General features: G+C 46.3%; 1 protein-coding gene across 3 annotated transcripts; it reads right to left on the bottom strand.

Moving 5' to 3' along the window:
* Nucleotides 1-13234: 13234 nt before the first annotated feature.
* On the bottom strand, nt 13235-58454 carry LOC122170806 (cat eye syndrome critical region protein 2). 3 transcript variants are annotated; one of them, XM_042838004.1, is made up of 17 exons: nt 58364-58454; nt 37700-37883; nt 36831-36970; nt 36237-36341; nt 35543-35592; nt 32973-33142; nt 32173-32250; nt 27245-27401; nt 23314-23443; nt 22987-23024; nt 22809-22900; nt 22433-22559; nt 20601-21034; nt 19274-19402; nt 18234-19044; nt 14407-15796; nt 13518-13909 (listed from the first exon to the last, which is right to left on the bottom strand). In XM_042838004.1, the coding sequence occupies exons 3-17, from the start codon at nt 36884-36886 to the stop codon at nt 13744-13746; spliced, it is 3933 nt and encodes a 1310-aa protein (XP_042693938.1). In that variant the 5' UTR covers nt 36887-36970; nt 37700-37883; nt 58364-58454; the 3' UTR covers nt 13518-13743. The 3 variants fall into 3 exon arrangements, with proteins under 3 accessions (XP_042693936.1, XP_042693938.1, XP_042693937.1); XM_042838002.1 differs by lacking the exons at nt 37700-37883; nt 58364-58454 and adding an exon at nt 13235-13511 and having other exon boundaries at nt 13804-13909; nt 36831-36966; XM_042838003.1 differs by lacking the exons at nt 32173-32250; nt 37700-37883; nt 58364-58454 and having other exon boundaries at nt 36831-36966.
* Nucleotides 58455-71610: the final 13156 nt, after the last annotated feature.

Below are 71610 nucleotides of genomic sequence, written 5' to 3'. Positions count from 1 at the left end.
GCAGGAAAGAGCAGGAAGTAACCTCTGTCATACTAGCATGCCACAATTAAGCAGCATCAGGAATGATTTTAGCTTGGGGAAAGGACGTTTGTTAGTTAATCACATGGCAGCAGTGGCTCAAAGCCAGCCCTTAAGAAATGGTCTGAGCACTTTATGTATGTGGCATATGAAGTCTGAGCCTAGGGTTCTGTACCCCCCTCTCATGCTAACTGAAGCACTTATTCCTTTATTAACAGAATTGCAGGCACTCTGAGCTTAAGCCATGTCAGCTATGACAAGAACTTCATCAGCAATTTCCTCCAAGAGTGTTAGAAGCACTGGCTGCTTGTACTCATGAGACAAACACATAACAGAACTCTATTAGAAAAAGTGATGTCTGCATTACTTGCAGCATCGTTAGCCTGCATCTCATGCAATAGTGGCAGTTATCAAATTTTAGCATCTTAGCAGAGAAAGGGGAATATCCTTTCCTGGCTTATCTAGTATAGGTTGCAACCCTGTTGTCTTCATCAAAGCCTCTGAAGTGTTTGGATGCAAGTTTTTAGAAGTAAAAAGTGAAATAAGAAGCCATGTTTCAGGTGGATTTTGCAGTTCCTGCTGAGGTGTTGCTGCAGCACTACTTTATTATTTGAACTGCACTGCTGATTTAAACAAATGAGGATGCACAGTTGTGTTTTGGTTTTTTTTTGTTTCTCTTAGTGATTTACCTGATGACCTGGGTCAAATCAATGAGAGTATTGATCTTTATCCATCTTCTTGTAAGTGTGCAAAGTATTCCAGTTGGGTGTGGTAAATAAGCCCCATGTCAGATCGTGTGCCAGCACGTTGAGAAACTAGACAAATAGGGAACAAAGGGCGTGTTAAATCAGAGTCAGGTAAGGGAATATAGTGATGACAGAAGCAAGGACTGTGAATGAACAGACAGTGCAGAGCTGATTGTGTCCAGTGCTGGAAAAAGGGAAGCAGAGCTAATGATGCACTTACTCTGCTTAGTTAGCAGTGGAAAATTTAAGAACAAGTGTGGCATTAAGTGATGGGTAAAAGAATATTACAGAACTGTAGGGGTTGAAAGGGACCCCTGGAGATCATCTAGTCCAACTCCTTACTAAAGAAAATTCCCTGTGGTGTGTTACACAGTAGGCATTCAGGCAGATTTTGAACATCTCCAGAGAAGGAGACTCTGCAGCCTCTTTGGACAGCCTGTCCCAGTGCTCTGTCACACTCAGAAGTTTTTCCTCATGTTTGTATGGAACTTTCTATGTTTTATTTTGTGTCCATTGTCCTGCTGCTAGGAACTGCTACAAAGAGCCTGGCCCCATCCACTTGACTCCTGCCCATTAAGTATTTATGTGCATCAATAAGGTCCCTCCCCACCTAAGTCTTTTCCGAGCTGAATAGTCCCAGCTCTCTCAGCTTTGGCTTATGAGGAGATGGATCGTCTCTGTGATTCTTCACTGGCGTCTCTCTAGAAGATCCCTCTCTTTGAAATGGGGAGCCCACAGCTGGACACAGTATTCCAGATGTGGCCTCACCAGAGCAGAGTACAGGGGAGGATCACCTCCCTCAAGCTGATGGCCACTCTCTTTTAAATGCACCTCAGGATACCATTGGCCTTCTGGGCCACAGGGGCATGCTGCTGGCTCATGGCCAGCTTGTTGCCTGCCCACCAGGACGCCCAGGTCCTTCTCTGCAGGGAAGGTCCTACTCAGCAGCTCAGCCCCTGTCGTCTACTGATTCATGTGGATGTTCCTCCTTAGATGTAGAACCCTATGCTCACCCACATTGAACATCAAGTTCCTCTCTCATCAGGCTCTTCTCTCCAGCCTGTCCAGGTCTTGCTGAATGGCAGCACAGCCCTCTGGTGTGTCAGCCACTCCTTCCAGCTTTATACCGTGAGCGGTCTTGCTGAGTGCACGTTCTGTCCCTTTCATCCAGGTCATTGATGAAGATGCTGAATAACACTGGAGAGTAAGCTACAGAGTGCTGGGGAATAACTTACTGTACCTCTGAGTCAAAAGCCTTTTTTTGGTACTTAGTTTTCACACTGAGAGCTATTAACATTAATCAGAGAGAGTGAGAATGTGTGACTGATCCTTGGAGGAGTGCGCAAGCATCAATGTGAGTGGAAGACTAGAAGACAGCCAGAAACTGAGAACTGAGGTTTTCATATCTTTATAAGTCAGCAACAGTTGTCAGAGCTGTAACTTCTGAAGGGAAGCTTTCAGCTGGCTGTCAGGGGAGTGCTGCCCATCAGAAAAGGACAATGCAGGTAGGCTGTGTAGGGATGGGGTCAGGAAGGCCAGGGCCCAACTGGAACTGGCAAAGGGTGCAGAGTGAAGTAAGAAGGGCTTCTATATATATACATACACATCATTCTCCTGCACTTTCCTGTTCTGGTTGTATTTCCACCTAGTCAGCAATATAGACAAGCTGGTAAGAATGGAGAAGGAGAAGGCTGAGCTACTCAACAACGTTTCTGCCTCAGTCTTCACTGGCGACTGCTCTACACCCAGCCCTCAAGTGGGCAGTTTAGAAGGTGGGAACTGGGGGAGCAGTGTCCTTCCTGCTGTAAGTGAAAATCAGTTTTGCAACTACCTGAGGGAACTGAACATCCATACACTTAAGTGTCCTGAAGAGATGCATCCCTTAGTCTTGAAGAAACTGGCTGATGTAAGTCACCAAGCCACACTCAATGCTATTTCGAAAGCCATGGGGGCCAGGTGCTAGTGACTGGAAATTATCACATCCATTTTTAAGAAGGGTAGAAAGGACAGCCCAAGAAACTGCTGACCTGTCAGCCTCACCTCTGTGCTGAGGAAGATCATGGAGCAGATCATTCTGTAAGCTATACTAAGGCATATGGAAGAGAGAAAGGTGATTGGGACAACCAGTGTAACTTCACCAAGAGCAGGTCCTGCCTGATCGACTAGTGGTCTGTGATGGTGTAACTGCATCAATGGATAAAGGATGAGCTTTTGATGTCATGGGTCTGAACTTCAGCAAGGCCTTTGAGGTGATCTTGCCTCTCTACTCTGTGCTGTGCTCATCTGGAGTACTGTGTCCAGGTGTGGATTCCTCAGTGCACACACACGGATGTGGACCTGTTGGAGCACAGCCAGAAGAGGGTCACAGAAATGATCCTAGGAACACCTCCCCTCTGAGGACAGGTTGAAAGCTGGCGCTGTTTAGCCTGGAGAAGGCTCCAGGGAGACCTGAGAGCAGCCTTTCAGTGTCTAAAGGGAGGCTGTAAGAAGGAAGGGGGCAGACTCTTTAGCAAGTCTACTGTGATAGGACAAGGGGAAATGGTTTTAAACTAAAAGGGGAGATTTAGGTTAGATAGGAGGAAGAAGTTTTCTACAGTAGGGGTGATGAGGCATTGGAGCAGGTTGCCCAGAGAGGTGGTGGATGCCCCATCCATGGAGACACCCAAGGTCAGGCTGGATGAGGCTCTGAGCAACCTGATCTACCTGTGGGTGTCCCTGTTCACTGCAGGGGGGTCATTGCAGGGCTTTTAAAGATCCCTTCCAACTCAAAACAATTCTAAAAGATTTGTTGCATCCCAAACCAGATTTGGGGTGCGCAAACAACAACCCTGTGTCTCATCAGGTTTCTCTCCCCACTCCCTTCCCCTTAGCAGACAGCTGCTGATGAAGAGCAGCAGCTTCCCAGCATCTCTGCAGCTCCATGGTGCTCACCATGGCTGCGGGCATCAGACACTGAGGCAGTGCCTTGGCATGTTGCTGGACATGGTCTGGAGGAGCAAAATTTTCCTCCCAGCAAAGGTCATTCTTAACCGGATGGACACAGCAACCATGCAATGGGGATCAGCCTCAGTTGGAACCTTGGAGAAACACCACTCCCAAAACGCATGCTCTCACTCACTAGGCTGCATGTGCTGCTCAGCGTTCCCTGGGAAAAGGCACTGAAAAAAATCTAGCATAAATCTCAAAGTGGTCCCAATGTTTCACATCACAAATCTCCTGCCTTCAGCACTGATGATCAGCTCTGAGCCATGGTGCGCAGATACCTCTGTGAATGTTTCTTCTTGACTGAGTGCAACCCCTCATCTGACATCCTTGCACTTCTGCTCTTCTCATCCCAGAGCAGCTGCAACACAGAGAAAAGTGCAACCCTACTGAAAACAACTCAAAGCATGGTTATTGCTGGGGCTCTGCTGGTGCTGTCTTGCAGCAGGATGTCCCACGGCCCCATGTGCATGAGGAGGGACGGCACAAAGCATTTGCTTTCATCCAGCCTGAACCATTTGTCTTGCAGCTCCATTAAGTGACCTCTTGCTAAGTCATCTGGAGCTGTAAAGTAAATTGGCGCAACCATCTGGCTTGGTCCTGTTCCTTATTTAATATATTGCTAACATATCTGCCTGCATCTGATCAGTTTTATTGCTCTTTGCTAATCGCTCCTTTTTCATCTCACGTTTCCCCTTCCCATTAAGGTCCAGCTACACACGGGCTGTGTGTGCTCGAGGGCAGAGCTGGCAGCAGGTTGGAGCCCCCAAGCCGTGCCTCCACCCCCAGTACCAGGGTGGGGAAATGAGCAGTGGGAAAGGCAGTGGGGTCCCAGTACTGCTTAGGGCATGGAGCTGTGGCTGCGTGGGGTGGGAGTGCATAGAGATGCGTGGCTGCAGTACTGCAGCCCCAGGGCCCGGTGCTGGCAGCCGGGGCAAAGGGCGCTTCCCCCCCCACTGCTGCATGCCAGAGGGGAACAGGGCTTGGAAAGCAAACAAAGGGAGCGAGGGAAATATCTTGGATAGGAGATAGAGAGCATAAGTTATAAGTCTTCGGGGAGGCGCAGGCGTGTGTGCGTGAATGAGGATGCGGCGAGCTGCAACTTTGATCTCCCAGGACATCTGGCATGTGGGCATCCGCTGTACAGCTGCCTGCAGGGCAGGCTCAGGGACATGTGTGACTGCGGGAGGGGTGGAAACCCATAGTGGGAGGGGAGCCATTTCCCATGCTCTGTGCTCCCCCTCCTTCAAAGCAGGCAGGCGGCATTAACCCCGCAGAATACAGTGGGGGCAAAGTAGCACCTGCCCCCACTCCCACTGCTCCCACGGCCCTGAGGAGCCACTAGCATGCATGTGTGAGGCAGGCCAAGGCGCGTGCTGGGAGCTGAGGGCACGGTGCTCGGCCTGAAAGTCAGCATGCAGCTCCTTCCTAGTGCCTGTGCAGGCACTGGGGTGCAGGAAGCCTGTGGCTGGAATTACACGTGGGCAGTGTGATGTCCTGAAAGTCTCCATGCTAAACACAGAATGGATTGCTTCCCAGGGGAATCTGTGTTTGGAGACCAGGAAGCATGCTGGGACGAGTCTCCCTGGGGAAGTGGAGATCAGAGGGCAGGCAGCCAAGGGGTGCAGGGCTGCCCAGTGTGCACAGACCATGTCCTCAGGGAACATCACTCTATGCAGGGATGTCTTCAAAGGGGAGACCCCAGCACTGCTGGGATGGATTTCCCCTTGGGAAGCCAAGTGTGGAGGCAGGCATCCCCGGGGTAGGGATATGGCTTGCTGCTTGCTTTCCTAATTAAACACAAAGCCTGGCCTGGAAACCTCCCGCAGCAGCCAGGACTGTAGCAGTAGCAAAGCTGTTTCGCCCAGGCCTTTCCCTGTGGGGCCATGCAGGATGTGGCCCTGCCCCAGCCCCCAGTCCCAGCAGGGTGATGGATGGACTCTCCTCTGCCATGGCCAAAACAAAGGTCACGGCTTAAGGAAATTGCAAACAACCTGTGCCCACTGGCCCCGGAAGGAGCGGTGCAGTCGTGACAGGGGGTGAACTTTTGTGATCCCACCATGCTGGCAGTTGCACAGGGAAAGGAATTTACAAAAAAAGGAGCAGGCTCCCAGCTGGGAACATGCAGCTTCCTCGGGGCTGGAAGTTTCACCCATGGGGAAACACCATTTCCATTTCTTCCTTCCTCCTTGGGCACCCCAAGGGCATGCTGCCTGTTAGCTCTAGCAAAGCTACCCCATACTGTCGATGCAAATCCCATGCCAGAGCTCTCTGCGGGAGCAGCCATTTGTTTCCATGCGCTGAGCTGATGCCCATGGCACTCAATCGATTTGAGACCTCCAGCCACCCCTGATCCACACCCACACGGACCAGCTGCTGATTGCCATGATAGGGCTGGACAAAAGGGAGGCACGCATCCTAGTTTGTGGGGAAGAGGAAGTTAGAAAGGAAGACAGGAGTTTAAAGCATCAGAAAAAGCTCTTTCTGAGGACCAGGTTTCCAGACCCACAGTGGGAAGGGGAGATATGAGACTGGTGCCAGCAGATATTAAGATGGAAGGTGAGGAAGGAGGGGTACGTGGGGGGCCTGCTGCTGCCCATGGGGCTACTGACAGCATCCTGCCAAGGCTGGGTCATGGCAGCTCCTGCAGCACAGATGGGCTTTGTCCTGGCTGCAGCTGCAGGGCTCTGAGTGATGCCCCCCCCCGGACTGGTTCCAATTAGCATCAGCGCCCAAGGATGAGGAGCAGTGCCCCTCCAGCCCCTGACCCATGCTTCCTGGGACTGCAGCGGCTGCATTCCTCCCAGCCTAAATTGGACAGCTTGCTCTCATCTGAGAGGAGATGTGACAGAAAACCAAGTCAGCCCTGAGGCTCCCAAGCCACCCGGGGAGCAGGGACACACTGGGAGTCACCATCAACTCTTGGCCAGTTCATTTTCCTATCTTTGCTGGCAGCCTGACGCTGCTTAGGGCACAGAGAGGGACAGAAGAGCTACAGCAGCAGGAGGAGGTCTTCCTTTGGCCTGTGAGCACGGGGTCCTTTGTGTGAACCTCTTTGTGGGAGTGCAGATGGGCCCGGGGAAGCTGTCGGGCAGGAGATGTGAGCAGCAGCATCTGTTAGCAGCCTGCTGGGGACAGAGGGAGCTCTCAGCAGTGCCAACCCAGGCGGGCATGCAGCGATTCCCTGTGTTGGAAAGAAATGGATTACAGGCAGTTTGGCCCTGTGCAGCCCTGGCCTTGCCTGTGTGCTCCCCACCCAGCCCACCCGCTGTCCCTGCAAAGGGAGACGAGAAAACACACCGCAGGCAGGGAGATTGCTATTTTAAGAACGTACTTTATACAAAATAACCAATTCATATGGAAATAAAATCTACAGACCTCCAAGGATCAAGCTTTTAAAAAAGTTCTTTAAAAAAATTACCCAACACACAGTATTAAACTAACTATTGAGGTAACTGTCGCTCTGGGGAACAAAGGTAATCAGCAGACCAAGACAAAATATACACAATATAAAAATAAATAGCATTCCCCTTTCCAGTATTGACCAGGAAAGTTCACACGACCTTGCAGCAGCAGGAGAGAGAGGAGGATCCCTGACACTGTGCTCTATGGGATGGGGAGAGAGGCGGGCACGAGGGCCAGCGCAGGCTGGCAGCTGCGGCTCAAATTTGTCCTTGCACTGAGAAATTCGGGCTGCTGGCTTCAGCCCTCCCTTTGCTCAGCAGCTGGGCAGCTCGGCTGCTACCCGAGCCAAGGATGAGTGGGACCAGCCCTGAGCAGGAGAGCCCTGTCCAGAGCCCTGCATGCTCAGATCCCCCCACCTGAGAATGTGAGCAGGGTTTCCACTCAGACTGGGAGGTTGCTGCCCAGCACCGACTCGCCCTCCTGCTGCCCATGATAGTCGCCATGGGTTGACAGGGCCTGGTTTTGCCCCCACAGCTGCTGGGCCCCTCCCCACCCAGCACCAAAACACACAGCAACTCATGAACAGTCTCACCCAGAAAGAGAACGGCCCCGTGTCCTTCTTGTGCTCCCAACAGACAGATTACATTCTTTACAAACTTACAATAATACAAAAGAAAAAAAATCCAACCCAAATGACAAAGCAAACCAACCCCACCCAACATCACCCCACTTCAGAAAACGGATGCAGTAGCATTGGCTCTCCCATTCCCAGTGCCAAGCCAGACAGCTCTGGATGCTCCCCTGACCCGGAGGCACAAAGTCAGGGCATGCCAACAACAGGCACCCCCTCCTGCCAGTCCTGAATCCAGGCTCGGCTCCAGTCGTTCTTTTCCTGACCTAAACCAACCCATCGGTCACTGGGAAAGCAGCCATGTGGCAGCAGGGCTGCAGGAAGCACCTCGCTTCCCAGCCACATCCTGGAGCCCTGAAGTGTGGTTTGGAGCCATCCCCTCCCTGCCATGACGCAGGAAGGTTGGAGCTGCACTGCTGCACACTGTTATCACTCAGGGAAATTAGGCAGCAGTGCTCACTGAGGTTGCCAAGGAATAGAGCTAACAGTTTTCTGGGCTGTACACAGCATTTTTTTTGTTAACCAAAGTTACCACAGAGGTAGACACAGCAGGTCCCACTCTGCAGTGGTGCCTGGCAGAGGGATGGCACCCAGTGCCACACAGTGAGCCCAGTGGATAGGAGGGCACTGCTGGACGCCAAGGACACCTTGATGTCACAGGGAGGGTGATGTGCACTCCCTGCCTGCTTTCTGCCTGCGTGTGCAGAGGAGACAGCTGGTGAGCTGAACCTTCTGCCCCTCCACGGACAGCAAGCTGCTGTCTCTGCATCTGACAGCAATGGTGAAGCACAGACAGAAGGAGCTTGAAAACTAGGTAGCAAGGAGAAGGGAAGCACTGGTGCATGACACAAAGCAAAAGCCCACGCCCTGGTTCCTGCAGCTGCTTGGCTGCCTTGGGACAGGAGGATGCTGCTGCACAACTTCAACTTGCCCTGTGTGGAGTGGAAGGCCCAAAGAGTCCCTGGCAGCCCCTGGCCCAACATTGCCCACACTGAGGAAACTGCCCATGGTCAGTTCCACTTCTAATCAGGTGCTGATTTCCCAATTACTGCTCTTCTGCCAGCAAGCCACGTTTTTCCCAAACAAACAAAAGCAATGGATAGAGAGACTTTGTGGAGCTGGTGACAATCCCAGTGCCCTAATTAGCCCTAATTATTCTCTCGTCTCCCTTTTCACTGCTGGATGCAGTCATGGCTCTCTCCTGCATGCACCCTCCTCTGACATCCACATTTTAGAAAGAGGAAGAGCTGTGCCGTATCTCCACTGCTGCAGAACAAGGAGGAAAAGCCCAAGTGGACACTAAGCTATCAGCATTAAAACTACAAAGAGCCCATGGTCTCTCAGACACTGCATATAAGTGCAGAATGCACAGAAAGCTGACAGCCATCAGTGGAGCAGACAAATGCAGGTCGTTCTCTCATTATACTTTCATCTTAAATGGAGAAGTGTTCTGTAAAGAAAGAGAAGCTGCCTCAGTCAGCAGAATGAGAGACAGCCCCCGTGATGAGCTTTCAGATAAGACATCAAGAAGCTGATAGCTCTCCAAGACCCCAAGAAACCACACGTACAAAAATACACACAGGAGATTTGCTTCAGAATTCTGCATGGGAAAGGCATTCAGCAGATGAGAAAGAACTAGAAGCCATTCCAAGAAAAGTGTCTTCGTGTACTTTTAAGTCATAGATCAAACCAGCCAGGCCTTGAAACTTCAAATTTGCTTTCCTCTTTTGTCCTTTTCATTGCAGCCTGGTACTGTGGCTTGCCACCGCACGTTTGGTCACACCATGGCATTTTAAAGACTGCAAACTTCTGCTCTGGACAGGGCTCAGATCCCTGCAAACCCTCAGCTACTGATCTTCCCAAAATACTTGGTTCAATTGCTAGGGCCCCATGGTGCTGGAGATGCCAAAAGTTCCCAGAGTCAAAGATGATACAACTGCATTTAGAATGGGACTGAGCATTATGTACCACTTGTACCACAAGAGCATTAGGAGATTTTGGCATGCTCAGCATTGTGTTTGTTCTATTATGCAATCTCGTTCGACACCTACAAGGGCTGCTATGAAAGTAATGCCTCCTATTTTATTCTGCTGGCCCACGATACCAGAGTTGAATGTTGGTGATATGGCAGTTGAACCCTCTCACCAATATTCTGTTACACTTTGTTGCCATGTGACAGATGGCAGCAGAAAGGCAGTCTGACAGAATGGCATCTGACATGGAAGCGTGTTTAAAGCAGAAGTACAGAACTGAATTCCTCCATGCGGGAAAAGAGAGGAAATAAACAGGAGGCATTACTTTGAGAGTGACCTACATCTATAATTACCAAACACGTATTTCATATGAAAAAAATAATACCTACAGGAAACTTTGCAAAGTCACTTGCCCAATATGCCTTCTGAAAAAGGTTCACTCGGCAATATACTGTACTACAGCACTGCAGAGGATGAGAAAGAGGTTCTCATCAGATTCCAGAATTTTCCTGTACTCTGCTGAAAAGTCTTTCGAGTGACATGAATACAATAATCAAAGGCTATTTTAAAAAATGCAGCTACTTTTCTTCAGCACTGTACACCAACTCAAGGAAAACAACCTCAGCTTGTACCTAAAGAGCTGCTGGTTTAATCTATTCTAAATCCCTCGTTAAATCTGTCCCTTTAACAGTATCTACGAACCAGCCCACACAGCATAGGTGGGAGACCAGAAACAATGAAAATTTCATTCTCTGCTTCTCTCTGTGCACTTTTGCTGTTGTCCCACCCCACTAACTGCTCCCGGTCTCTGGGAGGTGCAAATTTTCAGTTATTTGTTCAGATTGTACCCAGCGAGATAAAACTCTGATTTTGGGGGGAGAAAGGGGTGGTGTGCTTAGATATCATCACAAAACAACAACAACAACAAAAATAGAATCCAATCCAAGCACAACCCACAAACATTACTGAGCAAAGTATTTCAAAGTCTGGAAACTCAGAACTAAGGTTCCACAAGCAACACTTGGCCCTGTCCCTAAGATATCCCTGTAGTCCAGCCATTGTTCCCTCTGTGCTACATCAGCACTTTTCTAATACAAACCACGTGTCCCCCCAGTAGCAACTAACTTCTGTTAGTCACTTTCATCAGAATTACCAACTACCAATCCACAGCCATTTACTCAGAAACCCACTCAACCCTGCCAGGTAAGGGACAGCCCGCCTCATACTCCATATAGGATCCTAGGGCTATCTATCACTGCCTAACTCTCCATTACCTTCTCTGCAGGCAGACCACAAGCAATCCTTGCCTTATTCCTCCTGTTTTGACCTAGGGTCGGCACCCATTCAGATGCTGTGACCCCCGTGTTCTCAGTGCCAGTTCCAGCTGAAGATCAAGAGTGCTTTGGCTTTTTTTATACCATCTAAAACCTCCTATTCCATGAAGTTCTCCATAAGCTCAAAGGCACTTCAAGTATCTGGGTAACCATCCTTGATGCCGAAGACACAGGCTGAAGTACAACAAGGGTTGTTTGCAGAAGACGCATTCATGTTCCCAGCATTTCAAATACTTTGCTCTAAGTTAGACTTTACAGAGCCTCCATTTTTAATGAAAATTAACTACGAAAACTAAAGACAGCCTTAAAAAGAGAAGCAATTGCTTCTTCATTTGTCCTAAGCTCGCTGAACTGAACAGTGGTTACACTTACACTCATTCTCATACCAAAGTCTTCCTCTGGGGAGGAGCCAGAACAGAGAGAGCAGCTGCAGGCCACAGGCTGGCTGAAGCACTCAGTAAGGAGCAGTTTCATAAACACACCTGTGGGACCAGCAGGAAGAAGTCCTAACTCCTGTTAGGCTCGGTGTGGCCATGCATGCTGATGCAACGCAGCTACTATGGGTGACGGCACCATCTGAAATGGCAACACAGGCAGAAAAATTCTCCAGAAACCTGAAGCCAGGAACCCTTCCCTGGCTGGTACTGTAGACTCTGGGGCATGCTGTTCTGTCCTCACACGCTCACCTCTGCTACCACAATTTGGCAGGCACAATGGCACATCCTAATTACACTACTGTCCCTTCAATGCCAACTGCAGCCCATACTGAGGCTGTGATCCAGATCTTTCTGCCCAGACTTGCAGTGTAGCAACTCTACCTGGCTTTACTCCAGCTCTGCCAAAAACATTCACCTATGTTAGTTTTAACATAGTTTATGTGGATACCTACCTGCTGATGAGATTTCTAAGCAACTTGTCAAACCTACACTTGAACTTCAGCATCTGGCCAAAGTCTGGGGCACAGGGGTTCCTCTGTGCAGTGCCACTGCTGGTGAAGAGTCCCTACAAGCTGTGTATTGACTTGGAGGGAAGTTGCCACCAGCCTGTGGTACATGCTACTACAGCACCAAAGATGGAGAAGAACAGACTCCATTCAAGCACACAGCTCTCTTGTCTCTTACTGCCTGAGCCATTCCATCAACTCCAGATTTCAAATCAGTGCTTGCTGAATCACCTGCTACTTGCTGTAAGCAAACCCAACTCCTCAGGCCAACAAACAGCTCACACTGTAGCAAACTGCTCCATCAAACCAACCTCATGCTCTTCCACAGGCAACCGAGATGTCAGGGATCTCAGCTTACTTTCTGCTTTGCTGCTGCCCGTAGGTAAATATAGCAAAGGACAGAGAAACTAAGGAGGGATGCAGTTCCCCTCCTTGTCAGCAGGGAATACAGCCCTGTACAACACTTGTTCCATGGGGTAGGTGCTGCTCCACAGTCTGCAGGCACTGGTTTCACCAAAATAAGTCCAAGGTGACCAACTGGGCCCTTTCTTGTTTCCTTGAGTACAAACTACTCCTACGAGAAAGGCAGGGAGAAGGGTACTACGCTAGCAGAAGGGACAATTCTGTGAGCGTCCTGTGCTGGTTTCAATTCCTGGTCCTGGTTTCCTTGTTCCCCCATGATGACAGGAGCTGGAAGTGCACTCAGGCCCTGGATCTGGAGGGGCAGAGGCAGGGGTGAGAGTGAAGGAGGAAGAGGAGAAGAGAAAAAGGAGGACACGTTACGCTCCTGAGCAATTCCTGATATTCAGCCTAACAACTATCGGGCGGTGTCACAGCTGCAAAGGACAGCAAGTCATTCATCGCATGTTCCCTGACCTCTCCCCGCTCCCCCAGACCCTCACCCTATCCTGAAAGACTTCAGTGTGATATGATTGTAAACAGATTCCTCCAGTGCTAAGCCCACTACAAGCTGGGCCCACCCCCTCCCCCATTATGTACAATACATTCACCAACAACAGAAATTTATTTAAAAAGGCAACAGGTTAAATTCTGTAAACTGGATCCAGCTCCAAAACACACACGTTAATACTACAAGTAAAATTCCATCATCGTCCTCTTCCACCCTGAAAAATATACCTGAGTTTAGCAGTCAATGAAAGTTCCAGCCCCCACCCCCACCCTCCCCACCCCAAAATCCCTCAAACCCTGAACGAGACGCAGTCTCCAGTCACAGAAAGCCACTAGTTTGGCCATGCTCGCCCTGTGCTGGCAAGCCGGCTGCTCGGCCGATTGGCTGGGGCCCAGCACAGCTCCGGAATTCCAGCACTAACGCCGTCGGGATGCTGCGATCCATGGACCCGGGAAGCTACATGCTGCTTGGATGAGGGGAGGGTGGGAGGAAGGCCTGCCCCTCCTCCCCTTTGTCCAAATTACGTGTGGCTTTCATCTTCGTGAGGTCCTTCCTTCCTCAGACTAGCTCTGGAAGAAGAAAAAGAGGAGTTGGAGACCTTCAACTAGCAGCTGTAGAAAGGAGCAACCTCACAATTTCATGCTATTACTCCAAAGCTGGCACTACCTGTGCTAACAGATAGTCAACTAGTCAGCACAGTCAACTATGACAAAATAGACATCTCCAGCTCCTCTGCCTATCAGTAAGCTCACTTCCCAGCTTCCTCCAGCGCTTTCCACTGCTAGCAAATACTTCACTCCTTTAACTGGCAGAGCAAGAAAAGGCTCTCATCTGAGCTCTGCTCTCCTTGGTGGCCCTTACTTGATCCAGAGGCAACGCTGATGATTTTTGTGGCGTCAGATCTTCTCGAGACATGGTTGCTGTAGGCATCTTCGGGAAAGGAACTTGAGCCTGATGCATTTGCATTCTGTAGTCAGGTTTAATGGAGAGAGTTTTAGCACATGAACATCAAGGATAAACCCCATCTACCTGGATGAATGCAAACATGCACCACTCACACAGAAGCACTGAAACAGACTTCAAAACAAGACTAACTTCCACTTCAGTTAGCTACTCCCTCCACTATGAATAGATGCAACAAAATTCTTGCAAAGAAAATGGTCAGAGACCTTTTGATTAAGAGATGCACAACACCAGACAACACATTAACAAAATACCATCAGATAAAACAAAGCCCTGGTGTGGGAATGGAACGGACAAGCTAACAGGTCTCCATGATAGCTAATATTACTTGTTTTAAAAAGCTGCATTAAGACTCTGCAGCTCACAGAAAGGTTTAACCATCTGTTAGCCCTTCATAGTACCTGAGACTTCAGTCTGGGCCTTTCAAGGATACCGAACACATGCTGCTACCCAGGCATCGCTCCCTCCCATCTCACCTTCTCACAGAAAACATGCTCTTACCCCGATGGTCTATACAAGTCCTGGGGTGGCCCCCCCATGCCACCTCCACTGCCTCTCTGCTCCATCAGCAAGGCCTGAAAGTGACCTATGTTCTCCTCCCGGCAGCGGTACAGGGGTCCCTCCTGAGAGAGGCCATTAGCTTGGCCAGGGGCTGGATGATGAGACAGGTGGGCATTCATGGGTGATCCGTACGTCCTGGGCTGGAAATGACCGGCGGGATGCCGGGATGTGTAGGGAGAGCCAGTCTGCAGCATCATCCCGTGGGGAGGGAAAGCTGATGGCCCAAATCCCATTCCCGAACCCAGGTGAGGTGGGGGAGCTCCATAGAGAAACTCTCCTGCTGCCACCGAGCTTTGCCTCTTCGTGGCTGCGTTGTGGTTGTCCAAATCTAGGAACTCTTTGGGACTCTCCGGCCGCTCCTGGGATTCCTCAGACTTCTCATCTTCAGGCCCCAGATCCTGCCCGTCGCTTGGAGAAACCTCTTTGGCACTCGCTACGTCCATGCGGTTGGGAGAAGCCAGGGCAGCACTCAGTGCCTCGCAGCCCTGCAAGCTGCTCACATTCCCCCGGTCAGAGAAAGGGGGTCTGGCCAGGGGCGGGTGGCCGCTGGGGCTGGCCTGGGGGTGAAGAGGCCTCTGCCAGTCCGAGTAGCCCTGCGGACAGGCGTAGTAGGGTGGCCGCTGGTAGTGGTGGTAAGAAGGTTGAGGCTGGGGCTGGTAGGGGTAGGGCATGCCCTGGTGGGGCCGATAGCGAGGGAAGACCCCGGGATGGGCACTGCTTGGCTGGAAGCCCCGCGCAGGAAAATGCTGCGGGTGGGACACTGGGGGAGGCTTCCCACCCATCACTGGGCCGAACCCTTGCAGCCCCGGGTTGATGTGATAACGAGCAGCTGAATTCGGGTATTCCAGACCCGGCATGTAGAGAGGGTGGAACTGGTTGGGGGCAGCTCCCACAGTGCCAGCATCCATGGTGGGAAGGCTGGTGCCCTGCCCCATGCAAGGCACGGCAGCTTCGGGCAGAGCCTTCCCTCCACCGCAGAGGGGCTTCTCCATCAGGCTGGCAGCCAACCCCTTGCTCTCTGCCGGCCCTTCGCCCGCTGCCCCGTTTTCAGACACGGGTCCTCCTCGCTCAGGGGTGGATGCCAGGTCCCTCATGCACCCCTGGGCAGCTGGGCCGGCGTAGCTGCTCTCGGCCGGCCACGTGCCCTTGCTCTGGTTGGCCTTCAGATCACTCTTCAGGCTGGAGCCATCTCCCTCCCCATCTGGGGGCAGGTTGCGCCGGGCACACTCCATGGGCAGGGGGGGCTTGGGATGAGGTAGGAGTTTGGCGTAGGCCCTGTCGGGAATGCCGATGCACTGAGCCTTCTCCTCCACGCCGGCCAGTGGCTCCACTGGAAAGAGAGGGTGTAAATGTCAGGTGCTGGTCTTGTTTTGGAAGGCAGCCCTCCTGAACCCACACCCATGCCCACCCAAAGTGGATTTGCCAAAAAATAATTCCTCTCAGCTGAGTTAGATATGCCAAAACAACCTCCCAGGGCCCACTTTTGGCAGGGAGAACAACAGCCTCATTCATGATGGGTTTCTCTTCTCTATGGCTGCTGACACAAAACCACAGCAAAAACCTGAGGGGTGGCTCTGACACATCCTCAACATTTGGTTGGAGAAAGTATCCCAAGGTGCTGAACTGTGCAAATGGAAGGGGAGTGACTTTCTAAAGCCACAAAGATGGTTCCATCAGAGATTTCAAAGTGCTTCAAGGCCTAAAATACCTCATCCCCTACTCAACTCTATTCACACCATGGCCAGAGCACAGCTAGAGGATAAATGTGAACTCTGTGGGGCTGCAGCTTTCCTCTCACAGCCAATGGAAAGCTCTTCTTTCACAGATCCTCAGAAATCCCAAAGGGCATTTTTGCAAAGCTGGGCAACCTTTTAAGAGCTTGTTCTTTCAAAAGAGCTCTTTTCAATACTACTCATGAGGTTGCACACCTCTCAGGGAAAGATGGCATATGTGAACTGAGTCCTTATGATTTCCATTAAGATACAACCCCACTGTAGAGAGCAAATCACCATCAGGGTAACATGGCACACATGGCTTTGGTCTGACAGATGGGCATGCAGAGGCTGCCTCATAGAAAGGCTGCACTAGAAAATACTGCATGTTCCCCATGAGAGTGAGCTAAAAGCTGGGGCTTTTTTGATTTCAGGTTGTATTGCCCTTTCTGGGCCACAAACCCTGCTTGCCTGCAGTTGGGCAAGAGCACTGCCACATACCAAGGCACTGTGAAGCCAATCACAGCCACGTTTTAACCAACTATGATTTGGAGATCACAAGAAGGCTGAGGTTGTAATGGACCTTAAAGATCATAGATCATCCAACCCCCTGCCATGGGCTGGCTGCTCCCCACCAGTGCAGGCTGCCCAAGACCCCATCTAACCTGGCCTTGAACAGCTCCAAGGATGGGGCATCCACAGCTTCTCTGGGCAGCTGTGCCAGGGCCTCACCACCCCGACTAAAGAATTATTTCCTAATATTTAACCTAAGTATCCTATCTTTTAATTTAAAGCCATTCCCCCTTGTCCTATTCACTATCAGACTGCATAAAAAACTCGAAGATGCGGCCACTCTGCTCTGAAATCACCCAGTGTTCTCTCCCAGTCTCTGTTCTATATCCAGCACAGCTAAATGATAATGAGTTTTAAGCAATGCCACACAAGGAAAGAGTTTCCTCTTACTTTAAGGCACACAAGGCATTGATAAAAATACAAGGTTTTTGATCTCTAGTTTACCAGCTAGAATTAATGAAATATTTGTTTTTGATCTCTAGGGTTTTTTGATCTCTACTTTAGGTTTAAGGTTTTTTTGATCTCTAGATTACCAGCTAGAGTGAATGAAATTCCACTAGAAAGAAACTTGTGGTGGCACATATGACACGTTGCCATCCCATCTCAACTGACATGGCTGCTCAGCGCCTTGCTGGCACTCCTCCTCTGTGAAGATATTGAGACATTAAGCTCATGAGGCAGATGTGCATTTCAGAGAAGTCACACTGACAGACACTCAAAGAAGTGTATTTAAACCATTTACTCACACTACATTTACTCTCCTTACCTAACTCTTTGCAGACTCAATTTTTATATTAAATCCAAGTGAGCTGTAAGAAGCATCACAGACTGTGCTTTGCATTTGCACCCAAAGGCAAACTGATAACTTGCAGGTATAACTGGCAAGGAGGGGATCTCTGGCAGGCTACAGTAAGACGAAAAATCTTAGGAAAACTTCAGTGATGGCTGGAGCAGGAAATGTATAAAATATATAAAAGAAAAAGTACGTATACAAATGATGTGCCCCACAGCTATTTGATCAGTAATGTAGTTCTTGTCTTGAACAAAACTCGCTTTTGCTGCTGAGCCTCTGCCAGTGTTTAAAATGGACTCTGCTGAGTCTGAAAAAAAAAAAAAAAAAAAAAACTTCCCTCCTCTTTAGTGGTGCAAATCTGAATAAAACCACATCTACAGATACAGGCTTCGTGCATCAGCAACACAACTAAGGTTGGTACACCAAGACTTCAGAGCAGTAGAGCTACTCTTTGTGAATGCCCATCCACTGGAAACAGCTCCTTGCTCCCCATAGGCACAAAAAACATAGAATCATTTGAGTTGGAAGGGACCTCTAAAGGTCATCTAGTCCCACTTCCCTGCAACGAACAGAGACATCTACAGCTAGAAGGACCCATGAGGTTGCATCCTCTACATCCAGAGTCCCTGGCAGTAGCAAAGACAGTCGAAAAGCTTCTACGTGGCCTCTGGTCAGCCATGGGGAGTTACCTTGGTTGCTCTCTGGCTCCATGGTCTGATCCTGTGAGCTCCCATTCCCAACGACAGGCTTTGGGGGTGGCACACCAGTGGAGGCAGCGTGAGCCAGCTGGGGAAAGGGCCCGGGAAGGTGCGGCGGGGGTGGCTGTCGAGGGTGGTAAGGCACACCTGGCGGGCACACACGGGATGACAGCTGCTGCATGGCGATCATCTCTGGGCTGTCCATCATGGAGTCCCCACCCTGGCACCCTCTTTGAACCTGAGGCGGTCCCCCAAAAAGAGCGGCTGGTGGCTGCGGCATTCTCTGGCTGGCGGTTTTCCCAGGTGGTCTGATATACCCTGAGGGAGGCACCCCGTGAGGTAGAAAGTTTGATTGCTCAGTCCACTGGCTGGGAGGCAGAGGTGCCCGTATGGCCCGGGGCTCCATCATATGGCCGATGGCACGGGGCTGGAGCGAGGGCGCCGGCCCCAGGGGTGCCTTCTCCTCTGGCCCCACTGCACTCTGGCCGCTGGCTCCATGGCTGCCATTCCACAAGGCAGGGTGCCCACGGTTCAGGTACTTGTAGGGTCGGTACATGTGTCCTGGTGGCATCTCGGAACCTTCTGGCGGCCTCACTGGAGGCCCGTTGTGCCTGGGAGGAAGGAATCCCTGCTGGAACTGCGCTGCTGAGTAGACGGCGTCAGGAGGGGGTCCACTCATGCACCCTAGCTGCAAGGCGCTGGGACGGGGTCCAAGACCAGCAATGTGGGTCGGCCCTGCACACACCTGCTTCTCGGGAGTGGCCAGCCTGTGCCCTCGGTGCTCGCTCAGTCCCACGGAAGGCTGGGGAAGGAAAGAGAGTGGCTGAGTATCAGTTGGAGGAAGGTGGGTAAGCACCATCACCGGTGTGTTCTGAAGAGAGGCACCAAGGGGAGCAGAGGGGATCTGCAAAGCGCCTTTGCTTTATTACTACCAAAACAGACAGCAGCGTTTGTAGAAACTATGGTGGTTTTTTTTTGTTGTTGTTGGTTTTTTTTGTTTGTTTTTCCTCCATTTGTTTGTTTGTTTTTACCTGCATGGCAAAGTGCTGGTGCTGTTGAACCGGGTCTCCAGGATGGGGCTCTGGCACTCGCGGTGAGCCATAGAGTTTCGTTGGATCTGATCCACGCAGGGGTCCAAACGTTCCTGGTACGGCTGGTCTCTGGGGGACGAGGAGACGTGCGGGAGGGAGAAATAAAACCATTTGTGAAATGCAAAAAGGCAGCAGAACAGCTTCAAGCATGGACAAGTCAAGATCTAAAGAACCACACAGAAAGCAGATGGACTTTTTGTAGATACCATGAAAAACCCATAGGCTCTCTCATGAGATGACACAGTTCCCCAGTCTCTCTCTCTTTTGTGTCCCTAGGCTCAAGCTGTGGTACACTCACACACCTCCCAGCTATTTAGGAGCAAACAAGAAGACTGGAGGGGACAGGGTTCCTCTCCTTGGAGCAAACCACAGGAGCACATAAGTAGAATGGCAGGGAATGTGCTGGATTTCTTTCACAAGAATAGCTGGCTCCAGTTCTCCTACTGGCTTTCACTGTCTGCATCACAAGAATGGCCCTAAAACATTATTTAATTTCTAGCTAAAAAGAGAGGGGTATCTTGGTATCAGAGGAGCAGCTGTCACACTGCACCACAAGACATCACTGTTTAAAAAAGGAAAAGACAGTGAAGGATGGGTAAGGAGCAGCCCATAGAACAGGCAGAACAGGTGGTCCTCAGAGAAGAAACATCAGGCTAAAGGGAGGTCACTGCTACAGCCCAGGGTGGCCTTGTGTGTGGTTTTGTTTACAGCCTTTATGAATACTCAAAGCACGAAATGCAGAAGTACGCAGATGGCACAAAGTTACCAGGCATCTGTAAACAATTGAGACAAAAGAAGGCTGGCTTGCTCAGCATCATAAACTGGAGGTTAAAAGAGAAAACGTGACTACTTTACATGCACATGGAGTACCTCTCCAAAGAGAAAATAGGAGTGGGGGAGCTGAGGCTGACCAAGCATATGTGGGTACTTGCTGACATAGAATGTTACAAGACCACTCCTAACTACTGTGGCAGCAATGTGGAAAAGCCTTCAGTTACTGAAGTAGCTACTCTTCTGGCCTCAACATACTGTCTTAACAGTAACTATTTTCTGTCCAGTTTCCTCAACCAACTACATGAAGACCTGGTAAGACTGAACTGTTTCAGGTTAAATTTAAGGGCTAAAATGTTTCAGTTTGAGAAATCACAGCTCTGACCCTCAAATCTCTGTGAAAAGATCCTTGCTGTATTCCACAGAATTTTGCTCTCTTTTCCCTTCCTGCCTCCACAGGCTTGATCGATAAAAACCATCAGAAACCACCCCTTACCATCTGGCCAGGATGTGGCACAGGGCTGGGCATGCCACCATACTGCAGCGAGCGGGGGAAACCTCTCCCATTGGAAGGGCCCACTTCTCGAGGAGGCTGCATGGCGTTTCCACTTGGATCCTCTGCAGAGGATGAGGAGAAGGAGGAAGACGAGGAGGAAGAGGAAGAAGCAGGAGCCCTAGAAGTAGCTCGATACGGTGGAGGTTTCCCTCCGTTTTCCAGGCGTTGCTGCCTCTTGCCTGGTCCCTCTGAGTCTCGTGACCGAGTCCAAACACTGCCACCACTGGAGCGGCCAGTCCGCCGGCTCCTCTTCTCCCGCCTCCCGTCTTCTCTGATCCAGAACTCCTCATCCGTGTCTCCATCTTCCCCAGGGAAGTGCTTCATCATTGCTCGGTGGAAACATCTCTCCAAATTGTAAGCCATCTTGGTATATTCTGCCACGAAAAAAATCCAGCAATGTCAGGGACAGAGACTTTTAGAGAAGAACTGTTCAGCAATGCTGGACTTTTCTTATTTTCCAGCCAAATTACCTCCACAAAGTCTTTCAGAGAAAGACTTCCATTTCTATCTAGCTGACTTTGGTTTATGTTCTTAAACTTGATAAGCAGTGCAGCATCAGATTTGCTCAGTAACCCCACCAGAGGACAGGCACACAGGCATGACAAAGTACCGCTAGCGGCACAGCTTGCACAGTCAGCATTAACCTAATGTCCCAGAATAGTGCCAAGAATTACATTATGATGGACACCACCTCTGCTTGCAGAGATGTGTGACCTGCACAGTTAGCCAGCAGTGCTGAGAGAAGAAATGTTAACTTCCAAAGATATCCGATTATCTTTAGAGGCTTTTCTTGGACTGGTTCAAATCTCTGCTGTATGCTACAAGACAGAGAAAAATCAGCAAAGACACTTTCTCCACTTTCAGCTTTCAAAGCATTTGCTGACCACAACAAAAAAGCTATTACAAATATCAGTGTCATAATCGTGTCATTTCCATGGTACAGTTCTGCTCAGAGGGGGCACCTACATTTCATTGGAATGGATAAGAATAAAAAAAGACGTGTGAGAGGTGTCAGTGACACCTTTGTAGCAAATAACTTTCCAGTTGTTTCTGTTGAAGTAGCCTAGAAGTTCCTTGGGAAACAAAGCTCTCCCAGCGGCAGCACAGGAATGCTTTTACTTGGGGCCCACAGTGACAAGCTAAAGAGCTCGAACTAGTTCCAATTTGAAGACAGTCTGCAGTGATGACCCACCATACGGGAACTGATTTCTTACCTAAGCAACATGCAGAATTTTAATTGGCATGGCAATTAAACCCAGTTTCCCATTTGTGAACTCATGTTATTCATTCAATAGCCAAGGAAGCTAAACAAAAAGATGCATTTTCCATCCCAAAGTCTCATTTCTCAGATTTCTGCATTACTCTGCAAACATTGAGGACTGACCAGACTCCTCTGCTCTTCAAAATACATGTTAGATAGTAAGAGACAAAGAAGCACAGAAACACATATGCAGGCACACAAAGGAACAACCTTGCAAAAAAAACAAAAAAACAAAACAACAAAACAAAACAGATTTTGTATGTTCCATCTTCATTATCTACCAACATATGAGTCCCACTGTGCCAGCCCACAAATTAGCATGACAATTGTGCTGAAAACCTGTCTAATCCCTGGGCTTTATTACTCAGGAGCTCCTACTCTTTCCTCCAGACTCTCAAAAATACCCTGGAAGAAAATAGACATAAATCCAGTTGTGGTGAGTAGGGAAAGATCAATACTTGTTTGGACTCAGCACTGCAAATAGATGAACTTAACATCTTACTGCTCTTACCACTGCCTTCACCATTGTACTTAAGACAGTTCCTGAACATGGTCTTCATATCGCCCACAAATTCTTCCTTGGTGCAGTACTGACCTCCATTCAACTTCTTCTCCATGCTAGAGATGTCCATGGGGGCCTGAAATGCAACAAAGCTTCCCTTGAGTTACAGTGAGTGCAGTGGGACTTGCAATGTTGCATAAATTACAAGCTTCTTCACAGAAAGGCATGCAGAGCAGAGACTCTCATCATGCATTTCCTAGACCCAGGAACCCCTGCAATTTGACTTTGAGGATAACGCAGCCCACAGAACTTCAAAGCACAAATAAATAATTGCACCTCAGTCAACAAAGAGCATCAGCCAGGCAAGCTGTATTGTCTTCCCTACCTTAATGATCTGGTAGTAGTTGGGAGCATATGATTCATCAACAGGTTCCAAGAAAGGCCAAGAATCCTTGTGAGCCTTTACCACATCTAGAACTGGTAGTCACAAAAGACAGGCAATTGTTAGACACACGTGCCCAGGGGAGTCATTCAAAGAAGAAAAGTGGGACAGGATGACTAACCTTTATACATGGCTGTGAACTCATCATCCAGTTCAAAGCTGTAATTGAAAAAAAAACAACAAAACAACAGTGAATACAGACTTAGGACACACAAGGCATTTCCTTTTACCTCATCTTCCCTTCCACACCACATGCAGTGCCATGATGTTAACAGGCTTCATCACAAACACTCCTCTAGCATGGAACAAATCCAGATGTTTCTCAGCTTATTCCTTGCAGCTCTCCAACCTCATTTCTCCCTCCTCATTTCTGTGAATGATCACACTCCTCCCCTCCCTACAAATGCCCCACTGCACAGGTGTACTACAGGCACAGCTGCATACTCACAGATCCTTGGCCCTTCGTTCTTCCCTGGTAGGGGAACTGGGATCCAAGTGGGAAAGCTCAGGTGGGAGCTCCTTCCCCTGTGCCAGCAGCCAGGCCCGCTCTTCACGAAGCTTCCTCCTCCTGGCTCGTTCTGCAGCAGGAAGGGAAAATGAGCAAAGAAGCCATTCAGCACTACTTGCCAACAGTGTCTTGCAGGGAAAAGTCAGGCAGCTCCTGTGGCTTTCAAGAGCTCCACTGAAATGTTCTTTCAGCAAAGAAGCTGAGGAACTGATAGAATACCATGCACCACAAACACATCTCTTCAGTTTTTGTTGACAATGCCATCAAAAATTTTGGCATGATACTGTGATGCAGATGCTCTCTTAGCCAACCTCCAGAAAAGTTCCTGAAGACGGCGTGGTACAAAGAGAGAAGTTCAAAGCACAGACTGAGGCACAGATCAGTTCAATGGAAAGAGTTGGCTTGTTAAGTTAGCATCCTACAGCTGTTCACTGCTAATCCCATGCTGTCAAGAAGGAGCAATTATTCCTCAGCCACATGAACTCAAGGCAGCTGGTTTTGCACTGAGGATGATAAAGAGCAGTGCTGAAGGATGAATGAAGTTCTCCCATCTGGGTAGCAATGAGTAGCTGGGGTCAATAATATTTTCCATCACCAGAGCTAGCTTTGGGAAGATTGTTCAGGTGGGCCTTCACTGCCTGGGCAAGTAAACCACCATGCTGGAAGGCCATTGAGACAGGTTTGGTTTAAGAGGTGAAAGACAGGAAGAGGCAATACTAGTAATATAATCTGTGGTTTGCAACCAGACAGCTGGCTAACAGACTGTTTCATAATATATAGTTTATGGACTCTTATGAGCCTCATTTCCTTTTTGTTAAAGCAAATCTGAATTCATTTGACTTGCTAAACACCTGCAATTGTATCAACCTTCTGCTTAAGCAGAACTTTCTGCAAAAATACTCAAGGAGAGATGATACAGAAAAAAACACTCCAGAAAACAGGCCACAGCTGGGGCACCTGCTCTGGTGGAAGGGTATAAATATTCTCTCTTACTCCACCATAAGAAAGCTTGAGATGGAGAGCAGGTAGACAAGAAAACTAGAAGTGGGCATCTCCAGAATAGCTCTATCTGTATTTCCTTACAGTCCTTACTCTGACATTAGAGTGACCACTTCCATAGACATTCTGGTGCTAAATATAAAGGTTTACATGTTCTTCCTGTAGATACTGAGGAAAACGTCCTTCTCCCTGAAAAGAAGTTGACAGTCATAGCTTGTGCCCCATCAAAAAAACGCAATGGATTTCTCTATTGGGAAGAAACCAGAGATGTCACAGTAACACACTGACATGACCACCATTAGCATCACTGCAAGTCATGGCTTCACTTGAGGAACAAGTCCTTCATCTTAATGCATATTCTGACAAGATAATAGTTGTTCAGAAATAGCTACAAGGGAGATACTTACAGAGAAATCCATGACCAGATATATCAAAGACTAGTTAGAAAAAAAGTCCATATTTCCCATAACCAGACTGTGGGTTGCTCTGAAGACGAAAGGACAGGACTTGCATCTACGATGTCCTACAGAATCTATCAGCATCTTTTATACTATGTAATGAGAAGAAGTCCAACATCAAACTACAGTTAGCAGAGATTAGCAGAGTCAAGCACAGTTCAATACCGCATGCTTCTTTGGTAAAACTGACATCACTTAGATGGCATTACTATGGATGCCAAAGTGAACAAGCTGAGAAATATGTATGGCAATGACCTGGGCAGCAAAAGGAGAATTTCCTGGCAACAGCAACCAAGAGGTAAGGTCACGTAGATTTTAGAAATCCATCAGTACCCATCAGGGACCCAATACAATAAACTTGACAGGAATTGGTATGTGCTACCCTGCTACAGCTCAGGCCCCTGCAGCACAGGAAGATTACACAGCATGTTAAAGGTACAGCTCACCGTAATTGTTGTAATGGGTTGAGATCTACTCATCAAGTATCAAAAGCTAAGTAATGCCCTAAAATGTACCTCAGACAGCTAGCAAGTCATGTACATGAGAGGTAACGTTTGAGCAGCATCTGTGAAGAGAACTGGAAAACTCTAACATTCTGTTCTGGTAGAAATCTAGAAAACTGCTTTAACTCAAAGTCAGGAAAGTCCAGATGGGCCCAGCAGGAGGGTCACTAAATGGGGTGTGTATTGGAGTGAGGGGAAGTGAAATCCCAGACTAGAAAGAGGAAAGCCATCTGAAAACAGGCACAGAGTCCAAAAACGAGAGCCAGGTGAAGTGCTGATGAAGTCTCAAAGAGCACAGACTGTGTTTCATATCACCCCTCTACAGAAGATCTTGCAAAATTGCTTGGGATTTAACAAAAGAAGGCAAAACACAATAAAATCCTTGTTACTCTCAGTCAGGGGATGTCCAGTTTTAAAAAGTCTGAGCCAAGCAAAACAAATGACTTCATTTTCAAATGACTTTCTGTTCATCATAAGAACTACCACAGTGCTATGCTAATGGAGGGGGTGCTTGACAATAAGGAAAGATGGTTAAGAAGCCAAAGTTTTTCCTGGAAAGCTGCCGTTTCTAGGGATGAAAAACACTGACGTGATTTAACTGAACAAATGATTTAAATAATCTTTCCAAACAACTTTTGCATCACTTTAGAAGTGGACTTCTCTTGACTCAGCCTAAACTGACTGGGGAAAAAGTTTGAACTAAACTGAAAGAAACTGTTCAAACAAAAATAAAAGTATGCCAGTCAAAGAAAGCACTAATTAATACAAAATGGTTTAAAACAATTTACTGACCAGCCCCATGCCAGTTTTTTGTCTGGCTCTGGTACATTCACATCAGATGACACAGTGCTTGTGTTTACCCAAAAACTGACACAGCTTATAAGAAAACAAGCCCAGCTCTGAATATCACATTTGTCTTTGCAGATCTTCAGGATCTTCAAGATTAATTTTGTCTATACAGGTAAAGAATTAAAGCACAAAGAATATGCAATATGCCAAGGTGAAACAGATGTCTGTGGCAGATCAGGAAGCTGGATGACTCTGAATTTAGAGCCCCAGATTAGCCAGGACTGGCAACCAGAAATATATGAAGGCCAAGTAAGTAATTGGATTCTCAAAGGGTTAGAAAGTAAGCAGGTAAAAGAAGCTATTCTTAGATAACATCTGGTCTGCTATCAAACATCTGGTAGCAAACTGTTTAATCTTGGAAAGTTTATGGGGTTTGCATGAACTTTTTTTTTCCCTTCCCCTTCTGATTCTTTATCAATTTAAAAACTCACAATACTGATACTGTCATGCAGCATGAGAACAGTTTCATGAAGACGTTGTGTTTCCCTAGAGCTTCAACAGCCCAGCCAGTCACTGTGGCAGAGCAGAAAAAAACTGAAGTTATCACTCGCCAGTGCTCAGTTTAGCCTGGTCCTCTCACCTTAAGTTTTCTAGCTGATGAGGTCAGTAGCAAAATGAAACTACTATTCTTGCTACTCCCATGTCATCCCCTTCCATTTTGTCCTGAAAGGAGTCCTTTCGTCATGCAGCAGACCAAAAGGACAAATGGCTGTTCAGCAAGAGTAAAGTCAGCTAATCCAGCACACAGAGAGAAATACATGAGGACCACAGCAGGAAGATGGAAGGAGGAAGCAGAGGAACAATATGAGTGGTGGGAGAAAATGAGTATAACTCAAAGGTAGAAGACAAAACTGAAGGGCACATAAGATAACAGTCATCAACACAGAGATGGAGGACGAGGCAAAAAAGAAACTACTGTCAGACCAATTTATCTGAGCCAAGTCCAAGAAAAGACATCTCCATTAGCATGCCTGGTAGGGGAGGAATGCAAATGGTAGATCTTAATTCAAGGCTTTGGTCTCAGCTTCGAAATCTCCCAGCTCTGCTTCACACTGCACGTACCTTCCACAGCTTTGACCTTCTCCTCCATCTCTCTCTTTCTCTCCTCCTTTAGCAGCTGCTCCTGCTCCCTTTTCTGCACCGCTATAAGGATTTGGCGCTCCTCTTCTTCCTCTCTGCGCCTCTGCTTCTCCACTGAACTGAGCACATTTGGGTTTACCTGTGACAGAACAGTGCACAACAAAAATGTAATGCATTGGCTTATTCAGGTCTGAGCAGAGGCAGGTTTACTTTGAGCAAGTACTAGGCACAGTGAACGCTGGAACAACTACAAAAAGATTTGTACATGTGAATTCTCAGATGAAAAGCAACACGTAAAGGAAAGTTACTTGTCAAGCAATGAAACCCTACCAACCCAAGGAGAAAGGAAGGAGAAGTAATTGGTTAGACAAACTGCTGCTCCGTCAGAGATGTATCTTTCGGATTTCCCTTCTGGGCAAAGAATCCTGGCTGTTGATATCTCTATTTAACACCTTCTACTCTTTCCATTAACTGAGTCTCGAGCTGCAAGAACAAGCAGTAAAAACTACTCTGCTGAACCTGGCTCTATCATAAAATACACAGTACTTGGGACAGAAAAAGAGACCAGTATGGCCTTACATCAAGGTACTCCTTGTGTTTCAAACTGTATTTCTGTATGCTAATCTGCCCCAAACTAGCTCTTGCTCATTTATTTGGGCAGGTTTTTTTCTTCTGAGTCCCCTGGCCAGCATTCTCATTCAAGTACGCCTGGTTCTTTATTGCACTACTTCCTTACCTCCTCATGCCCAGCAGGCTGTAAGGCTGTGTTTGATCCCACTTAAGACTGCACACTTCCCAGACCAGGAATTGCCTGCTCCTATTTCTCCAATAAAGTGCAAAGTATGTATACCACAGTGTGGAATAACCTTTATTGCTTTAATTTAATTAAACGACAAATGAATCAGTCAACCACTCTTTGACTTATGCAAGATCAAGGTAAGTGTGCCTGATACGCATGGAATGCCTACTAGAAAAGAACAACGTGCATAGCTTTGTTCACCTTCATTTTCAGTGACTAACCAGCAACTATCACTTAGGCAGAAGGCATTTCCTGAGGATTAGCAATCAGCTGGAGTTCCCTGGCTGGTGCTCAGACCATCAACCTCCCCAGGCCTATTATAATCCCCAGAAAAAAATCTGGCACCATGGTTACTATTTTGTTCTTGTTTCATTATCTAGAAGAGAAACCCCCAAGTGTCTTGGTAAATGCCCAGAAAAGTTATCTGTTTTACCACACATTCATTCCCTCTCTGCCTCTCCTTCTCCTACAGGCTGCTACCCTATAGTATCCACTTGTAGATCTCCACAATGAGCATCACATGTTATTTCCATGTCCCCAGTAGAAATACATCAAGATAATTATGCTTCTACCACAAGCAGCTACAGAAAGAAGCCTCCAGTATGAGATTCTTCACAATATCAGGACCTTAGCCTGCATTTAGGGGCAGACTGGACAGCACAAACACCTAGTCTGTGCTGACCTTTTTAGGCAAAACTCACAGCAGGATCTCATCACCAGGGAACTCTGCCTATGTTCTTCTCCTTTTTAGATTTTGCCAGCTATTAGCAATTAACGCTTGCACTAATTTCCTAGGGAAACTGTTCTGTGAACCCCAGCTTGTTTAGGTTAGCCACGTTCTCCTCACTTTCAGTCCAAAGTTAATTTTTCATCCTCTCATTCCATCCAATTATGCCTAATTACGCTCTTCAGTGTTGGCATAAATGTTCCTCTTCTTCAGCCACATTCCAGTGTTTATGGGCTTCCTCAGACACTTGCACAAAACTTCTGTGTTTCTGTACCTAGCTTAAATGTTTCTGCATAAAGCAATCCTTCCAGCTCCCTAATCATTCCTGCTGTATTTCTCAGATGCTTTCACCTCCCCATCAATAAGTAAACACCAGGATGCCCAGTACTGACACTGGTACATCAACTACAAGAGATTAAGAACTTACAGAATTAGGTCCTACATTTTCACTTTCTATTCTTTTCACCTCTTTCTCAACCATTCTACTATCCTATCCTCTACTCATACACTGCACATATCTTTTCAGCTGATCCTGACGGTCTTGAAACAGTTTTCTTCTAAATTTCTTGTCCAATCCTTAAATTATAATAGAAACAAAAAACAAAACAACAACACCAAAAAAAAACCTTTGTGTTCTGCAGCCATTAGGAAGAGAAAGAGGAGAGCAGAAACCAGCCACCAGAAGTCAGCACAGTAAAGATTTAATTGAGGATGTGACCATCAGCCTTTAGGTTCTCTAGCCTGTAGACCTAAGCCAGCCTGGCATGCCACACTGATTTGAGCAGGTGGTGCACAGGTAAGACCTCCTCCTCCACTAAATGCATACAGCATCCATCATTCAATACCTACAGAAACATGAACACAACATCCAAGTAGCAGTGGTGAAACCAGGACCTCTCTGAGCCTGCTGGGTGCATTGAGCACTCTAAGCTGTAAAGGCACAATACAGAATCCACACCACATTCCAGATCAACCCACCACAAATGTGGCATTCACACAGCAGGGGGACAATGTCAGGCAAAGCAGACGATGCCATCCTAACAGATCTCATAAGAGAAGGGATGACAAACTCAGTCTAGAAGGTATCTAAGGCTGCAGCAGATGCCCACAGTCACAGCATGTGCTCCCCTGTAGATCTTGCAGTAGTAGAGCAGCAGTGGCAATGCTGGGATGGGCTCTTTGAGACACTGCAGATGCAGAAATAGCTTCATTTCCAGAGGGACCTACTGCCTGCTGCCCCACTTACACCCATTGGAGCTGACTGGGCTCATATCTCAGAGTTAAAAAAAATATATATATGAGAAAACAAAGCCAAATAAAATTAGACAGGAGGTCCCAAACTCATACTAGGTGTGACAGACCTACTGGCAAGACAATCACAAGAAACTAACACAAGGTAAGCCTTCTTCTTGAAAGAAAAGGTGGAAAAGGGCATTTCTCTTGGCTTAATACTCAAGTGAAAACAACAACCCACACATCTGTGACCATGGCATCACCACCTCCTTCCCTCCGCCAGAGAGCACTCCAGGACACAACATTGCTGCCTCCCCCAGACCCCAAAAGGGCAAGTTTTCTCTCTTTTCCTTTGCTTCCAGACAGTGGGTATCAGACTTCAGGAGGAACCAGAGGCACAGATGCCCCCAGCGCTTTGCCCTTCAAACCCTCTCTGCTCTGATTTCTGCAGCACTGCCCTAATGAGGGTGCTGCTCAGGCAACTCTTTAATGAGGAGCTAATCTGAACCACCTGTTGAGAAACCCCCGCAGGATTAGGAGCCTATGGAGCAGTTGTATCTTGGGCAAACGCGGCATCCACTTCGTGGAGCTGGGAGGAGGGGGTTACCCCCACAAGGGACCTGAGCTTTTCTCCTCAAAGTTTGCCTGTTGCCCACCCCTTGCTCAGCCAGCAAACCATCAGACATGCTGGCACATTCCCTCCCTCCCTGCAGCACACACAACTGCCACATCCCTCGCTGTCTGGAGATTCACCACCCTGGTGCTGCCTGGCTCCCTGCTCCCCAGCACGGCAGGAGCTGGGAGGGCCCCCACTCACTGGAAAACGTTTCACTGGCCCACAGGCAGCAATTAACAACCCTCTGCAGCCGCAGACCTGGAGCACCTGCGGTACTGATTAGCATCATTCAGGCTCCATGTGTTTCCCACTCCCCTTCTCCACTGGGATTTCTGCTGCCTGTGAACAAACACGTGGCCCTGCGTTTCCTGGATGGGGGGCTTTGCAGAGAGCAATGCTGGCCCCAAACTGACCATCACCAGGGTCTTATTTTCCCCTCTGCAGGTTTTTATCTGCAGCATGATGAGAGGCTCTTCCTTCCTTTATGTATTCTAAGTAATCATATTTATTGTGGGGAGCTGTACTTTCTCCTTTGTTTTGCAGGAAACACTGACATACGTGGAATATTCCCTGCCATTCAATTTCCCAGCATTTGATAGCATTCTGGGACAAAACACCAGATAACTGTGCTTTCATTACATCTGCAGTGAGGGATTATGCCACAGCCTGATAGAACCAAGCCACTTTTTTCCTCCAAAGCTAATCCTGTGTTGCTTGACCGATTTCTCTGGGCAGCAGTTGCCAGTTCAAAGACCCCCCATCTCTGCCGTACCGTGCTCCTGGCTGTGCCAACGTGACTGTTGGGAGCTGAATGGTGAACTGAATTGGAAAACTGATCTACGTTAAAAATAACCCCAACCAAAGAAAAAAGGTTATATTTAACTCCAGTCGTTTTCCTGAGTCTGGTTCACTGCACACACACACAAGCAGCAGTGCCGTGCCATCAACGGGGCGGAGGAGATGAGGGTGAGGAGGCACGGATAGAGCTGCTTGAGCTGGTCTGACAAGCGCTTCTTTAAGCAGCCTAAATTGTGATTTTTGTTTCCATCTGATTCCCCCTAATTCAGCTCTGTGCTGCATCAAGTCCTTGTCTCTCTCCGCACTATCTACACCCTCATGTGTTTGCAGCCTCACGTTTTTCCCTTGGCTGAATTTCTGTCATTTCCCTTTGTAAGCCAGTTCTTCCAGCCCTCTCATCCTTCTTCAACTTTTCTTTGAACTGCCTCGAATGTGCCAGCACTTTCATTGAAGTGGAATTCCCCAGGCTGAGCGCAGATTTCCATATGCAGCTGCACCAGCGTCTGCAGCAAGGCCGGTTACCTCTGCGATCCAGAGGGCAGCACCTCCCTGCTCGCCATAGAAACCCTGAGTGTCAGCCTGCGTTTGACCGGCATTACCACCCATCTTTCTTTCAGCACGAGCACTTTTCAAACGGCTCCTTCCCACTGAATAGCGATGCTGTGGTTTATTTTTTCCCCCAGGAGGCATCTGCTCTCGCCTCCCTCCGTTGTCCTCCCCCTCACACCCCCCCTCACCTCCTGCTTGATTGGTTTGATGGGCTGATGGTCAGACATCCACCTGGGAGAAAACTCTGTCCGCTGTAGACGCTTCTCCTGAAACAGGGTTGAGAATTGAGGGAAAGAAAAAGAGAGTGGAGGAAATTAGGGCACATCAGTGACAGTGGCAGGAGAAACTCTGGGGGAGAGAAGTGACCATGAAATCCCTGTTAGCTTTACAAAGGTAGCAAACACGCTGAACTCAGTCCAAGAGTACCATGCTGACTGCAGAGCCCGTTTTACAAAGCCTTCCAGCTGAAGGATCCCACTTCTATTCTGACCCATCTGAAAACATTCCTTTAATGGACAGTACCCATCAGAGTCTGAAGGCTCTGACATACTATTTCAAGCAGACTTAAAGAGGACGGCCAAAGCAGCAACTGCCCCTGCAGTAGAGCCAGCAGAGAAACTGCAGTAAAAGTGAAATCAGAGGCAGTTTGCATAGAAAAGCCAGGCAGTAAATCGCAGCAGTTCAAAGCAGACAGATTCCCTGCTAGCAAGAAAGGGACACAGAACACAGCTGAAGACAGTAACCCCTTCAGCCATCCTACCAATGCTGATGTGCAATCATGAATCAGATCTCTAGCCCTGCCATTTCATCAGGGGGAGTCTTTCTCCCTGTAGATAAGCTAGACAGCCCCTATATCCGGGGCGCTTGCAGTCTGGAGGTGGGAGCAGGATGGGATGCTGTCTGCACAGTCAGCTCTCCTTCTGTCAGCAAACGTCCGTGCTCTTGGAAGTGGCCAGACAGAGGTAAACAGGATGTTATGCCTCCTCACCTTCTGTGCAATCATGTTGCAGATCTCCGGCAGGAAGTCTTCACTCAAGAGTTTGTAGAGCTGCCGCTCTCTAAGGGAAGTCCTCTCTCTGAAGCTCTCGGTGACCTGCCTCCATTCCTCTTCCGTCTGGCACAGCAGCCACCATGTCCCACGGCCTGGCCCTTGGGACCCTTCAACAGCATGCAAGAATGTTATCTCCACAGCAGTTATGACTAAGAACTTTTACCCCTTCTCTTCTCCTACTCTCAGGGCTTGGGAAGAGCAAAAGACACTGTTCAGGGTCACTGCTAAGGGAAACATGCTCTAGCAGTGTAAGCACCATCAATGAGCACAAAAAGTCACTGCTGTAGACCCAAAACTCTTGCCCCACTGGAAGTACTGTTGCCTCCCCTAGTGACACTGCAAGTGATGCCAAGACAGGGGAATGACACAGGTGAAGAAGTACTGGTAGCGTGGCACTCTCCAGTTTCAGTTCTGACATACCAGAGGAAAGGATTTAATTTGTTTCTGGTAACGGAGGCTGTCAGCCAGAGCAGGACATAGAGTAATGCAAATGCTTGATTTAGTCTGGCAGCAGAATAAAAACACTGGAAATGAATGTTATTTGAAATAAGCCAACATTTTTTTAAATTTTTTTTTTAGTGCTGCAAACCTTTGCTGCGGTGAATGAAACCTCCCATTCTACCCAAATGAAACGTTTTGTTTGCAGGCACTTGAAAGAACTGAAGAGGAAGTGAAGGACGGGGTTCATCGGGCTGCCAGATGAGGGGGAAGTTGCAGAAGTTCACATCCCATCCCTGCTTGATCCAGCGTCAGATCTGAAGCAGATCTCCCACCGCTCTGAAGCATGTCCCAACTACCAAAACATTCGGGACCGTTCTGCTTTGTGTGAAACATTTGAATATTAATGGTGAAGGAAAGGCTCTCACACAGTGGTTGGAACACCCACCTGGAAAGAGGCAACGCGGTTCCTGCTGCACAAATGTTTACTCAGAGCAGAGAAGCCTCATGGGTTGCAACTTGCATGTTTTTGCCCAAGGATGCTCTCTAGGCAGAGTTGGTGGACTGCTTTTGGGGAGGGGAAGGATTGGCTCAAATCCTTTTGGGCTGAGGAGCTTTCAAGAAAACCCAGGCTAATGACTGGCTACTGGAAAAAAAGCAACAGTTGCCGCCCCATCATAAGATGTCATGCAGCTTCTCACTGCGTTTTCAAAAGATTAACAATGAAAAAATAAAAATATGCAAAAACCAGAGCCTCTTACTCTCTGAACCTGACCTTGGTCCCTATGTGGTTTTGAACTGTCAGCAGCTCCCATATGCAAGCTATCAATCAGGTTCCCCCAGGAAGGCTGGGGAGCTGTAGCCTCCCCCTGATCCCCTGCCCTTGGTCACACACCTCAACTCCATGGCAGCTCCAGGTCACAGGCCAGCACACAGCTGAACTCACCATCAGCTGCAGCTCACGTTCATGTAACTGGGATGGCAAAGGAGCAACTTCACACTACTTTCCATCACCCTGGCTTTGTGATGCTGTCTCCTTGAGCCAAAGGAGGCGGAGGAGGACTGAAGACTGTAATACCTCAAGCTATTGCAGCCAACCCTACTGGGGCTTACTTGCGTGCTGCCCCTGAGTCTGCCCCCTCTATTTCCCTTCCCTTGCCAGCTGCCTGTGGCCGATTGGCTTCAAAAGCAGCCAGGACCAATGCACTGCTTTGTGCCACCAGAAGATTACTCCGCAGCTAAAGTGGCACAATTTGCCAGAAAACAATGATCTGATAAAACCCACAGTGTCTCATGCATGTAGCTTCAGCTCTGTCTCTTGACTCCAGAGCAGCAGCCAGGAAATCTGAGCACAAAAGCAGAAGGGAATGAGGCATGGTAAGACAATGCCACAGTTGCCTTTTATTCTGGTGGAATAGGCAGGCTGAGCCTGTGAGTTATGTGGAAGCCTAGGGATTCTCATGTATGACAAATGAGCCCAGGCCCCCTCAGACTCAGTTGCACATGATGTTGCCAACTCTCTTTTTCTGCTTGCCTCATTAACCCTTAGGTAGGTATCTCCCAGTCAGCACTTAAGAGCACTGAGCTCAGTCACCAACAGCCCCCAGGAGGGAGAGGTGAGGAGAATCAGGGAGGTCCTCCCCTGTCTTGGCATCACCGACCTCGCTCTGGGACCTCGCTCTCTTCCCAGTCCGTGCATGTGGCATGAAAGAAAAAATGTGCTTGCTACAAACAGGGGCTTGCATTCAGCTCACCCCTGGACAGGCAAAGGGCCATTCACAGCCCGTTTCCATCAACTTGAATGAGAAGGTAGGCCCCTAAAGCCTCATGTAACCCAATAAGTTACATCTCTTCATCCCAAGCTAATCCACAATAAGATAGGAAGCAGTCAGGTGCTCAGGCTCCCAGCTGCAAGGCAGCCTGTAATGCTAACCCTTCCTTCCAGACTTAGACAGACCACTGACAGACAGACTCTCCCTTTCCCAAGAAAGGCATCTCCACAGGCTTTGATAATTTACAAGCTGTGTTAGCTGATCATATCAACTGTGACCCCACAAAAATCTCTTTACCATTTCTTATCTGAGTCTCACGGATTAGCAAGTTCTCTTCTGCCTTCTCCCTACCAAAAAGAAAGAGAAGGAGTTATACAATAAATGCATTACTTCACATCACTGAAACACTGCTTCTGAAGAGAAGAATGAGGTTGCAGCAATGATTCAATGCAGAGCAAAACCACAGAAAAAAACCTACTCTTTTTAAATACATATGTTTATGGACACACACATACATATCTACACATATATACATTTACGACAGCTTTGAAAAATTTGAAGAAGTGAGGGATGCAGGGCAGTATTTCAATACTCAAGGGAAGTACCCCAAAATGTGTACGGACTCAAGTGGCTAAGATTTTGGCTTCAAGCACTGCGCAGTGAGTCAATGTACTCCTTATCAAGAGCATATCCCCTAACACTGCACAGAGGAACTGCATTAGAAGTGAGGCAGCTGGAAGAGCGATACCCAGTGTTTCACCAAGCTTGGCTTCCAGCTCAGTCAGAATTTTCTTTGGAAAGTGATCAAAGCATCCACCAAGCCTGAGCTTGCTTCACTTCAGAGATGCACTGAAATTATGGTTGCATGACATATACATACTTACCAGAGGAACCCCAGAAGCACATTATATTATTAATTGCAAGAAGTATCAGAGAGACTTTCCTCTGGGAACACATGCATCCCACATCTCTTGCAGGAACCTTTCCATACCTCAGCAAATTTTCCTCCAGTAGTTTTTTCCGCTTTGGGGGTCGCCCTCGTCTCTTGCCTGTTTTCCCAGGAACGTTTGGAGTATTTGTCTGTCCCCCACATCCCCTGCAGAATGGCAAAAACACCATGAAATATTTGCTGAGCACGGGAACTGTGGCTGGCGGGGACAGAGAAAGGCAGGGATATTGGAACAGCTGTGAGGAACCAAAGCAAAGGAGGGATTAAATCAGAGCAGCCACAGGACGGAGAGGAAAAGAAGATGAGGGTTTCCCCCTTGCTGAGAGCTTGCTCTGGGAGCCGCCGGCACAGCGCGGGGCAGCCAGCAAGGAATGTGGTGGGGCGGGCGGCATCGCTCAGCAGCAGGCTCTGCTGGTGCCACAAAGGCTGCAGGCTGGCTCCGGCACATTGTGCCACACAGGACAGCTCGCAGTCTGCTTGGCAACTTCGTGCTTGCCCCGTGCTGCTGCAGCCCTGCATTCCCAGCCACCCCCTCCCGTGACAACAGCAGTCAAGCGGATCCCCCTCCGGCCAGGCTGGCTGCGCTGTCCCCCTCCCACCACGCCCTGGGCATAGGGGCATTTGAGTATCCGTTACCTGTCTGGAGCCAGCTCTCCGTTGGTTTTCGCCTGCACTGGGTCCTCCTTGTACATCCGTGTGCCATAGAAATACCAGTACAGAGCCCCGCTGCTGTCTTCACCCAGCGGCTCCACACGGAGGCTGTCTGCGTCCAAGCCCTGCACCCACGGGGAGCCCCCCGCCAGACGGTGACAAGTTGAAAAGCAGCCACACTGTCACACAAAACATGATGACACCCCTCCGCAAACACCTCCCTCCTTCCCACCATGCCACAACAGCAGTACAGCTGCTCCTCCGGGTCGATCTGGGAAAATGTTACTCCTGGGGGGAAGGCGACGTTCGCTCTCCGTCCAGGGAGGGATTGAGATTGGCATCTCTAATTTGAATGGCCTCTCTCGTTTTAACATTTCATCTCTGGTGCTCCTGACAGCGAAGGTCTAATTAGTGCTGGCGACAGCCATGCACAGCCTTGAGAAGCTCCCTCCCCCTCTTCACCACCCTTCCCCCATCCCCCAATGCACTTCAGTCCTATCCTTTCATCTCACACCATCCCTCAGCAACACAGCCCCAGCTTGCCCAGCCCCGCCACTGCAGTTGGAGCATCTCCAAATTCAGTCATCTCAGAAAGAGTAGCTAATGAAGCCAACTTGCTTGGTGACTTTTATGTTACAAGCACATCCCCATAGAGCAAGAGCCTCAGGAGTAGTCCTACGTCATTGACTTGGATCCTCGGCAGGGTGAGAGCTGGGGAACAAGATGTGGAACTGCTGACCCATAGCACTGCCACCAAGAGTCTGGCCTCAAAATATCCTTCCCAAAAAGATTCCCTAATCTGGCCCACAGCCAGGCCATTTCCTCTGTCCCCACATTCCCACTGCCCAGCGTACCTTGAGGAGGTCAAAGACATCATCTGCATCGAGCCGGTAGTCACAGAGGCGGTGCAGGATCTCGACTCGGGTGCGCAGTGGTAGCTCCTGGAAGGTGGACTCTCGCAAGGGGTTGGGTTTCCCTTCCTCCAGCTCCCAGCGGTAGTTGATGATGTCCTCCAGGTAGCTGTGAAATGTCTGGGATCTAACCAAGGAAACAAACACCCACACATAATGTAGTTTGCCATGCCAGAAACACCTGGAACAATCAAACAGCTCTTCACCTTGCCACTTGCTCCTCATATCTGCCATCGCTAAGCCAAGCTCCTCTCTCTGCCCCTTCAATAGTTTTCTATGCACTGGTTCAGTGGCTTGAAACTTTAGTAGCTGACCGTCTCCACCACCACTATTTCCTCTCCACTTCACCACCGTATACCTCCTATATTCCTGTTGTGGCCCCTCTTCTCTTCTCCCTTGCACTCCAAGGTGCTTCCTTTTCCCACCCATCCAACTCTTCCAGTTGCTCTGGAGTACACCCACAGGGCCCAGCCAACACACAGGACCTGTCGTGCAGCAAAGCATACTTGCTCCCAACAGGGGTAAAGTGTGCTTTCAGAGTGAGGGTTCAGATCACTGCATTCTCTTCCCTAGTCTGCCAGATGATCAAATTGAACATTTGAGTTCTTCTTAAACACTACCCCTAGAATGATCTTCCTCATTTGCTAGCTGGGCCACATTAAATCCCCCTTTCTTTGCCAGCAGCTCGCCACATAATCCAAGGAAATGCATTTCTTACCCTCATCTGTTGAGGATAAATGTTCCTATCTGACACAGACTGCTGGTGGAACTTAAAGCTAAAAGAGCTCCTGGCTATATTTTAAGGAGAGCTTATTCTGACTGCTGAAAATTTAAGGGGAGGGTATGAAAAAAACGGCTGGTGAGGCCATGTGCCCCTACATACAACATTTTCTCGAGATCTATCTATACCAATTTGACATCCGAGACTTTCCAGTCTTTCTTAGTCTGCAAGCATTGAGTCCTGAGCATAGAGAAGGGGATCTCCCCCTCCCGCACCCCGGCCATTCCTGCACACACGGGAAGTCCATATGCCGGCAAGAACACCACTGGGTACACACTCCCACCAGCTCTCAAAAAGGCAGCTCAACTTGATAGGTTTTTGGCACAAACTCATTGCTCTATATGATTAATGGAACTGTGCCAGCATTACAGAATTGCATTTGCCCGAGAAATTTCTAACTACTACAAAAGCCATTATTTTTAAGCACGAGACAGAGGAGCAGGATCCAAGTGAAAGACTGTTAGAAGTCAATAAGAAGTTACCTATTAGACAGGGCGACTTAACGCACTTGGTAAAGACTGGACTTCTTTACAACAACCATGATGGGACAATGACTGCAAGAACAAGGAAACAGATGCCACATGATTCCACCTGGCAGTGTTTCCCTTCCTCCTCAGATGGAGAGAAATTGATGTTTTGCTCCTCACCAGCCTGCAGATTGCTCCCCACCAGCCTGCCTCTTTCTGACGTCAAATGGAAGCTGACCTCTCAGAGCCAACTCCTTTCACCAGATGAGTTTTATCAGTCTCCTGGTTGTATTTAACAACAGATGCTAGAATATACCCAGATCTAATGCCTTCTGCAGCCTAGAGGTTGTTTCCTCTGCATGACACAAGCAGATCACTGGTCTTTCCAATCTGAGTGTAATTGTTTTGCCTCACTAATATCAGCAGTCAAACACATGCAACTTGGGAAGTTCCCTACACGTATGATGTTTAGTTAACACAATGAAGAACTGCTCTGTGAAGTGATTTCTGTCTCGAGTACTAACTATAGTATACAAAATACTGAAAGTATGCTTTTTCTCTGAAATACTCAAGCATGATGCATTTACCTTCAGTAGCTGTGCATTCCCACAATGTCTTCCTCATTATTCTCCAACCCAACTTTCAGCAATGACTTCAACTTGGCAAGAAGTGTGGTACTAGATTCAACTTTATAGCCTTTTTTGTGTTTGAGGGTGCTCTTTGATCACACAAAGTTTAAATACTTGATATTTACAAAAGCCATCAGATATATATGTATGTATTTAAAAAATACATACATTTTAAATACATCTATGTATTAAAAAACAAAACAAACAAACAAACAAAAAAACAAAGAAGAAGAAAAAGATTCAACTCAAGCTTTCAGAATAGAAGCAGTGACTAGAATATCCTCTTCTAAATGCAGACCAACACCTATATTCAGATGTTAAGTCCATTGTGGAAGCATTTAAGCTTTCCAAAAGCATCTGAGTTCAAGGCATAAGATTATTTCATTACCTTTGATATAGATGATCTGTCTATTTACAGTAAAACTGACCAAAAAACCTCCACATTTTTCCCAGGATCCTAGTTGTGACATAGGATGCCTGGAAGAAGCAACAAAGGGAACAGAATTTTGACCTGTTAGCCTTCTGGCTGATTTTTTCTTCCACCAAAAAAGAGGGACAGATACTCTTACTACTCACATGAGCTCATTGATTTTGCTTTACCATTTTAGTTACTCTCAAAGAAAACTGATCCAGGAAGCCCTGCAATTCCAAAAGATCATCTGAAATCTTTGCCTATGCAACTCTCATTCTCTCTGGGGACTGGCTCTGTTGACTTACCCAATTTGGTTTGAGTTTGACTTTCACATAAGTGGCTAACACTAGAAATTTCCGCCATCCACTCAGTGTCCAATACATTACAAGCTCTGTTCTCAAGAGTACTCTGAGTTCCTACCCCCATCAATTTTCAAAGACGGCTACTGTGCATTTGTCGCTTTGAATAAGGACAGAAATGAGAACCAGAGATGGGAACCAGATGTCCCAAGGCATTCCCAATCACTCTCAATCTTACCCAATTTATATTTTCCCTCTTCAAGAGGTCTGGCTTCTTTTCTCCAGACAAACATGGGGTGCTCGTCTTCAACCTATCTGCCACACCTATGGTCTCCACTTGGCTGGTCTCCACTAAATCTCCCTTTGAAAAAAGGTTCTGAAACAGATCCCTTGGATTGAACGAGAAAATCTACAGAGAGCATAGCCAACTGTGAGACCTCACACCTTGGAGTTCTTCCCCATTAAGACATAAATGCTTCAGACTAATCATTTAGCAGTAGCTATAAAATCAGAACCCAAGAATCAGAGAGACAAGGTCCTGGAGAGGAGCGGCCTGGATGCAGTTGTCAAATACCTTTCTTTACAGCTCTAAATAAGACAGAGACACATCTGCATGTTTGGCAGTCCTAGAGCGTCTCTGCTGCAGTTGAGAATCTCCAAAAACCTTTCTTGTAGGCAAGAAGAAGGCAGGGAGATCACTGAGTTGAGATAGAGATACCTCTTCTTCCAAGCTTCTCAGCATCACTGAGACTTGTAACAGCACTCAACCAACAGAAGCAATGTTAAGTGACAAACGTCCTCTCTTTTCTCTAAAAATAACATGTGGGAGTGAATCGATGCGCAGACACATTCTGTTTCAGGACAAGTATCCAAAGGAAAATCAGCTCTTCACTGAAAGTAAGCTGGGGCTCCTAGAAACTGTTTAAGAGAGAGCCCATGGCACACAGTGATTGTCACCATTTCTCACCCTTCTCCCTTCCACTGCCACACAGCAAAAGCTTCTCCCATAAGTTCATTAGCAAAAGAAAACTGTTGTAGAAATCACCTGCAAAAGGTCAGAAGAGTTAATTACCTTAGAGCACTCTGAGACTGTGAAACTTCTTCCTTCCTACAGTAAGTCTTCTTCCCCATCCCAACTTCACTGGCTGCAGCACCTTTAATATTTCAGAAAACCAAGGCAGTTTCCCTCACTTGTTATAATATCTCTGCTCTGAAGCTGCCACCCAACATGCAAAGCAATTTGGATAGCTGTAGTGGGGAAGTGGTGGTATAATACATGACTATCTACACGATATGTCCCAAGTGGATGCAGCTGATTTCTCTCATGAGCCCAATGTAATTTTTCATCCCTGACTGTGCTCTGAACCCCCTGGGCTGTTGTCAGAGGTCCCTACCTTTTTTTGCAATGATTAGCAAAGAGGTCAAGCTGAATTGTACCTGTGGTTGAAAATTTTAATCATACCTCTGTGCACATAAAAAGAAATCTGGGGCACAGGGAAGGACATGACCTAGCACATCAGTGTCAAAGGGGAGAAATAACTGCAGACAATCCACAAGAGTACTAGCGAGGCTTTGGCTCAAGTTGCCTGTGATCTTTAGCAGCAGCTGCAAAAAAATCAGGGCATAAAGACGGCACGAGCAAGTCTAAGGAGGGGCTCCCCCCAACATGGGTATCAGCGTCCAGAACAGTCGGAGAAATTATACACCCCCAGAGAGCCCAGCGCTGCAGCTCAGCCATCTGCCGACCAGCTCCCTCCCAGAAGAGGGAGGTTTCTCCAGGAAATGGGAGCTGAGCACTCCATCCTCCACCCGGCCATCCCAATCCTGCAGTCTGCCACTGCTGGGGCTCATCCCACTCCCCAAGGCACCCTTCCCATTGCCTGGGGTTTTGATGCATTGGGCAACGCTTTGCTGTCAGAAAGACAGTGAGGACAGTTGCGGAGCAAGCCCCTTCCCAGTGCATACATGCTTCCTGCAGAGCTGCCTTTGGACACTGCTAAAGGACAGAGTAAACATTTCACAGGGCTGACGTGATGCAGAGAAAAATTAATTTGGAGCTCCTGGTGAGCTCAGCTGGGAGAAGATAGCTGCCCCCATGGACCCCAGCCCCAAGGGAACCCTGCAGGGCAAACTCAATGTGAAATCTCTTTTGAGTGAATCCAATAAGAGTAGGGCTGGAAATACACACCTACACTTATTTGTTTGGTTTGTTGTTTTTGTTTTAAATCCTCATCTCAAAAGGAAGCAGAGCCACTTGTGCTTTTTAGTTTTAAAGTCTCCAGAGTACATCAAATCTTGGCTGGGAAACTGTAAACAAAATCAAGCCAAAAAAAAAAAAAAGAAAGCAAAAACAAACACTGATTCAGTAAGAGAGTCCTTGTGTCAATCCGCACTTCCCGCAGGCAGGGTGCCATGGCCCAAGTATGGAATTACTGTCACAGCATACTTCCCTATGCGGTCAACTGCTGCCAACTCTGTTACAAGCTCCCCCTCACCACTCCAATTAAAACAACAACAACAACAACAAAACTTTAAAAAAAGCACACACAAAAACCCCAAGCCTGTGAGAGTAAATACTGGATTACAAGAAACATTAGGATAAGGAGTTGGAAACACTGGAGACAAAAATCTCTCACCGATGCTCAGATACTGCTGGCACACATAGATAAGCCTTGTGAAAGTTCAGATGCTGAATAATTGCCAGGACCACTAGCTAGGATATCTATCGCGTTGACAGGGTTCTAAGTCTCCTTCCATTTAATTTACAAAATGCAATGGGAGAGTAAATACTGGAACACACTTAAGCTACAAGGGCTGGTAAAATGGTAAGCCTGACCTACCTCTTATCCCAGAGAGTGCATTCTGCACCCAAAATTAAAACCAAGGAGCCTGACCAAACCAGAGGATGACAGACAGCATGAACAATTATAGACCTCCTCCAACACTGAGGACATCTTCAAAGTAGTCTGTGAGAAGGAAAAGGAAAGCAAGACTGGGAGAGCTCAATTTTTTCCCCCCAAAGAATATTTAAACAGGAACAGAATTACTCTTGTATTTCCTTTTGCAGAGTTAGCCAGTAAGAAAAATAACAGAAGTGATATCTCTATCTGGTAAAAGCTTTAAAAGCTGAAAAAGACTTGGATTGTCTCAGCCACCCACCATAACTGTTGCACTTACAAGAGGAAAATAGACTTTTTGGGCATCTAATTCATAGTGAACAGGATTATTTTAATTTTTTTTGCCTCTGTGATCTCTCAGTTAAAAGAAACAAGAAAAATCAAGGTCTCATCAGAACAGATGTTTTATCATGGAATTAATTTTATGGACTGAAGATATTTCACCTTATGGGCTGGCACCTTTTAAGTTCTGAATTGGCAAGAAGGCACCAGCTTGGTGTTGGGAGTCACTCAGGTGCTAATGAGAGCATTAATTGACAGATGGCATTCAAGATATTTCCCCCCGCACAGAAGACAGCTTCTTTGCTGTAGCAGAGATCAGGAAAGCTTAATTCTTAACAGGCACACAATGCTTCGGCACAAAGGCAAGCCCAGTAGAAGGTAATGGGAAGGATTCAGGGTTTGCTGGGATGACCTCAGTCAAACATCATTAACAGGGTCAGGAGAAGCAAAGCCTATTTCAGAAGAAAAAATAATGTAAGGGCCCCCATGATCAATCTATCCTGGCTTGTCAGAAAGAGAAAGCTTAGGCTGACCTCAGAAGCAATATGAGTTAGTACTACCAGCCTGACCTTGAGCTCTCATGTAACAATGGAGACTTTTTTTTTTACTGTATTAATGAGCTTTCTTATCTGTGGCGGGGGAGGAAGGCTTATGGACCAGCTTGCACTTTACCTTCAAACCACTTACCTTACTCAGAAACTCAGTCAGGCACGATGCAGGGGGAAAAAAAAAGACACTACCTCATCCATTGGGGATGAAAGAAAGGGTCAGATTGGAATATTGCCTATTTCTTTCCAAGCCCTCTGTGCGCGTCTCACTCAGAAGGTGTGCAAGCCAACACGAAGCGTGTATTCTTCAGACCGTGGGCCAACTTGTGATCAGCCTGGCAGAAGCTCAAGGGCAACAAGCACCTTGAAAGGCCTCCCCTCTGAGCACTTCACTGCAGCAGAGCAAAATGACCGAGGAGCAGGAGATCCATGAATCATGACCTCAAGCTTTAACGCCCATGTTTTGTTTCCAATCCAGCCAGCAGCTTCCTGCGTTGCTGGTGGGGACTGACCTTGAATTCCAGCCAGGACCAGTCATGAGGGAAGAAGTAACTCCTGGCCTCACCGAATTGGTGACAGCAAGCTCTTTGCAGAGCCCTGGGAGAGAGGAAACAAACTCCTAGCCTTGCCCTGCTTTTCCTTGTTATCATACCATGAGAAAACCAGCTGACCTACATGGGGCTACAAAGGAAAGGAGGACATTTTACATTAATGGACCCTGAATAAGACCATAAAACAGGAAAAACAAAAAAATTGTACAGACTTCCAGAGTGAAGTTCATACTCCCACAGTCAGAAAGAGAACAAGGATTGCTGGCACAGGAGTCCAACACTATGCACATACAGGCTTGCCTGCTTTGCTTCACTTTCAGCTAGAACAAGTTTTCTGAATGCAGGCACTGCCCAAACCCCAAGCAATTCTATGGCATACTTGTGTGACCATTCAGGAGTGTTGGTAGTGAAGAAGAGGAAAGAGAAAATAAAAGAATCAAAGTGCTCTGATCTCTATCTTCACCTTTGCATGAGTGACATGGGAAGACATTCTTTCTACTTTACAGCCATGGTTTTATTTGAAACCATAAGAACAAAAAATAGCCAGTTAGTAAAAAATGGTCTGGTCAAACTGCTGGACTGAGCAGTCTGAAACACAAGTCATGGGAGATTTCCACATCCCTAAAAGATACAGCTAAGACTCTCACAGAAGTTGAGGACAGCAGAGTAAAGTCAGCACCCCAGAAATTCCTGTTCCCTACCACTCACTTGCCCATCCTACAACCTTTCTCCAGAGCTCAAATGTGGCACTGAGACCACCAGAATGAACAGGCTGAAGAAATGCTTAGTGGAGACAACAGGATTCTGGCGTAGTTTAGGGCCTTTCCTCCAGCATAGCAACACAAAGTTAGGACAGGAGGTTCTCCAGCAGAAGGGCTGCTTGATCTTACAAAAGAAATCTAATTGGCAGTGTCGGATACAACAGAATCTACCATCCTCCCAGCTGAATTCCTAAACTGCTTGTGTTCAAGACTGGATATCAGGAAAAGGTTCTGCACCAGAGGGCAGTGGGCATGGAACAGGCTCCCCAAGGCAGTGGCCAGGGACCCAAGCTGCTGGAGTCTAAGGAGCGTCTGGACAGAGCTCATCAGACATATGGTCTGATTTTTGGTGGTGCCATGCGGAGCTACAAGTCAGATTTGATTATCTTTATGGGTCCCTTCCAACTTGGAATATTCTGTGATTCTAGGAGAAGACTTAGCTCAGAGAAACCAAGGCTGTCAGTAGCTAAGAGCATTCTAGTCCTGCTCCGCATCTTCTTCCATCTTACCTTGAGCAATCTTCCATGGAATAAACATTGGAGAAGCTGGAAGGTGAGCTGGCAGACATGCTGTATCCCACAGAGAAGCAGAATAGGAACAGCTATGGAGCGAGGCAATGTCTCCAGGGAGGCTGAGAGAATGGAGAGCTGATGTGGGCTGTCTAGTCTAATAAGGGATCACACCACAGGAGCATGTGCTGGCTTGACAGAAGCAAGTGCAGCCACTTAACCTGGACATGACAGCAGAAGTGGGAGTGTTGCTTTGCTACCCCAAAAAAAGGGAGCACAAAGGAAGAAGGAGAAGCCACAAGGTCACCACAGCTGCTTACCCTTCCAGGGAGGTTCCAGGTCTGCATGCGCAGACTTCTCACCCTAGCAATGACAGAAAAACCGGAAACCAGGCAAGTTTTCACCTTGGGCTCTTTAGTGCTACAGTCACCAATGCATGGATTAGATGGAGATGCCCTTTCACCCGCTGAGAGCCAATGTGTGCTGCCTTCTGTCTCATATAGGCTCATTTCCCTCATGTGAGAACCATGAGGCAGTAGGTCTGCTCCCTCAAAGAGGAAGCCAAATGTAAGAAATGAACTCAGCTCACGAGCCAATATGGCAATAGGGCATACTTTAGCTTTCTTCAGCTGCCCATAGTCCATGCTTTTCCCGTGATTCTGCTTTTTTTTTCTCTAGCAGTCGCCCTTTGCTCAACATAACAGCTGAGAGTGACTTGTTTGTTGTTTTGCTGAGAGAAGACAGAAAAGAAGAAGAGATATTGGAACTGATAGAGCACTGTCCCATATCAGCCAGGTCTGAAAAGGCTCTTCCCTTTGGCTGGCAAATGCTGGGGACAGTCAGGAGTGCTGAGATAAGTGTCTATTTGATCTTCTCTCCCCCATTCACCCTGGGTTTCTCACTGTTTTATGTTCACAAACCGCCAGGGCAGCTAATCAGTGCTCTGTGACCCCTGTTAATTGGGCTGTGAGAGAGAAAGGCAGCACTGGCAGGAGAAATCACACATACCTGTTACTTTGAACTGTCTTGCCATTTTCCATCTCCCTGCTTGCAGCAGCTCCAAGCGCTCTTCTGCGAGCCAGGGCTTCTCTATTGTCATCACCAACCCCAGAAACAGCAGGAGAGGCCACAAGTGTTATGTATAGTTGTCCTACCTCTAACACCTCAAGGTACAGGGAGACAACAAAGAGGAATGCTGCATCTTCAACCTAACTCCTTCCACGTGAGAAGGTAAAAGTGATTTTTGATGAAGGAAATACAATCCAAAGGCAGTGATGACCTGTCTTCCTATATGCCAACCTATTCCTGTCTTTATCTGCCTCCTTGTTGCTCTATCTCCATAACAAAACAAGAAAATAAGCAGATGCCCAGCATCCAGTTCTCTGTCTCAATAGAACAGCAGCCTAATTGGCCAAGTAAGCTGGAGAAAGCAAGCAGTTGGTGTGAAGATGTAAAGCGCTGAAGGACAGAAGGGTTGGGTTTGTCATGTCTGGTGGGTTACTTGAAGGATGAGGAATACATATATGGCTAATTACATACACACTGACTGCATTTGAGCTTTAGGCAGGAACAGGGGTTGTCTGCGTGTTTTTGTTTGATTAGAGAAGGGAACAAAGACGAATATGAACAGCAACAAAACCAGAGAAGCCAGAAACATCCCAAACAACAGCTGAAAGTGTACAGTGGCAAAGGAAGAAAAGTCCTGGGTGTGATAGGGATGAGGACAAGAATGCATATACTGCCCAGACAAAGTAACAGAATATTAATGATAAGATAAAACTTACTTAAAACATAACTCTTCTTCACTGCCAGCTCAACCCTTTGCTCAGCTGAGTTTCCATGAAGGGAAAATTTATGCTCTCAGTACAAAGAAAATTTTGGTCAAGAGGTACAGTCAACAGGAACTCTCCCCCATTACTGATGCTGCAATTCGACCGAAAACTTATAATTGCAAATACATGGTTTTGGATAACTGGGATAAAAGGGAGAAAGAAAACTAATTTTGCTGGAAGATCCTGAAACCTCACTGTGGTGAGCACGTAGTTGTTGCTAAGTAAATATGTGAAGACACATGTGAATCAAAGTAGAAAGGTTTACAAGGAGGTAATTTGAGACAATTTTAAAAATCTTTTTTCCCACCCCCCTTAACTGTAGTACTGCATAAATATTATTGATTTGTGCTATCTTCCACAAGTATTCCTGAGTTTGATTCAGGTTGACCATGTTCAAACCAAAGGTGTGTTGAAACTCACCTGCTCAGATTTGCCATATTAACCCCACAGATACTGTGTACTCCACAGCTTATCCAGTTTCACCAAAAGGTGCAGTAATGAATCAGTTGCCTTCAAATGTGAGGTACAAGCCAGAAGATGAGCAAGGAGAGGTTTAAACTCCAAGTGGAAATTATTCTCAAACTATTCTCAACAACAACCGCTATGCATTTGCCTACCACCACGTTGAAACATGCATCACAGCTCCAGCATGTGCCCAGGAAAGTAGATAATATTGAAGCTTTTTTTTTTTTTTTCCTTCATGCCTAAAAATACAAATCTCATTTCCTTGAGATACAGTTGAAATTCTAAACTAGGCATCTGGAAAGGTCTACAAATCTTCAGAAAACTCCTGGAAGGATGGTCTGTCAGATATCCTGCTTGAGTGGGAAGACGACTTGAGCGTCTGCCAAGCAATGAATGGTTTCTGCTTCTTTATCAGGGCCTGCACTAAGAGCAAATATCATTCCTGGAAATGAGTGCTGGACGTTACAAAATAACTGTTTCCAAAAAAATCTGTAAATTGATGGAGGCAGAATACTGAATAACGTGGGATGATCACTTTGGTGCCCAGTTCTTCAGTCACAGGGGAGACAAGACGCACACCCCCAACACTGTCAGATGCTCTTTACCATCCTTGAAGAATCAATCTGTTTAGCCAAGGGAGCCCAAGAAAGAGGCAGTGCCAGTTACTGAAGTTTTACCCAGAAAGGAAGGTAGAGTTGGTAACAGTGTGGTACCATCCTGCACTATGTTCGAGGTGGAAGAGTACCAGAAAATGACATTTCACCCAAGACCCTGCAGAAGGTTAATGATAGATAGAACAGAAAAATTTTCTGCATCATGCTTGAAGGAAGCTTGGTGTCCAGGCGGCATGTAATTCTGAGGGATATCTCAAGGGAAAAGTCTAATTGTATGCCATTTCTCATCGTGTGATGACATTGATCTTGGCTGAGAAAGGGCCAGGGAAAATGGTTTTCATTAAGCAATGAACTCCCTGGAAGGCTAGCAAATAGGGCTGGAGAGCTGAGGAGAGTCAGAACTCAATGCTTCCTTACCCAAAGAGATCCATCACTGCAGCTAGACTGGGAACATAATTTTTCCCTGACAGCACGCTAAGTAAAGTGGAAGGAATCTCCTGAGACTCCAAAGTGCACTTTTCTGCCAGGCTCAAAATCAGAAAAACACGCCACAGAATGTCAAGAGGAAGAAGAGATGTCCAGAGGCTCAGCATCAACACCAGGATGTGTGCTGAAGGCACTGGTACACATGCTGGTACCCATGATTAGGAAGGTAAGCAATGCAGTGTCATGATGACCAGCACTGAGATTAGAACACGGGTGCACTAGGCAGAGAATACACTAATCTGTAGGACACAGCTGGTCTCCTGGTGAAACATCATATCACCAAGAGAAGATTAAGCAGCACTGATGCCAAACTGGAGACTTTACAAGCACAGCAGCAGGCAGTAGGCTTGATGACACTGACAGACTTAATGGATCAGTAAATTATGTCACTCTTTGGATGCAACTGAAAAGCAAGGAACCAAGGTTCTCCTCAGAGCATACGCTCACAAGGCAGTAAATCTGAGACACACCAATTCCCAGGGTTAGTTTTAGAGCTTAAGGAGCAGCTTCGAGGCCTCAAAACAAAACTATCCTGGACACTTCTGATCACAACTCAACAAAGGGAGATGCCTTCCTTTCACAGATAGGAGGCTGGATTTATTAAAAGGAGTCAGACAAAGCTGGAAGCAAAGTGCTGATCCTGAAAGGCCCTGATGAGCAGGTGAGAGAGAAACTCCTCCAATCACAGCACAGATGGGTGCCTCCCATCACTGATGGTTGCCTCCCAGCACCCTTCAGGAATCTGGAATGCTGCATTCTTCTCCACTCAGCTCTTTCCACCTCAGGCTTATCAGGCATTGAGGATGGGAATCATTCCTAGGCATAATGATGCCACAGCACAGACAGCTTTCGAAGCCTGGGGGCTTCTGCATTGCTACTCTGTCAAGTACCTTGGGCTTTGAATAACAAATGCCTGTCCCTCTAGGGACCAAAAAGAAGAAAAAAAAATTGGTGTTAGAATTATTGATTAGCTAACCAAAGAACTATCCACAAGTTATTAGATACAATAAAAAGGGAGAGGAAGGATCTGGGTGCTCAAGAGGGAAATGAGTACCCTTGGGAAAGCTAGCTCTGTCCATCTGTGTCAGTGGCGATGCTGGGGAGGCTGGGAGGCCAGCCAGCTACGGCTTTGAAGGGCTTGGCTAAGAGGGGCTTTGATTTACATAGGCTGGGTGCATAGCCAGTGCCTACTTATCTGACCTGGAAGAGACGTGCGGCCCTTCAAGGAGGAATCTCTGCTGCCACACAGACAGAATTATGTACGAGAATCGCTGTGCTCTGACCACACTGCCTCCAGGTGCACAGCTTGACTCTTAGTATTGAGTTATTTCCTCTCCTTTTTGTGGCTTACTCTACGTGACCTTGGCAACCAACCACACACTGCGCATGCTCAACAACAAGCTGCTCCAAAAGTGATGAAATGAATGTTAAGGCACAGTACCTTCTGTCTCAGTAGGGATGAACACAGCTTTCTGGATGGTCAAGGACAATGGAACATACCTAGAGCCTGACTTTCACCTGCCGACCTGATACAACAGCAAACACTTTGGTCCATTTGTTGTGGCACTTCATTTCTCCCACCGATTGCCTTAAAAGCACCACCCAGGCTTCAGTCTGTGCTTTCTGATTTTCATCTCTATACCTTTCTCTTTCTGCTTCTGTTATTTGATGGTGACACTCATTCCAAAGAGAAGCAGATCAACTCCTGAGAGCTGGAGCTGATCAGCTTAAGAAAGACACAAATACATCTCTTATATTCTGAAAGAGCAAATAAGAATGATGCTCATTGTGCTTCACATTCAGACTGGAAGAGGATCATTACTTACTATTCATTCCTGGATCCTTGAAGAACAAGAGGAGCCAGCTTAATGCTGCACTGTTCATTCTTAGTGCTCACCAACAGAAACCATGCTTCCAAATTATAGCCATAAGGAAGCTCTACAGTGTTGCTGCACTGTACACTATTCTGATTGTTCAGGGCTTGTAGGGAGGACCTTAGGGTATTATAGTGATGATGAGCACTGAGGAGAAGGAGCTGGACTTATTTTACTGATTATGGGGAAATAGGACACATTTGTGTATTATGGCACAAATGCATTTGAAACAAATCCTTATTTGCCTTGCTGCTCACAGAAAGATGCAGTTAATGTGAGAGAAGAGAGTCCTTTCTGAGGCAAAAAATAGCTGGCATAGGGGTGGTCTTCGAGCAAACAAGCTTAGTGAATTCTTGTCCTAGAACCAGCCCTGCAGTATTTTGGGGGACAAGAAGAACAAGTTTTTACAGATAAGCAAGTAGATCTTCAAAAAAACTTTTTGTGTATTTGTTTCAGAACAGGCTTTTCCTCTTTTCTCCAAAAGTTTAAACTACCTGTGCTGCTGAGTAAAAAGGAAACGGAGTAAGGATAGAAGATAAAACAAGGTAAAACTAAAAGCAAAGATGATTTTGAACAGAAACTGATTGTAGTAGATTCATAGCTGGCCAGTACCTACTTCAGATGTTCATCAAGCTCATTGAGGTTAAAAGGCTCCAGAAAACGACTTCTCCAATACTCATCCTGAGGCTTCGAAAGACCGGTTTCAGAGCCTCACTGAGGTGCTAGGAGGTGACCTAACAGCACAGATGTGCTAGAGCAAAAATCCTGTACCAGTGGTTTGGAACATCACTATTTTGAAATGCAAGACTCAGAAGTGAGGACAAAGGTTTTACATAGAGAGGACTTCCACATCTTTTCCCTTTTTCTCCATTGTTCTTTCTTTATCTGCTTCCTTCTGTCTGAACATCAGACTTTTTCCACATGCTTTCTCAATTTATTTCCTTGTCATCACTATCTTCCCCCTCTCGGGAGTACTTAGTTTGCAATATCAAAAACTTAAACACACAGCTGTCCATTTCATATTTGAAACAACGACAGCAGCATTATGGCATCATTGCAGTTTCCAGGGCCCTTCACTGATCGTTCTTTATCCAGCCTTTTAAGTCTAGCCACCTATTCCTTCCTGTCAATACTTTGCATAACTCCCTCTCCCCAGCTATCCAATCTATTCGTCTCTCATCCATCTGCCCTGGCAATGATGCAGTTTTCACACACACTGTCTTTCCCACCACATCTGTGGAATAGCACTTCCAGAGTACACAACCAACTTTTCTTCAAATTCTTCTTTAGAGATTCATTTTATCCATCTGAGAATCAAAGACGCTTACTTAGCTTTATTTATACTCAAACTCTCTTTAATTTTATTCTACTGTACTACTCATTAATCACTGAATGACCATGTTATTTTACTGCTGTAATCTCATCCTTCCTTTCCCAACACCTGCCAACTGCCTCATTTCCACTTTTTACCCTTTAAAAGCCTCACCTTGCGTGGCTTGGCTATTATTACAATAAATAGTAATATTAGATGCAAGATGAGCAATGCAGCCACTTCATCTCCCTCGCCCTCTCTAGATATCTCCTGCTTTGATGATACTGGGCCAATTTGAGAGGCCATCCACCAATCTCCACGACATACGCAACGCAGCACTTGTTAAAAGTCAGGCCCTAAATAATGCTGATCTTGTTGATATTCACTTGGCACTCACGAATATGATTCTGACTTAGTGAGGTGGTTTGTGACTGGGCCATTGAAACAGTTGTTGTAATCGAGGTCACTGGCACAAGTGCAAGCATTGGCTGTAAACTCTTTCCAAAAGGTATTGTTCCCCAGGTCTGCCGTGACAGAGCTGAGACTGTCTGCCCCAGATATCCCCAGATTTTACGGCACCAACTGAGGCATTGGATCCATTCAGACTGTCACGGTACGTCAGCTTAGCTATTTCTGCAGCCTGGTTCATCACAGTATCCATGAGCTTGAAAACCTGGCACTGGTTTACCAGCTATCCCAGACAATTTGCTACTTTATTCCCTACACCAAACCAATATACAGCAGTTTCTGTAAGGAAGCAGCTCTGTAGAGTCATCTGCAGAGGAGCAATTTCAAGATGTGAAACATTTTACTGAAGGCATTTCTACCAAAGCACCCTTTAAAGACAAAGTCCACATAGAATAAAGAACAAGGGTGAACAGAAAATGACAAAGCAAAAACAAGAAGTGAAATAGTCAGAGCTATTAAACACAAAAGCAGGCATTCTGCCCAGATGGGTAAGACGATTTCAGATTATCCCTTATCTTTTTCTGGTGATCACTCGAATACCTGATTACAGAACAAGCATTAGAAAATCAGTAAGAGTAGAGGCAGTATTCTGGATTGTCAGTTCAACAGAGAGGGAATATAGTTCTTCAGTCATCACAGTGGGAGTCTCAATGCCTCAAATAAGGATAGGAGAGAAGTAATTCAGAAAAATGAGGGCAGAGAGGAAGTTAGGGAAAGTCCTCATTAGAGCAAAGCAAGCACAAACTACAGGCCAAAGACTCCAAGGTTAGTTTACAGATCCAGAAAGAACTGAAGGTGGGCACAAAAAACATCCACTTGGGAAGAAAAAAATTCCAGTGCTTTAGGAGAGCAAATAAAAAAAAGAATAATAATTGAGGTTCTTGAGTAAGCGAAGGCTTTCTGTGGTGCCGTGAGTCAATTATCTAACTTTCAGTAACCATGATGGACCAGACTTCCAAGATTAAAGAAGCAAAGTCTCATGGGGCACAGCAAGAGCTGCGAGATTGTTTTGCTCCTCTCCTCACTTTCTTGCACCTTTGTCCATGTTGAAAAAATAAAAAGTGACACATGTTATAAGAAAAGTAATTAAAATGTTCTTTCAAGAGACAGTAGCATGTAAAACATTTCCCAGTGAGAAGCACGATGAAGCCATTGAAATTTTTTATGCCATCGCATTGAAAAGTAGCTAAAATGCAACAACGGAGCTGTTGTTTCACCTAAAGAAATGTCGAACAGTGGGAGCTTTTTTCTGGATTATTTTAGTTGAGTGTGCACATCCATGTCACACCATCACTTCTGACTTTAAAACAGCTGCAGAAGGCTCCTGCTGTGGCCTTTGCTGTTAGCTGAAGCTCTGATCTTCCTGTCTTGATACAAGTCATCAAGTCACATTTCCTGCTGGAAGTAAAGTGGCAGTCCCTAGGGACTATGCAGCTGCCCAATTTGTATCAAGAGAGATTCTGAACCAAACATGACTGCTTTTAAAAACAGCTCTAAAAATTTGCTGTACAAACCCCAAATTCTATAAAGAGTTCTCTACCTTGCCACTCCCTGCTTTCCAGGCAGGTGCATTTTGAAACAATTAAAAGAAATATAGAGACTTCGAGGTCTGTGCTCAAATTCTAAAGGTTGGAAAAACATATGGGTAAACTCACTGACATCAAACCAAATTGTGCCTATAACATAAGACTGGGAAGAGAGATCATAGAAAAAGGCTTCAAGAGTATCAGTTATTCTATGGTTAGTACTTCGATGGTATGGATGCTACGTGAACACTATTAAGAGCATTTACAAAACAACAAAAGCTGCAGGTTATGACACAAAAATATTTTGGATCAGAAGGGAGAGAGAAGAGAAAGAGAGAAATTGTTCTGGGCAAATGCTTTGCCTGCCTGTTGCCAAACAAGGACAGCTATTGGGTCATTGCTAAAGATGCTGGAAAACAGAAATGCAGGCTACCATCTTCTAAGTCCTGTGCTTCTACAATGCTTAATGTGTTAAGAATCAGGTCAACAAAGAGTGTTCCCAACTGTTGTGATTATGATAAATAACAATTTGGAGACTAACATACGGCATCCCACTGAATAACCGCAGTAGTGAAATTATATCCTTAAAGGAAGTTGTAAGTTACAAGACAGTCAAGACTCCTTAACCATCAAACCGAGTGAAAAACAGTCTCTCTCGTATGCAAGTCTGTCATAAAGAATATCAAAACCAAAGGAAAGCTGCAAAACACAGTGCTCTACTTAAAAACCAAGAATCACAGAATCCTACGGAATTATTTATCTGGTTCTCCACCCCCCCCGAATAATAAGCAAATCAACTTAAGACTATGTTAAATTGTGTGTTAGAAGGGCTCTCAGCGAGGTTCCACTTCCAAAATTAATTGAGAGCACATTATAATTAGCAAAGGTATGTGACAGTTTTATACCCCTTTATGATACATGATTAAAGCCAGGCAACCCGGCTCACCAGTAAGTTCTGCATGCCGTCAAAACAGATGTGACAAGGACTGCAATCTACTGCCAGACAGACTGTGAGAAAGCATAGACAGATAACATTTTGGCCATCAAAGAGGTAAGACTACAAATCTAATTAAACCTCAAAAACCCTCTGAGAAGCAGGTAAACGACATTTTATATGAAGTTTTATTAAGCATCTTGTGCATGAGCCTCAGTATTCCAGCCCCAAACCGAGGATGAAAGCAAGCTCCTACCTTCCCCTCATGGGTGCAAAAGGAAGCAATGTTTACAGGCTAAAGATTAACAGCTCAGAGCTTCAGCAGAAGGATGCAGAACACAAATGACTGTAGAAATTGCTATTGTAATGCCACTGTGATGGTCTATGAGACTGCTGATTTTTCCCACGCAACACACACACCTCCTACCTGTCTGCAACAAAAAAATACAGAGTGTTGGTTTATCATAAAAAGACAGATCTAAGCTCATCTTCCACACAAGTTCTGCCTCTTACACTTGCACATTTTTGTCCACTGAGCACTCAAAAGGTCAATTAGAGGCTCAATTCTTTACCGTTAACTAGGGACAAACTGAGTAGATTAGGAAAGCTGAGTACTGGCCAAGGCTCTTGAGCTCAGAGTAGAAGGAACAAAGGTGATGGAAATAAATCTTAAGGAACAATGAGAACTTTAGGATTTAAAAACACAAGGTTATTTTGAATAAATACTCCACGGCTGGTTGCATAAGCATAAACAAGCAGCAGGTCAACTTTGTTTAAGTACATCCAGGCCATCATTTTTCATTTATCTACAGTTTTTTGGCTAAAAATCAGTTTAAGATTAGACTAACTAGACTAGGATTAAGCCTAAGGTTTAGACTGAATCTTAATGCTTCTTTATTCATAGCATCCTTTTGCATATGGCATCTTTCCTTCTGTTTCCAGCCTGCTTCCTTCTCCTGCTTTTCCTGCAGTGCTTCAGAACCCTCCTTCCCAGAGGTTCAGTAATTCCAGTTTTCCTGATACTCTCCTTCCACTATTTCCAATGCTTTGCTCCTGCTGTGCTTCAATCCCCAGGTCCCCTGGGAAAAATACTTTTCTTGTTATTCCCCTGTCCATTCATTAGCCCCATTCTACAGGAGGTGCTGTTGAAAGGCTGAGCTGGCTTCCCTTCAGGGATCTCATGTTCTCCTTAGCACAATCTTTTGGAGAAGGTGTAAGCTCTCTATTTCCCACATCACCTCTTATATGCAGATAGAGAGAGCAACAGTTGTGAAGGTACTAGGCTGTACAAAAACATGCTTGGCTTACCACTTCTTTTTTCTGCAGTGGCATTACCTCGTTTTATCTTTTGCAGCTCAGACTTAAGCAAGCCTGTATTTACATGCACACAAACTGGTACCTATACACAATATTGAATCCGTACACACTGCTGAGCTGCCAGGTGAGTCATGTTACTGTATGTGAGTGAATGTGCACGTGTACATGTGCAAAGCCCCCCAAAAGACAAACAGCGTGCCAACAACTCACTCATGAATCATGCCTGATTTTTCTTAATTAAAATAACAGAGAAAGGGGAGTCAGTTAAAGAGTGCAACTGTTAAGTGAACACTCTTAGGTCTTGAGAGTTTAGGAGAACCTCAGAATGCTGATTTCATCCAATTTAGCAAAGACAAATCTTCCTCTGTTTCACAAAGGTGAACAGATTGAAGGCATGCAAAACACTTGAACTACACACTGGAACTACACTTCCAGTGTTTCCAGCACGAACAAATAAAGTTGGTGTTATAAGTTTATAAGCAGGATTGCACATTGCTCTGTGACTACTTTGATGAAGGAGGTGTATGTTATTGTAGTCACTTTACGATCAAGCTTCTCACCACATCAATTTCTTTCAGAGACACTACACACAGTACAGTTGCCTTGTTCAGGTCCCAAAATGAACATGGGCCCATTGGCAAAGCAGCAGTGCAAGAAAACATACTTTTGGGGCATATATACACATACACACACACATAAACATTATCAGTTGATTAAAAATAGTGTACAAGCACCTGTGGTTATGCCTATGTATTTGCCTAAGTACCTCTTCTAAGCAACAGCAGCTGTTGCCAAGTTGTCTTTTTCTCCTCAGTTATGCTTTCTTATTAACATGATTCGTGGTAGAAGAACAAATAAAGAGCACTGTTATCACTGGGAGCACATTCCATTGTGGGAGCAGTGATCATCCAAAGAATGGATGAAATGGATGAAATGAGACAGCAGTCTCTTGTCAGAAGGCTACTTTACGTGGATACTAATGAAGTGTACTCTTGATGTTTCAACATCCAGAGACATGTGAAAGCACTTTCCAGCATTCTGCAACTGAACTGCTTCCAATGCTCCTCTTATTTCCAAGAAAATTACAGTTTTCTCTGTAAAGCAGTGGGGTCTTCCATGCAAGTGAAATGGCTTGTGGAACAGCAAGTTTTATTCTAAGCAATGCATAGAAAATATTGAAAACATGGAATCACAGAATCATTAAGGTTGGAAAAGACCGCTAAAATCATCTAGTCCAACCATCAACCAATCACCACCATACCCACTAAACCACATCCCTCAAATGTGTGATGATTTAAACATTTACTGTGGTATTACTAAACTGACCAAATAAGAGTTTGGAACACAAAAGCAGACGTTCTCTGTATGTGTTAGCACCACAGCAGAACATTAAACAGATTTGCATGGGATCTGAATATTTTTTTCTCCCAAAGAAGTTTGCTTAACAATGGGCCCATCAAATCAACAACCTGCAACTCAGCCCTTGAAGAACTGGAATTCCCTTCCACTTAGTGAAGAATCTAGCCTGATTGCTAGTGACTGCTGGTCACTGCTATGTCATCACTCCAAAGCTGTGAAACATCCCTGTGACTGTTAATTAGCTCCCATGCAAAGCACTTAAGCCACGGAGCGAGGTTACTCACGTGATGTCTCTGCGCTGATAGCAACCTTGAAGAAGGCAGGCGATCAGGTCGCTGATAAACTCCACATCATCCCTGTGAAGAGCAGCTTCCAGTTCCTAATGAGTTAAAAAAAAAAAAAAAAAAAGAGAAAAAAAATCCAGCCATCAAACTAATTCCTCAAAATATACTGTTAGCTTATCAGGACCAAGAAGAGCCAAGCAGCCTAAAGTACATGTACAGGAGGAAGGCATACACGGGGTAAGCCAAACGTCCCTATCATTAAGAACACTGCTACTACCACTTCTTCACTTCAAGAGTTTACATGAGGACCTTGAAAGGGTTTTACTGAATGACACTCTTCAGCTTTCCTCTGGAAACAGAAAAATATGGTTCAGTCAGGTTAAGATGCTATGGTCTAATAAGAAATCCATGATTTCTCCTGTGTTCTACCGATGGGCATGAATCAGCAGTTTCATTCTTCTTTATTTTCTACTCACTACGACTAGTGAGTTCATTTAAGTATGGCCCAAATAGCCACTCATAAAGAGGAATTTTAGACAGGAAGGCAGAAAAGGCTGAAAGCTAGCAAGAAAAAAACGCCTCAAAGAAAATAATCAAAATGCCTGTTTTTAATTGATTTCTCTTCACTTTTTTTCAAGAAGGTAGAAAGAAGGAATGGAGGGATGTCCAACCTCACGACCCCACCCTCAACCCTCAACCCCTGACAGAGCAGTGGAGAGTATTACAGCTTATTTCAGCACAGTAGAGGTTGCATAAAGGTGTGCTGCATAAACTCACTGATAAAAAAGATAAAATTCTGAAATGTAGATATTTGGTATTTTCACAGAATCGTAGAATCATTAAGGTTGGAAATACCTTTAGGAACATCTAGTCCAACCGATCACCTGGTCTCTTATTGTGTGCAGAACGTGTGCTTTTCACCAAGAGATTTCAAGCTTTACTTTCAAAATGTCACTGAGTTAGCTACAGTTGTGTTCATTTTCCAGAAAATTACTCACAGTATGAAAAATCCAATTACTACTAGAGTGATCATCAGCAGTTAACTTAGCAACAAGATTCGACATTGAAAAATAACGGAGCCATAAGAAGCTATTCTTTTTGAGTTTCAGAGTAAATAATGGATTGAATACAAACTCCTACTTGAATGCTACTCAACAGACACAAACGGCTAAGCTAATGGCCATAGAATAAAGGTTAATGACCAGAGAATAAAGGATAAACACTTTGGCACTTACCCAATAAAGAAGAAAAATGCTTTTTTATTAGACCTCAGTAATGACAGTAATAAAATTATTGATAATAGATTGCAGATTAAATGCTGTTTATAGATTTTTTTTTTAGTGGAAATGTATTAATAGCATATTTTCATTATGAACACTACTCTTATTTACCTTTGGCAGAGTACCCAGAGTGCTTCATAAGCAGAAGCCTGACACCTGCCCTGTGAAGAATGTATTAAACACATCTATTACAGGAAATCTTGAGGCAGAGAAAGAACAAGGGGCAGCCTAAGCCTAACACAGCATCCTGCTGCGAGATAGAAAATGTCCCAGGAATCTCAGTTCTGGCCTCAAGATGACTATTCTGCCTAATGAGAAGTTGATGCAAAAAGTACAGTTACTGCTTGCCATCACTCAGATGGAGTGATGTTATTGCTATATAAACAGCAATCATGCTATGTAAATAATAATCACCAAGTGAATTCTCTTGGTAATCAGCTAGTATTTTGGAGGCATTGACTTATTTTGTTTGTGAAGGACTTTGGCAGTCATCTGCCCTCTAACAAAACACACTTGAGAGAAGAATAACTTAAAAAAAAAAAAAGAAAGAAAGAAAAGAAAAAAAAGTATGCAATGTGCTCAGACACCTCCAGAAATGTTCAGGTAGGTTATCACAGGGACCTTGTAAAAAATGAAATGTGAGGAGTCAGAGGAAAGGGTAAAACAGTAAGCCTCCAATTGAGGATATCCCTCCCCCTTTCCCTCACCCATAGTACACTTGTGCACTAAAGCCGTCAGTCACCAGCCTGCCTTTGCTGGGATGTGACAGCCTTTTGTAGGAAGGGATATTTAAATTGCTTCCCGTGAGCCCTTTCAGCCTGCTGTTTGACTAGCACTCATTAAACAGCAGCCACAATCCCCTCAGATAGTCCTGTATTGCAAGCGATTGTTCTCCAGGCCCAGCAGTGACCTTTACATTTTGGGAGCCTGCAGGTCGCTCGGGGAGATAAGGGACATTCCTGAGATGCAGGGTGAGGATGGGCACACAGGGTGGAGTAGCCTCCCCTGCTTCCCCTTGGTCACTTCTGCAGTAGTTATTTGTCCGGGGTGGCCATTCATCCAGGAAAAAGATAAGGACATGCTGTCCTGTAAAGCCTTGGAGAAAGATACTGATACTGTCTATCAAGCTCTGGTCTACTTCTCTTGGGTTGCTGCTTTTGATAGGGCAGGAGTAGCGAGATGTACTTTCCCAGTGAAAGGTCAGAGAATCATAGAAGCACAAAATAGCTCGGGCTGGAAGGGACTTTAAAGACCATCCCGTTCCAAACTCCTGCCATGGGCAGGACTGCAACCCAGCAGCTCAGGCTGCCCAGGGCCCCATCCCCATCCAGCCTGGCCCTGAACACTCCAGGGATGGGGCAACCACAGCTTCTCTGGGCAGCTGTGCCAGGGCCTCACTGCCTCCTGAATAAGGAATTTGTTTCTAACATCTAACCTAAATCTCCCCGCTTCTGGTCCTATCACTACTAGGCCATGTAAAATGTTCTCTCTCATGTTTGTAAGCTCCTTCATGTACTCTAAGGCCACAGCAAGGTCTCCCTGGAGCTTTCTGAGCCCCATTCAGTTCAGCACCATTTTGTACCTAGGTGCAATGCTTTCTGCCCCAGAGCATCTGAGTGCAGGACTTTCCCCACATGCACAAGGTGCTGTGGGAACACCAGGGAGCGTGACATGTAGATCTCAACATTTCTGGATCACAGAATTGGGATCCTCTTGGGTTTGCACCTACTGCTTCAGCCCAGGTTGTGGAGGAGGAGGATTTAACCTTGTTTTCCCAGCCATCCCCTCCACCAGCAGCCCACAAAGTCCATAGAATGGTGAATGAAGCAGGGTAAGGGACTCTCAGGAGAAAGAGGCCACCGAGCCTCAGTCCTCATGGCAGGGCCTGCCCCTGGGCGCCCATCCCTGTGCTCCAGACGGGCTCTGGGCTTCCTCCCTGCCACCATCCCTCCCCCCTGCGCCTGCAACCCTTTTGTTTTTCCCTTTTCTCTTTGAGCACTGAGCTGTGAGCGCAGAAATCTGAACCTTGCCAAAATGCTTTGGGGACAGAACAGAAAGGAAACAGAAGAGGCAGCAAATCAGCAGAGGAAGGGGGGGACACATCTCCTCCTCCTCGGGTAGCTGGAGAGAGCAAGAGACAGGAGAAAAGCAGGATTCTCCCCCTCTCCAGCTGGCGTCACACCTCATTAGGGAAAAGCCTGTTTAACGTCTTTCCCTCCCCCAGCCCTGACTAAATCCCCTCTGAGTCATGCAGTGGCTGTTGGGAAAAAGCGGCCGCAGGAGCAAGGGTGACCACCTTGCCTGCAAGGAGCGCTGGCCCACAGCGGGGTGAGCCGGGCTGGGCGAGAGGCCATGAACCCATTCCTCTGCTCTCTGGGAAAGGAGCGGGCAGGGGTGGGCTGTGGCTCCTGACATGCTGGGAGGTGGCCTCACTAGGCCCCTGGCCCCTGGCCGTTTCAGAAGACGGCTCCAGTTTTAGAAGATGGGCTCCAAAACTGCAGGGAGGCCCAGCATGTGTTGCAGCATGGAGATGTAGGACCACGCAGACTTCAGCTCTGCACTGGAGCTGAATCATCTGTGGCTGAATTTGATGGGACATAACCAGTTCAAGCTTGGCTAAGCCTTGTCCAAGTTAGTCACCAGTTTAAAAACCCAATCCCTTCAGATCTATTTCTAGACTGCTGCTGTTATCAGCTTTCTATTGCATTGCTCCCAAGTGACTCAACAGGCTTTTGCTGAGGGGTTTAGGAGATCACCGAAAGCCACCCGTGGGCCGTGCTGAGCCAGCCCTAACTCATGTGCAGAAACTGCAACACTACTGCTAAATGGAGCTAGGACTTTTTCTTCACCTCACTGGTGCTTGCCAAGAAGTGCAGCAAACGCATCCTCCTTCCAGTGCAAAGCACATCCAGTCCATCCAACCAAAGCAACAAGAGGTCAGCACAACAAAAACCAAGATGCAGTCCCAGACCAAAGGGAACAAGCCTGTTGGGTCTGCCAACACACTTGGCCCCTGAGATGTACTCAGCTCCCTTCAGATATCATCTTCCTCAGCAACCAGAGCACTTTCTTCAGCCCATCGTCATGCTCTCCCCACATATGATTGCTGCCATTGTATAGAAATAAAGGTTCAAAACATGAACCCTACTGATGTTGCCAGTTTGAAGTGGCAAACAGTATTGCACTCTGCCCCTTTAGCACACACAGAGGTGGGTTTAGATGGTTGCAGTAAAGCCATAGAAAGCAGCTACAGTTCCTGGTCCTGATGGAGTCTCCCAGCCACATTATCTTAATTTCAGTGGCTGACTGGAGGCACCAACCGTTATCCAAATATTTGAGAGGAGATTACACTCCCAGCTTCACACACCGCATATCTCACAACTCCCCAGCCCTAACAGACAGCTTGGCAACAATAGAGCTGATATTTATTTCTGCAGTGCTAGGACCACCACTGCTACAGCCTCGTGTTCTCTTCCCAGCTGCCCCAATCCTGGAGGCAATGGTGTAGGCTGCATGCCTGGCTCTCTGTGTAGTGCTCCAGGACTTTATGGTTCCCTATGTGAACAGGGCTCCTGCCTTTTCCAGTCTGTATTTGCATCATGGGCAGAACTGGCAGCTCTCCTCAAAGAAACATCATCATCTTCACCTTGGCTTTTGGGGACCATAAGCTGAGCTGGGATTCTACGGTAGCTTCAGGGGCACAAGGTGAAGGAGTTCAGTGACACTCACTGCTGCAGCAACCTCTGCACAGCATCTGAGATGTCATGCTGAAAAGCACACACCTTTTGGAGGAGAAAATATGCACACTTAGAAAGGGACTGTCATCTCAGAAAAGGGAAAAAGCTGGAGCAGCAAAGGGCTTCCCTTTTCTTCTTTCTTCAGATTAGTCCTTAATGTCTGTCGGTACCTTCTGATACCTCTAGTCCTTCCCTCAGCTTTCTGTAAGAAGTGTTTGAAGGCTATTTCAAGCCTGTTGTAAATAGGGACATAATGTTATGCCAGAACCAAGCAGAGGTGTGAGATGACAGCTTTATACTAGGGAGATGGTTATAATCAGAAACCCATGGAGAATTTATCGTATTGCCTCCATGTTACAACCCTTTGCAAAGACCAAAATTCCATGGTGCTAACAGTGCAGGTAGCAAAAGTCTTCCTCTCTCCTAGCAGCCCCTTTTGGCTATGGATGGGACCACACAAACACTGAATTCCTTTCACTCTGGCCCATGTAGGTTTCAAAATAAAAATGCTCTGCAGTGCTGATGAATGTCATGGTACAACTTTCTATGCTTGGTTTATAAACAAACCCTGCTTTTTTGTCATTCTATAGCCTCTCTACCTGAATGCTTAAAAGTCAGGACAAGCACCAGGCTGCTGGTGAACCGAGACCACTGTGCTGTCGCCTGCCCTGCAGCCAGAACAATGGTGTCTTCCTGTACTCCCATCCATGTTAACCTGCTGCCTCTGATCTCCCCTTGGGGACAGGGACCCTCCCCTGTTTACACAGCACGCTGCAGCTTGCTCTGCAACTGGGATTTTTCACTGCTGTGCAATACAAACAAATGTGAGCAGCTCACACTGGGTGGCTAAACTGCATTGAAAAGAGATTTCAGAATGATCAGCCCTTCTCCCTCATGACCCATGGCAGCCTACTGGTGATAATAACACTTTCCTCTCCTTCTAGATCATCTTGCCTGCAGGGTAACCAATTTGGGACAAGAACTACATTTGTTACAAATTTTATGCGTTGTCAGCATTTAGATGTAAAACTGCTGCTCACTCAGTTTCTTTGCTGACAAAGTACCCTTTCAGATGGACAGGGCACATCTGAAGTTCTGATGTAACAAGTGATTCATTTCTGCTTAATAGTTAGACGTTAGTATTTTATGCCTCCAGAGTAGCTTTCATGCCAGAGCATCAAAGCATTGTTAAAACATTTAATGAAGCTTTACAGCACCTGTGAAGGAAGGGGAGGAACACACCCACATACGGAGCAATTTTACAGATGGAGAAAATATCACAAAGCCCAGCATCCTTACCAAGGGCATACTTCACTCTGTGGCGAAGCTAAGAGAGAACCATAAGGCTTGACACTTGATGCCACTGCCACCACCTTTCTTTCTGAGCAGTTTTATTAGCAGACAAAGCATTTGGAGATTGAGCTATTTCCCTCCAAAGGATCATTTCTCCCTTTCAAAATAATCCCCTTTTCCTTCAGAGCAGATAATCTACATCATTTACCATAAGCCAGTTATGCTGGCTGAGGGGCAGGCATCACACTGGGCACTGAGCTGACTTTACATGGTAGAGAGACAGAAATTTCAGCCTCAGCTGAACTGGTCACCAGCCTATGGATTGCTGACCTCTTGCAAACCTCATGGAAGACTTCCAAGAAGCCCATGAAAGGCAATTAGGGAAAGCAGGCTCAACACTGGTGTGCTTACATTTCCAATCAGGGGTCCATGCCTTCTATGGAAACAGTACTGGGATCATGCCCTCCAAAAAAAACCTAACCAAAACAATAAAACCCACCAAAACAAATGAACACTGCAATAAGATTGATTACCACTATTGCCCAAGCCACAAGTTCAACTCTTCTAGCTGAAAATAACCTCCAAAGACAACAGTACGAGAGGAAACAAAGTCCACTTGAATTGCATCCTGTTTTCTTCTCCATAGGAAAGATACCATTTATTACTGCCTAGGAAGAGTCTCTCCTGGAAGCTGCACAGGTATGATTCGGATTGCTAACTTGCTAGTAGACTTTACTATTTTAGGCTTACAAGTCCCCCTGAGGGTGTTTTAGACACCTTCAACCCTTCTTTCTTCACAAAAACTGGGTTTGATGTTCCCCTTTATTAAGTACTACCAGAGGCTGAAGCCAAACAATTTTAGCAACTGTTTGATACTGTGCCTTGGCTGAGAACAATCACGTGGGCAGGCACAGCATCAGCACGGCTACCTGCTCTTGATGTTGTTTCTGGAAACAACATCACTGGGCTCATGAGACACCTCCCCGGATGATTCTGCTGTAGGATAAATAAGGAACAGCTGATCCTGCGATGTCACCGCCTCCGAGGGTAAGAGGCTTCCTGGGCACCTAGTGGGAGTTCTGCTAAGCTTTTAAGCCCATTGGCAACGTAGTGAACAGTCTGTAGCTCCAAAGCCAAGAGGCTCGAAGTAATAATCCGATTTCAAAGCTCCTCCTCCACTCCAGCCAAAGGCAGCAAGGGAGGATGAGATCAGACTGTAGATGCTCCTCATTTTAGGTCTGGCCATTGCGCTCATCTGCTCAGCATGAGCACCGGGAAGAGAAAGGATGAATGCCAAAATCTGGAATGGATTGCTTGGCGAAAGTTTCTGCACAGATCTCAAGACTTACTGAGAAAATAACTTTTTAAAGGGAATTTTCAACACTCTTGATACCTCCACAGTGACATACCTACTGCCAGCCTCCACTTTTTTAGCCCACACATCATCCACAGCTCCTTGGGAATTTCCTCTCTGCCACGACACACTGCTGATGCAGCATGGCATCCAAGCTATGCAGCTGTTTCCCACTCGAGCCATCAAAGCTTTCCTGTACCAGGGAACAGCGGTACTCTGGCTTTTCACATGGCTCCCCTCACCCACCAGGGTGCTACGAGCTGCCCCCAGATAAGCACCTTGTGAAAAACCTCTCTTCTTGTGTGCTGAAACAAACAAAAAGCGCAGATTGTCCTCTGAGAATTCAGGTGATTCCCTGACATCCCTTTTGCCCCCCCCTAATGAAAACAACAGCCTGGCTTTTGAATGAGGAAAAGGTCTCTGCTCAACCTTGCCTGAAAAAGCAGGATGAAACGGTGAAATGCATTAAGATAAAAAAGGCCGTAAAGCCTTGCTTTTCTCTTTCATCTGATCTCCCCAGCCAGCCATTCTTCTGACTCCCCTTCAGCTGCTGAGTGCAGTCCACAGAGTACCCAGTGCAAACAAACCCTGGCTTGTGGCTCAGCAGGGAGATTGGCCTTAAAGTGCTATCGGCACGAAAAATTCTTCCTCCTCGTTTTGGGTCAAACAAAAGAACAGCTGGAGAGAGCCTGGTAGCTATGCACAGGTACTTCATGGATTTCTACAACTGCACATAGCAGAAAGATGAATTTTTGTGGTGGTGGTACACTGAAATCCAAGTTCCAGCCTTTTGCTGTTAATTTAGCAAAGAGAAACTTTCAGAGACACAATTTGCTACTGATTTGCACCATTCAAATGATGCGGCCAGTTAGCCCTGCAGATACACAAACTGCCTGTTTGCAAGAGGCTCAGGCCTAAGAATATGTTTTAAAAATGCACATGTATTCTATTGCTTATCAGCTTGTGGAAATATAACTAATCCTATAAATAGTCCTCTTTGCACTGATACCTGTCTTAGCAGTATTCTGCATACTCAAAAGCATCCTCTTGCTTGCCTGAGGGAGTCTGTGAGTTTGTTCCAAGCTTGCACAGTCCAGATGAGCTTTAATACAAAAATTAATGGCTTTAAGCAAGTTTTAAGTTACTGTAAGAAACAGATGCTACTATCTGAATGTGAGCTGTATACCCTAGGAGACAGACTTGTCACCAGAAGAGGTGTCCCAAATCTGTTGAATATTGCAACATGCTCCTTACACAACTCCTCCATCTTTTTAATGTGTGTTACTGCAGAATTTACATGACGAGTTACCTCTTTCAATCCTCCAACTCTACCTCCAGCTCTGTCCAACATCTGTATTCCATCAGGTATTTGGAAAAGCACCCCTGTGCTTTTAGAGCCCTGACTGAGCTCCACGCATCCCTGCCCCAGCAACTGCTCCCCAACCCACATCCAGCACGCGCTCCCAGCCACCCGCTCAGCTCCAACAGAAATCCTGCAGCATTCCTGCTCAATGCACAGACCTGCCTTGCTCCACTGAGCCCTCATCTTCCAGAGGATGCTGGTGGAAAACCCAATGGGGACCCAGAAGCGTTGCCTAGTGACCAAGGTGGCTGCTGGGAGCAGCTGAGACAAGAGGCAAGGACCCACAGGAATTCACATCCCACTCTCTGCAGCCAGAGGAATGGCAGAAGGGAGAAAGGTCTGTGAACAACAAACAATGTGAAAAGCTGAGCATCACAGGGTTTTTAAGTGGTTGAGCAAAGCTGAAAGCCTTGAGAGCTGCTCCTCGTGACATACTCTGAGTAACTGAACACTAATACAGACGGGAGCAACACTCCTTGGCCAGAAGTGGCAATGAACTACCAGGTCTGGAAGGAGCCCAGCTCACGTTTGTGTTTGCTAAGGGAAACGAAACAGAGCCCTTCATGCCTTCAGGAGACGGACGCTCTGTGTTTTACTCCACATCTGGCACCAGTGCTCTATAAAAGAGGTGATGGAGTGTTTGCAGCTCTCTGTCTTTCCAATGCACAGAATGGTGAATTGTCTTCAGCATACATGCCATACAGGAATTCTCCAGCTTAACTTAATGCTGCCTTTACAGCCAATAAACTCCCAGGCTGCTACAAACAGCTGGCAACTGTTATGCAATAATAGTCATTAGGCAGAAACAGCAAATTATTGCTCATAGTAATAATTATGTTCATAAATGTTAATGCTAACTACACTCTTAAACAGATATTATAAGCAGTGTCAAAATTTGAGAGAAGGCCAGTAAACTATTGTCCAGATGCACAAGAACCTTAGGTCTAATACTGTAACACTTATTCTACAGACTATTTCACAGAACTTTTCTTTTCTCCTGAATTCTTTATGCTTTGGATGGATGAAATGGGGGATCTGCCCAAAGCAGGGAAAAATGCTGGTGACAGATAATTACATAACCAGCTTGTACAAGTGTTATTAGTGGAGCGCGGGAGCAGGAAAGCCATGGCCTTTATTTTCACTTCATGAATGCAGCAATGAGAGCAACACTTCTGTTTGTCAATCTCTCCTCCCCCCAAGCCAACCAGTTAGATAATCATTGCCCAGCCCTGTAAAGCACTTGCAAACTTTGAGTAAAGCAACACTGAGATTGATGCACTGCTACTTCTCTAGTGCTCAGACACTGCATTCAGTGGAGATAACAGAATAAAACTGGAACATTTTTCCTCTCTGCAGCATGTCCAGATAAGGTAGCTCCAGCACTTGGGGATAAACTCCGAAGTTCAACGTTTTAGTTTGAAAGGACACTTCCAGCCACTGGCTACTGGAATTCAGATCTTTGGATGTCAATCCAGTGATAAAATGCATGAATAAGAGCTTTGCCAGAAAGTATCTCTTTCTCTCTTTTAAGGAATGAATGGAAACATCAGCCATTCTGTGTATTAATTAACCATAGCAAAAAATCACACGTGGACCTTGTTCTCGGCTCTCTGCAACTGGATGTCTCTGGAAACCTTTCCTCAGGAGAACAGTTTTTTCCTCCTTTCCCAGAAACGACAGACAGGCAAATCCAAGCAGGAGAAAAATTAAACTGGTGGCAACAGACCTTGAAGGTCTGACAGTGACCTGCAGCACTAAGGTCTTCGAAACTGCTTTCATTTGCCAGAACATAAATTAGATTCTTCACTAGGTATGGCACCAGGGTTAATGGGAGCTTTATAAAGCCTTCTTTGAACATACAGATTATCCTTTTCAAAAAAGACTAATCTTGTGGTTTAAAGTACAGTAGTGGGAGCCAAGAAACCTATTCCCAGTTTTGTCAGGCTGGGTGACTTCAGGCAACCCACCTGACAATTTTCTGCTGTTTTTCAATACGCACAAAATAGAGACGAATACCTAAGGCTTAATATTTGTAAGACAACAAGAATCAGCTTGGCTGTTCACAGACCTCTCAAAGCAGGAGAGCAGGCATGATCTTTTCTACGCTGGCTTGTTCCGAACAGCAAATCCCACAGACAACAGCATCGGGCAGCTCATACGTTCAAGAACCCCAACCACAACATTACAAATTATTTTATTTCATTGATTAATTGAATGTTTCCTTCTGTTCAATGTTTCTATCCAAAAGAGGCATTCAAAAGGACCAAAACTGAGCACATTCTTCATGCTCTTCATACGTTGCTTTCAATATATTAGTATTGTTTAAGCTTTCAAATAAAACAAGGGTTTCTAAGTCACGTTAACCAGCTCTACATAAGCACTGTGCCTTTGTGACACTACCTTGTTTGTTTGAAATCGCACTGTATGCTGCATGGAGCTGGGATTAATTAAAATATGACAGAATGCCTAGTGAACACCTGAGCATAAAGTAATCCCATCATTTCCAAACCTCCTTAAAAGAGGGAGCACGGAGCCTTAGCTGGGCTACGCAAGACAGCATCTCAAAGACGTGCATCTTTCAGAACGGACAACAGCTGTGTTCTGCATCAACATTTCGATCAATGCGTTCCTAAGCTGCTTCTGGCCAAAAGACCTACCTGCCCATGGCTATAGGTGACTGCGACCTGGTCACCCTTGGAGAACTGAATCCTGCTGTATTGAAAGGTGAATCCAATCACACTGTTGGAATTCACATCTCTTGTGAATCAGCCTCACTAATAAGACTTCAGCAATATGAGTGCCAACAGCTGCTCCCAACTAGTTCCTTCCTAGCGTACAGAAACTTCAGGAAGCCATTTTAACACAATAACCTCCATGCCACTTCTACCCAATCCAAAAAGAAGAAAAATATAACAACAACAACATCACATCCTATGCTGCAAACTACAAAACTTGCTCACTGCAAGTGAGTTACTCACACAGAAGAAAGTTATCAAACCACAGCAACGCACCATCCCTTTGTTTTCCCCTGAAATGAGTTCTGGAAATAAAAATCCATCCATGTGTTTATGGCAGGCAGCCTTAATCAATGCAGAAGCATATCCACAGCTGGCAGTCAAGGATCAGCATTCAGAACTATTTCCTATTCCCATATTGACTTCTAGCTGGGGTGCAAAGTTAGGAATTTGCCAGCCCTCTCTCCCCATGATCCGAGGAACTGAAATCCTGAAAAAGTCACACTAACTTTGGTATAAATTAAGGTATCATAGTTATCTTTCAAATGAAAAGCAATTTACTTCTCCCCCCCCCACCCCCAAAAGCAGTTGCAGAAGAGCAACAGCATTCTGATCCATTGCTATTCATTCTTTCCAACACGCATGCAACCTCCTGGCCCCTGGGTGCTTATTGGCTATATAGAAGGTAAAGCAGTGAGGAACACTGAAGGATTAATTCTCACAATAGCAGCAAGCAGGAGTCCCAATTCCTGGGGAGGGGTTGGGAGGAGGAGAAGGATGAGCGTAGTGACTGTATCACCAGCCTTAGGACTTCCTTGCTATGATTTCATATAATGCCTACAGCTATCGTAAAAAGGAGATAACCAAAGAAAGTGTGCCCCAATGTCTCAAATGTAATTTAAATTTTGTTAAACCTGCAAAGATCATAGGAGTGGATTATATGTGAAATAAACGCTAGGTATGGCACAGTCCGGAAGGAAACAGCTAAGGCACAAGTAGTCTGTAAACTGTTTTGCTAGGAGTCACGTAGTAGCTGAACAGATATATGATTTTGATGTTTCTGTGTTAGTTAAAATTGGTTTTTGTGTTCGTTAAAATTGATCAGCACAAAATCTTAGAGAAACAGAGAGAAAGATGAAGCTTTTGTCCATTCCCTCCGCCCCGTTCATACTTCCTTTGCCTGGCAGCAGGGGTTTCCAATTGTTTCTGCCCCTTTTTTAACATCAGAATGGCTCTGCACCCCGTTTTACTAGAGAAGCAGATCACATTGCCAATATCATCATAAACACTAGATTCAATAGCTAATAATGTAAATTCAACATCGCTTATTCAAGTACAGCCTATGCAAGGATCTTTCTGAGATGTGGTTATATGGAAATTTGTGAAGTGTTTCTTTTCCAGCCATAAAGATCATCTGGGACACAGAAAAGCTGATGAAGAAGGGTCAGTTTGGTTAACTTTATCATCAATCTCCAAATAAGCCCA

This window comes from Centrocercus urophasianus, unplaced genomic scaffold, assembly GCF_019232065.1.
Source record: "Centrocercus urophasianus isolate 14NV4802_14NV808 unplaced genomic scaffold, USGS_Curo_1.0 seq_73, whole genome shotgun sequence".
NCBI classification, from domain to species: domain Eukaryota; kingdom Metazoa; phylum Chordata; class Aves; order Galliformes; family Phasianidae; genus Centrocercus; species Centrocercus urophasianus.
The sequence above is the reverse complement of the archived record's forward strand: the minus strand, read 5'-3'. Positions and strand labels throughout refer to the sequence as shown.

What these genes read in the sequence shown, in the direction of transcription:
- LOC122170806 (XM_042838004.1), bottom strand. Translation starts at nt 36,886, where the DNA reads ATGTACAAGGAGGACCCAGTGCAGGCGAAAACCAACGGAGAGCTGGCT. An exon ending in GCAACATGATTGCACAGAAG is followed by an intron (nt 32,251 to 32,972) that starts GTGAGGAGGCAT and finishes ACCCTGTTTCAG; the next exon opens with GAGAAGCGTCTACAGCGGAC. An exon ending in GAACGAAGGGCCAAGGATCT is followed by an intron (nt 23,025 to 23,313) that starts GTGAGTATGCAG and finishes TTTCAATTACAG; the next exon opens with CTTTGAACTGGATGATGAGT.